This window comes from Nesoenas mayeri, assembly GCF_963082525.1.
Source record: "Nesoenas mayeri genome assembly, chromosome: 1".
NCBI lineage: Eukaryota > Metazoa > Chordata > Aves > Columbiformes > Columbidae > Nesoenas > Nesoenas mayeri.
Window position 1 is genome coordinate 159,308,471 of NC_137541.1, and position 72,089 is coordinate 159,380,559.

General features: G+C 43.7%; 2 protein-coding genes across 2 annotated transcripts; both read left to right on the forward strand.

The window, feature by feature from the left end:
- Positions 1–11,338: 11,338 nt before the first annotated feature.
- Positions 11,339–12,292, forward strand: LOC308040864 (2-oxoglutarate receptor 1-like; the record flags this gene model as incomplete). Its single annotated transcript, XM_080345244.1, has 1 exon — positions 11,339–12,292. One exon carries the CDS (start codon positions 11,339–11,341, stop codon positions 12,290–12,292), a length of 954 nt encoding a protein of 317 aa, XP_080201370.1.
- A 20,490-nt stretch (positions 12,293–32,782) lies between these two features.
- LOC308051175 (2-oxoglutarate receptor 1-like) lies at positions 32,783–33,757 on the forward strand (the record flags this gene model as incomplete). The annotated part of the gene is made up of 1 exon (XM_080361511.1): positions 32,783–33,757. One exon carries the CDS (start codon positions 32,783–32,785, stop codon positions 33,755–33,757), a length of 975 nt encoding a protein of 324 aa, XP_080217637.1.
- Between the last annotated feature and the right edge of the window lie 38,332 nt (positions 33,758–72,089).

The window sequence follows — 72,089 nt, forward strand, 5'->3', positions numbered from 1 at the left end:
TTCCAGGTCAGGTTGGATGAGGCTTCGAGCAACCTGGTCTAGTGAAAGTTGTTCCTGCTGTGGCAGGGGGGGTGGTCCCTTCCAACTCAAACCATTCCATGTTTCTATAAAACTATGGGTTTGTATATAGACGTCTTTTCATCTGGAAATGAAGTTTTCCCTCAGTAGCAATCATGTCCAGCAGTCACTCCCCCACCCCCCATACATACTTTTATAGAGGCTTTCAGTAACGAAACCAAGCTCTATCGTTAGGCAAGAGTGACATCTACTGTCTGTCACAGCCAGCTGTCGCACCGCTGTCCTGCTGGCCGCCCCACAACCTCCACGGGTTAGAAGGACACTGCGCATTTCTGCCCCCAGGTCTTCAGTCTGCATTGTCAATGAAAGTTCATGAGAGTCACTGTTTTAATAAACATTAGTAAATCGCCAAAACTTCTGGTTGATTAAAATAAATGAAATTTGGAGTTGTGAGTACCAAAGCATGAACAAAGAGGTACTACCAGCAACTCAAAAACAACGAATCAAGAAGGTGGGAGCTCTCAAGAATTAGGGGCACATAACCAGAGAGCCAGATCCTTTTTCAGTTTGAAGAGGAGTCTACAGGGGATGACAATCCAGGCTGTGAAATCACAGGATTGGCACTAATGTCAGACTGGGTTTCTCAGAGCTGTGTCCAGCTGGGACGTGAAACTCTCCAGGCATGGCACCTGCACAGCCTCTCTGGGTGACTCGTTCTACTGCCCAGCTGTCTTGATGGAGAAAAGGTTTCTCTTACCGTGCTCTCCAAATTCTTCTTCCCACAAAATCTGACTGGATGGCATTTTCAATTTTTAACCACAAAAAGGCGGCAACAGAGGGAAATAAGGGAAAACACAGTCTTTTATGAACACCAGCTGGCCCATGCAATGAGAAGAATATACAAATATCAGCAGACTGGCTCAGGCACTGCTTAGGGCAAATAAATGTTTGACAAGAGGTGACCATGACACCTAGATCTTAACTGTCGTCTGCTCTTCCACAGCACATGCTCAGTGTTTGGTAATTGGTGTCTGTGCAGGACAAGGATGCCATATGCAGAAGTTTTATTCTTGCCTTCCAGTGAAAGGACGTAAGAACAAAGGTGATCCATGGCAATGCTTGCCTTTTGCCTGAGCTAGTTTCTAGGGGCTTCCTGAGCTTCATCTTCCTCCCTTCCCAGCCAGCTTCATGTTTCACTTCCCTGACTCTCTGTTGGGCACCACTCTCTCCTTCTTGCCTTTCTGCATTCATGCTGCTCTTGTTTTGCCTAAACAAGACTTCTGCAGGTAAAGAAAAGCAGCAGGGTTTGTCCTTACCTATTAAGAACTGGGCTTGTAACTCATGCTGCAAACCCAGTAAAGGGAAGGGGAATGAGGAAATGACTTTGGAGAACTTAGCTGAGCTGCAAAAAGATCCATCGGTAACACCCACCCTTGGCAGAACATATACCCTGAAAGATAAGAGAAATCCTCAGCAGGGTGTAGCACAAACAAGGAAGGAGAAGGAGTTTCTCAATGCCATACAGCTAGAAAAAAACATCAAACTCTTGAAAGCTGAAGTGAAAGCAGAAAATAAAATTAAGAAGCATGAACTTCTAGATAAGACACAGATAGTGAGCCCCCAAGTGTGATATATGATAACCCATCCCTGAAATATGTGCTCTGTAGTAGTTACCTAATGTGCCATATCACCACAATCCCACTGAATTTAAAGAAAAAGTGCCACAAATAAAACATGCCAAAGACTAATGTAGCAGTTACATATGTTGGGTACTTTCAGGTTTTTGGTTTGGTATTGTTTTGAGTTTTGGTGGTTTTGTTTGTTCGATTATTTGTTTGGTTTTGTTTGTTGGTTGGCTTGGTTTTGGTTTTGGTTTTCACTACAACAAACAACTACAAAACGTGTGGAAAAATAAATTGGGAACAATATGCATACTTGGGATATATACTTCTGACTTGCAGAGCTGCCATGCACAGGAAGGGTGTGCATCCACCTGGCATGCGTCCATCTACCCTGCTAGGTCCTGCAGGCACACCGATACACCCCTGGGGGCAAAGATGTTGTATCAAGAGCAAAAACAGAGGTATTAGCATCATGTTTTAGCAGTCCGAGTTTCCCACTGAATGCAGGAAGGAAGCACTGAGTGCAGGAAGGGGCAAAGAATGGCCGGAAGAACCTGTGGTGTAGGCATTTCAGTGGCAAAAATCGCCAAGCAGCCACCTCTCATGGGGCAGCTGCACCCTAGGAATCTTATGCTGAATCAAAGTAAAAAGAAAATTTTTCCCAAACGAAAAATTGTGGGTGTAAATGAAAATATATGCACGTGTTGTGCAAGTTTTAAATCACCTTTATTACAATCAGTGAACACATCTCAATGTCAGGCCCTTAAAATGTCTTAATTGCAAGTATAAAAACTCTCTGTTGGGAAAAGAGTGGAGCAACATGGGAGGAGGGAAGCAAGTGGCCAATGAAGTCAGAGGAAGATATTTATTAGAGGAATCAAGGGCAATTAGTATCCAACCCCTACTGATGCCCATAATGCCTTTGAAAATCTACTGCCAGTCAGCATGAAATCTGTTAAAGATAACATCTTTGAAGTCTTCAGTTATAAAGGATCTGAAAAAATCATGGCAAATCCAGAGCAATTTTAAAGACAAATATTCTTTGCACAAGATGAAAATGGTTCAAAACTGTGTGTAGGGAGATTACACAATCGATCACATGGAATTTGTTTAAGAACACATGCTAAAGAACATCTTAATTTGAGCAAAAAATCCAAGCTAACTAAATTATTTAAGAAAAACTATTTCCAAGGAGAAAAAAACCCCAAAACTATTAGGTTTTACTGGAGAGACAGCAGTGAAAGCACATTTATTTTCTGACAGAAGGAGGCAGTCTCGGACAACCGGATCACCTGAAGGTATTACATCAGGATGCATATTTTGGAATCAAGCTGAAGACAATACAGCACAGCATAGTCAGGCCTGAAAAGCAAGAGAGAGACACTCTGACAAAACCTATGTTACTGAGGCTTATGTTGCTGATGTTGCATGACAGAGCTTGCATTGATAGAACCAGGCAGAACAATTCTTTCCTTGCTGTTGCTGGTGCAGCAGCAGAATCATTTTTTTGTGATCCTTTGACTCTGCCTTTCTCACCCTGGGTGATGGTTTCCTAGCACAGGATATCTCTTTACATTCCTGTCTTTCCACCATGGTGGTGAAGATTTTCTCTATTTCTAGATTTTTCAAGAGGGCAAGAATATAATGATCTTCACAGAATCACAGAATGTTAGGAATTGGAAGGGACCTCAAAAGATCATCTAGTGCAATCCTCCTGCCAGATCAGGAACACCTAGATGAGGCTACACAGGAATGTGTCCAGGTGGGTTTTGAATGTCTCAGAGTAGGAGACTCCACAACCCCCCTGGGCAGCCTGTTCCAGTGTTCTGATACTCTTACTGAGAAGAAGTTTCTTCTCAAATTTAAGTGGAACCTCTTGTGTTCCAGCTTGAACCCATTACCCCTTGTCCTACCCTTGGTTGTCACCAAGAAGAGCCTGGCTCCATCCTCGTGACACTCACCCTTCATATATTTGTAAACATTAATAAGGTCACCCCTCAGTCTCCTCTTCTCCAAACTAAAGAAACCCAGCTCCCTCAGCCTTTCCTCATAAGGGAGATGCTCCACTCCCTTCATCATCTTTGTTGCCCTGCACTGGACCTTCTCCAGCAGTTCCCTGTCCTTCTGGAACTGAGGGGCCCAGAACTGGACACAATATTCCAGGTGTGGTCTCACCAGGGCAGAGTAGAGGGGAAGGAGAACCTCTCTCGACCTACTAACCACCCCCCTTCTAATACAGCCCAGGATGCCATTGGCCTTCTCTGCTTTCCTCGTCCCCTGCCAGGAGAGAGTGCCCACAATCATCACGTGATACTCTAGCTAGGATAAGAGGGAATAGCTATGCCACCAGTGGATGGTGGGACAGAGAGCCCCCAGAGCAGGAAGGAATCCTCAGTTGTTTCAGGAGAATATTAGGCCTCAGGAGGGCTGAGCATGCACAACAGGCCACCTTTGACACCCCTCAGCAGTATCCTACAGGGGAGCTTTGGCAGTGCTGACTGGTGCATGCACAATGTGGATGCCTGGGATAATATTCTGATGTATGTGTTCAGGAGGAAGAGTGTATTTTCTTGAAAGACTAGTTGACATCATTGTTAAATTATCTTCTTTTTTGCATGTTATATAAGACTTTCATTTTCTGTAGGCACAAACCTTATATCTCTATTCACTGTTCTCAGTTCACTGAAATCAGTGGTGCTCAATGACAGGATAAGGGGCAAGGGGCATAGAATGAAACACAGGAGGTTCCATCTGAATATGAAGAGAAACTTCTTGACTGTGAGGGTGCCAGAGCACTGGAACAGGCTGCCCAGAGAGGTTGTGGAGTCTCCTTCGCTGAAGACATTCAAAACCCACCTGGACGCATTCCTGTGTGATCTGCTGTGGGTGAACCTGCTTTAGCAGGTGGGTTGGACTAGATGATCTCCAGAGGTCCCTTCCGACCCCAACCATTCTGTGATCTGCAAGTCTGGTAGCACAGGCAGAGACATGGCTCCAGCCATGTTGCCCAAAATGCAAAAACCCAGGATGGAGGCAGAAGGACCTTGTTTTCTACCTAAAAAAGCCAATGGGAGGAAAAAGGATAGGCTGGAGAAGCCCAGATACTATTGTAGGATGGCCTATGCTACCAACCTAATCAGGAAGAAGTATGAAAGGTGATTTGATTACAATGTTTAAACACTTCCACAAAACCAGAAAAGCCATTGCTTAAATGTGTTTCTCTCTCCTTATAGCAGAGACACATATGAAGAAGTTGAAAGGCTGGAAGCACAAACTAGAGAATTGTGTTAAAGTTAAGGACATGATTTCACCTGTGGGCATGATTCACCTTTAGAACAAGCTGTCAAAGGAATAAGAGAATTCTTCCTCTCTCTTCAAATCAAGATTGTCCTCCTATCAAAAAAAAAAAAAAAAAAGTCACTAAATACAAGTTACTGTGAATTCTGAGCTAAATCCTATGGCCTTGAGTATATATGGCCTTGGGCACACAATACTTCAGACTGGGATTTCTAGAGGTCCTTCTAGTCTTTAAAACCTATATCTCTCCTGTGAAGTTGCACGATAGTATCGTCTCATGGTGCTCTGCAACTGTACCAACATTTATGCAAAAGATACTCAATGTTGGTTTAAAAATTCCAGAGTCTAAGAATCTACCATATTACTAAGGCAATTGGTTTTAGTAGCTATCCAGCATCACCAAGAAATACTTGTGCTTTACTGCCAGCCTGGATTGGCATAGCTTCAGCTATGCTGATGCCATGAGTCTCTTCCCATGGATATGACCATGGCTATCACCTGTTCCCATTTAAATCTGTTCTTGAATAAACTAGCCAGAGAGAATTCCTAGAGCCTCAAAAGTCTCTCAAGGCAGGACACAACATCTCCCAGTACTCCATCCATTCCCAGAGCTCTTTTCCAGCTCCTCACAATTTTTCAAACTCTTTTCCTGAACTACAAACACTAAGTCTGAGATGAAGTATTCAAGTAATGATCCTGTATTTATGTACAAATAATATAATTTGAATCATAACGCCAGAACAATATCCATTCTTACTCAAAATTACCATACCAGAGCAGACAAATATAAAACAATTAATTTTAAAAAACCCAAACAAACAACCACAAAACAACAACAACAACACAAAACAAGAACAACAAAAAACACATCCAGAAAAACCACTGAGCAATGAACTTGATATCCTTTATACAGGAACTTATAAATAAAATGCAGAAAATTCTTAATCTATGTGTGTAGAGATAAACTGGGACTACTGAGAAGACACAGCATCATGCCCCTGGTCTCTCCATGGCTCCCCATATGCCCTTTGCAAAGGGTCTTTTTGCATTTTACAGAATGTACAGTTTCCATGACATAGAGTACTGAAATTACTATTAACTGGTAGCTAGTCACATGGTCAAAAGTGGTTTCAACTCTTTCTATAAACAAAGGTGGCTCATATCAGTGGTTGCTCAGGGATATGTTGACAACTGTCAGTCTATTTCTGAATATTTGTATTTAGGAGTCCAAAATTAACATTCACGTTTAAGGTTGATGTGCCCAAAGTTACACCAGGAAGAGTTAAAGAGAACAGATTACATACGACCAATAAACTGAAAGTCATTCATATGAAGATGACAAATACTGAAAGCATCGGGTAAAGAAACACGACAGTTGTGCAATCATTTTAAAAGTTATATTTACTAAATAATTCAAGCCTGATTCACCATTACATTATGCAGTACATAATTGCTCATGTTTCCAGGTTCACACCTCTTATCATGAGAAAATAAATAACAGTTTCAAACAAGATATGAAATTATGTTCAGTGTTGGAAAACATTCAAGTTCTTTTCAGCCTCATCTAAACATTTCCCTCTCAAGATGATAACTTTCCTACCTGTTCACAGAAGTTTGCAAATATTTAATTCAAAATCAAATCCGGAATGCTTATGCATTTGAAAGTATTTTCTTTTTTTGTGAGGGGAAAAAAAAGCCTGAAACTGGTGTAAGGAACACTGCTTTGAAACAAGATGACAGTCAATGGAGCACAGTTATCCCAAGAATGAAAACCTGTTGAAAAGGAAGGTGGAGATCACGCAAAATATGCAAATATTGGTTCTATAGGAAATCTCCACAATGTAGTAGTCTCAGCTGGTACCACAGACCGGAAAGCTAAGTCATCCCATAAAATCTTTAACATCCACACCTTAATTACCCTGGCACCTCCAGGTAGGCCTGTGTTCCTTGCAGTTCACATGCAAAGGAAGTAAAACCTCTGTTGTAGGGCACCCCAGAAGGTGCCTGTGCCTTTCTTCCCTCTCCAAAAGGAGAAGAGATTTCTGCTAGCCCCCTCTTGAGGGTTGTCCAACACATTCAAGGAAGTGCTAATCTTTATTCTGCTTCATTGCCTGGATACTTGAGGACTGTAAAACACTCCAGATCACACAACAAGCTGGGTATTTTTTCAAACCATGTGCAGAGGGAGTACATAGTATGACTTCCTTTCTAGGCTTCTTTATTTCTCTGACCTCTGGACAAGTCATGCCAGCAGAAAAGCTTCTTACACATGTAATATGGTCAGGATAGTTGTCTGGCAGTCATGCAATCCCTTTCTCTAGCAAAGCCCTCCTGCACCCAGGTTACCTTCACAAGTACATGGCCTTGGATATCTCTGCCAGTCACAAGACCCTGCTTGTTTCTTGGTGGTGCAATCCCAGCTCATCTTGGACCCAGGTCCTTCCCTGCAGGAGGGGTAGCTTGTCCCACCAAGCTCCCAGTTTCGACAGCATGGGTATCTTCATTCTCCTTCAGAGCATCCACCAAACCCTCTGTGAAGCAACTCCTGCCAGTTCATAGACTCATAGAATGGTTTGGGTTGGAAGGGATCTTCAAAGGTCATCTAGTCCAAGCCCCTGCAATGAGCAGGGACATCTTCAACTAGATCAGGTTGCTCAGAGCCCCGTCCAGCCTGGCCTTGAATGTCTCCAGGAATGGGGCATCTACCACAAACTCCGGGCAACCTGTGCCAGTGTTTCCACCCTTATTATAAAGTTTGAAACCCTGCTTTCCCCACAGCTCTCCCCCTGTCTCCCACCTCTCCTATTCTATGCACCGGGACCCAGGGAGCAGATATTCCTTCAGGTAGGCACTGTGGTGATGCTGCTTCTCCCTGCTTGAATGCTGCTAGCCTGCCTCCCTCTCCAAGGGCTGGAAGTGCTCATAACAAACCGCTCCAGGCCAACCAGACAGGTTACAGGCAGTCCCGACCAATTTTGTGAGCAATACAGGGCAGGTCTCCACATCTCACGCAGGCAGCAGAGGACAGACAGGAGAACACCTGACACAAGGACAGCCCCACCACCACCATCAGTGTGACAGCCAGCCTGCAGGAAGGCGAGAGAGGTCAGAGCAGCTCCTGCTCAGCACCGGGAAGCCCACAGTGCCTTTGCCCTGCAGAGAGCTGGGAACAGAGGCAGAGCATTCCTGCAGCCTGCCCGATAGCCTGAAGGGGTTGCCACAGCTTTCCCAGACAGTCTCACTGCACAGGCCCAGGGGATTTAAAAGAAAACTGTGCCAGCTGGAGTAGGGTATTCAAGGAAGGAGCTATGAAGAGGAGAGAAGACAGCACTGAAGATTTACAGGTAAAATGCATATTTTGATTTACAGGTGTGAATATAGAGGCAGGGTGAAGTGGAACAAGATGAGCAAAGGGTTAAAGGATGATAGAAGCATGGAACAAATTTAATTTATCTGGGATGCATCCAGTGCTCACATTAAACCCACACACTCTTTCTCCATGGAGATTGCTCCCTGAATTAAAAAGGGCGAGGGAAGGAGGGCTCACTTCTTTGTCCTTAAATATGTCACTTGCATCTCTCGACTCTGAGCCAGTAAAAGAGTCAAACACTGCAAGTCAAATCCTATTTAATTTATTCAGCAACATATCTGTGTGAAATATAGTCCAATTAAAGGCATTAGGTTACTTTACCATGGCTGCAGCCATTTGGCTTTTATTTCCAGTAGGCTCTAATTAAATTATCACAATGAAGGAACAGACAAGTTTCCCTTATACGTGACTGCAATTAAAGACATGCAATCACAACATTTTTTAAAGTGACTCAAATCAATTGGTTACAGTAAAGAATACGATGTAATGCAGCAGTGACTCCACTGTTAAGACTGAAAGAGGGCTTCTATTTCAATAATTTAGTTCCCTTTTATTACGACTTCTGCTCTTGGATAATTTATTTAAAGTTCATTATGTGTCTACAGCATATATCATTTGCCCTCAGCTTCGGCTGCAGAAGTCCCATTATGGCCAATTACTTAGTGTGATAAAATCTCCCATGGTACAAACTGTTCCTTAATTAGATTTAAGTTTTGTCTAAATTCTATTTGTAATTCAGACAGCAAAATAACAAGGCCAACAGCAAAGACTTGCTGTCTCCTTTCTTTGGTCCCTGTGGTAACCTGTTAGGTTGGATATAATCTGAGGGCAGTTCAGAACCAAGACCCCCCACACCCATGTGCTTTTCTTGCAATACTTGCCCCACCTCAGATTCCTGTAACCAGCACTGGGCTTGGAGATGGCCTGGCCTGTGAGGGAGACCCATGTTCCCCAACCCAAATCCAGCCCTATCAAATACCTCACCAATAGCAAAGGAGATGGCTCTGAAAGCACTTGAGAGAATGCAGCTGTCAGATTGCAGAGACTGAGTGCCGCTGGCACGCTCTTCGTCAATCATAGGTTATTTGCTCTCGGTCCCGTATATGTTTGCAGCACACTGGTTGGTGGAAAAGAAGCTGCTGACAAAACGATAGTCCTACAAAACCACAAAGAAAGTGGTGTGGGGACCAGCACCCAGCCACGTCCTTCAGCTCATTTAATAATTGTGCACTGTAAACACCACGGTGTGCACAGCCCACATGGTTCCAGCAGCAGACAGCATGCTGCAGCCTGCTGCAGGGTGTAGCCTTTACTGTTAACCTGGTTAACCATTAGCCGCAGAATGGTAGAATCTGTGAATCTAAACTCATAGAATGGTTTAGGCTGGAAGGAACCTTCAAAGGTCATCTAGTCCAAGCCCCCTGCAATGAGCAGGGACATCTTCAACTAGGTCAGGTTGCTCAGAGCCCCATCCAGCCTGGCCTGGAATGTCTCCAGGGATGGGACATCTACCACCTCTCTGGGCAGCCTGGGACAGTGTTTCACCACCCTCATTGTAAAAAAAATTCTTCCTCATGTCTAGCCTGAATCTCCCATCCTTTAGTTTAAAATCATTACTTCTTGTCCTGTTGTAAAGGCCCTGCTAAAAAATCTGTCTCCATACCAGTGCCTTCCAGTTTGTTGGAGGATGATGGTATTGCTGCACTACTTCTTAACTGAATTTGAGCCACTGATTTCTCCAAACCATCCCCTGCACCATCCTCAGCCATGAGAAGAGGTTTGAAGCTGTTTTGCTCTTTAGAAACAAATGCCAGTGTTTGGCATGTGTCTCCTCAAGTTCCAGCTTCAGTTTGGAAAGTGTTTTAAATATGTTTGAACCAAATGTTCTACACAAACTTGAATTCAAATACTACAACCTGTCTCTGTGAAATCTCATGACTGAGGGTAGAAGCTACACAAAGAAAATTCAAGAGTGGAACCAGAAATAGAAGTGGTGTTTCAGTAGGATCCATTTTAACAGATCCAGGCCACAGTAATTTGAGGACAGGCATCATCCTGTAAGATGATGAATTCTTCCAGAAAAATTGCGGTAGAGATTTATTCAATTTTTCCGTCAAAACATCTACTTCACTTTGAAAGGAAGAAGGCATTCACACAAACACACTTACTGGATGCAAGGTTAGCAGTTATGATATTTGCCATGTTCTTCAGTGGCTCTGTATTTTCTGTTGCAGAGAGCAGTGGGCTATCTTCCTTTGAATCCTGCTGAAGTCTCATATTGCTGCTTTTCAAAGTTGGATGAATTTATTCTGGTGTTTCAGAAAACTTCTATCTAAGACTAATGTCTGCAAAAACACCATTTACAGGAAGCAAATTTACATAGCAACTAATGACAAGCCTAAAAATAACATATTTCTTTGCAACATCAATCTTGTTAATGAACTAAAAGAATGAAATATTCCTTTATCAGTTGTTTCCAAGGAGCAGGGAAAAAATGTTAACCAACTCCAGTATCAAAAAGAATATGAAAACATTTCAACATCTGCCCTGTTTTCCACTTAATTTACAAGGATGCAAACAGCATTTATGGAGCAGTTACATTTTGGACATTTCTCTCTATACTTTTGATCAGTAGCACAACATGACTAGTCTGTCCTGCTCTGCTTGAGCCTTAATTGACCTCAGAAAGTGAACTTCATATACCAGGGGACACACATCACGCTGTGGTGTCAGGAATCCCTTACTTAACAGTTTCATTGTGCCTGTCCAGACCTTTCCATGAAAATACGTATTTTAAAATATAATAATATATTTCTCTATATAGATATGAGAAAAGGCCTCTAGATCAGCATGAATTCTTATCAAAACACCAAAGTCTTTCCTTATTTGATAAAGGCATCTTGATAGAGGCACTGATGTGAAGCTGAAAAGAAATATGTAATTATTAGTTGTTTTTAACAGGCTATGGGAAGGTCTTATCTGTCAGTGAACACTAAGCATTTCTCTCCTCCTTAAGCGCTAAGAAACAAACATGAATAGAAGTGACGACTTAGCCAACCCCACCACCTGGCAAGACACTGAAGGTGATTTTCCCAATTGCACTGATGTGGAAGTCGGCCTGAAGACTTTGTACCTCCCTGTTATGTACAGCATCGTCTTCCTGGTAGGCTTCCCAGGAAACGTCATTGCAATTTGTGTTTACAGCTTCAAGATGAGGCCTTGGAAGAGCAGCACCATCATCATGATGAACCTGGCACTCACAGACCTGCTCTACCTCACCAGCCTTCCCTTCCTGATACACTATTACGCCAGTGGGGAGCACTGGATCTTTGGTGAATTCATGTGCAAGTTCATCCGCTTTGGCTTCCATTTCAACTTGTACAGCAGCATCCTCTTCCTCACCTGCTTCAGTGCCTTGCGCTACGTGGTGATTGTCCACCCTATGAGGTTTTTCCACACCCAGAGGAAGTGGTGGACAGTGGTAGCTTGTGCAGCAGTTTGGGTGATCTCACTGGCAGCTGTCAGCCCCATCAACTTCTTGATCTCCTCAAAAGAGGAGGAAAACAGATCCTTATGCCTAGACCTTACCAGCTCTGAAAACCTGGGCACAATCAGGTGGTATAACTGGCTACTCACCACGTTTGCCTTCTTCTTGCCTTTGCTGATGGTGACTCTGTGCTATGCGCTCATTATTTACACCTTGGCTACTGGGCCCCAGACGCAGGCTTGCTACAAACAAAAAGCTCGCAGACTCGCCATCGTCCTCTTGGTGGTCTTCTACGTGTGCTTCCTCCCCTTCCATGTTTTTCGGGTGGCTCGGGTTGAACTACGTCTGTGTCCCGTCAGCTGTCATGTGGAGAAGCAAATCCACTCCATCTATATAATCTCTCGGCCACTGGCTGCACTCAACACATGTGGCAACCTGCTGCTTTATGTCGTGATTGGAGGTAACTTCCAGCAGGCCATCCTCTCTCTTTCAAGGTGAAAATGGAGCAAATATGTCCAGCAGCCTGGGAGCAACAATTATGTGACCAAGTCACAAATCGCATTAAAGTTATGAAGGAATACCAGCAACCCCAAGATGGCTTTGGTGCTACAAGCTCCTGCAAAGGCAGCTGTGTTGATATGTTAGCAAGAATTGCAGCTGGTTTCTCCCTCTCCCTGCAGTAGAGCACTTGTCAAAAAGCTGTCTTGGGAGCAAACAAAGAATGGGGAGACAAAAGAAAATATTGTGAGCCACCTTGAAGGTGGAAAATAAAACTGCTGGACTGGGCTGTTTCCAAAAACATTTGGGGAGCGCAGTGTTCTCTTGCTCCGGGCTTGGCTACTGATTACAGAAACATGGAGAGCTTAGTTTGAACATGAGAACAATCTCCATTGGTTTCAGGGTTGTCACTGAGGTAGTGTTTTGTTTGTTATAACCCAAGCAAACCACAACAGATATTGTCATGGTTGCTGAAATCTCTGAATGACGTACTTAGAAAGCACCTAGATAAATCAGATGTTTTTAAATGAAATGGAGCGGATGAAATTCAGCACAGGGCATTGAGGAACTGAATGGTGAAATCTTGGAGCTGGCCAAGTGAAGGATGGGAGGAGTACCAGAGGAGGCCACATGTGGTGAATACAAGGAGATATATATATCTATATATAGATATATACAAGGAGATAGAGATATATATAAGGATATACATATATGGAAAAATGAAGGAACAAGGAATTAACAGTCACGTTAATGTCTATCTCAGAAAAATACTGACACAAACGATCAGATTATAAGTCTACAGAAGACGAATCCAGGTGAGTACTAGCCAGTATGGATCTATCAGCTATGTACAGTCCTAGATCATTCTCATTTCCCACTACAACAAATTAACAGGCTCATACGTGAAGAAAAAGTTGTCATGTATCTTGACTCCAGAAGGAATTTTGACACTGTCTGAGATGACACTCTTGTGTATAAGCTAAGGAAACGATCCGAAGGAAATTTTTTGCTAGTTACGGAGTTTCACTCAGAGTGGAGAAGCTAGTGATTTACTATCAGTAGGGGAAGGCACTGAGTGGGGATTTGACCAGTCTGTCCAGGGTTTAGGGATATTTAGTGTTCTCATTAACAAATTGGGTGATTAAATGAAGTCTGGTTATTATATTTGCAGATGACATGAAGCCGAGAGGACAAAATTCTGTTGACAAATTGCAAGTATGGTTAGAAAATGCACAGGATGCTATTAGACAGTGACAGGTGCAAAGTACCATGTTTAAGCAGAAATAATGAACTGTGCAAAAACAAAAGGAGAAAAAAAATAAGTAACAGTTTGGGAGAGAACGATCTGTGGTCACTGTGAATCACAAGCCAGGCAGAAGCTAACAGCTTCAGTGGGCAGACAGTGTCTGCTGTAGGGAAAAAAAAAGGCAGGTGCCATGATGCTGGGATGTATAAATAAGAATATAACATACAAGATGTGCGAAGCAGCCCTTCTATCCTTAGCAGTGTTGTTACCCACCGGGCTGGAGCACCATGTCCCGTCTTGGAGGCTGCCCTTCAGGTAAGGCACAGGTAAGAGGAGCGTAGTGAGAGCACTCAGAGAAACTACTAGAGGGAAAGTAACCGGACAGAAAACCAAATGGTCTCAAAACTCCTCAAGGGCAGTCAGCAGGAAGGACCTTCTGTCAGGATGGGTGATGAAGGGCAGGAAAGGACAGGAGAAGTCTCCACCCATGGGTGTGCTTAGGAGTGGGCTAGCCAGGTGCTTAGCAAGAGGGACACAAGCCTGCCTGGCCTCTGGACATCCCTTTCGGCTACAAGGCTTTGCAATCAGGCATATGTTACTGGCAACAATGGCACTAGTGAAGCAAGCAATGCCCAGGAGCATCCCCAGTGCGGGAGCTCATCCCACCACACTACCATGGCTTGGGTACGACACCTACGATGGCACCATAGTGTTTTAATTTGTGGAATTTGACATAATTAATTTGGCACAGGCTCAGCCATCAGGTACACGTTTTTGAAGCAATGCCACAGGCCTTTTGATGTTTTCTATTTTAGATTGTCCTCTTCTGTCAAAGCGTGAATTTTACAGGCTGCCACTAGATGGTGATCACCCATGGACAAGCTACCTGTTTTCACATATGCCTGTTTGATTCAAATCCACAAGTTACACAAATACACAAGACAATTCACATGAAATAAACATTTTCTGATCTAGGTTCATAACATCCCAGCTCCCCAACATGAGCAAAAAGTACAAACACACTGCATAAATTCTTTTCCTCTTCCATATCAGTGAAAGCACAAGATGTGTCTACCACTTAAACATTCACAACTGAAAGAGTGGATTAAAAAATATCTTTTTTCCTCTCTCAGAGCATTTTTAATTCTTGTTCTCAGAAGCTCTTCCTTCTCAAGCCCAAGCCCAGCTTATCACACACCAACAGAAGCTCTTAAAATACAGCAACACATACAATATAAAACGGAGCGGCTAAAGGTAAAAAGTGTGAAATGGAAGTATTGAACGCTTTCCATCTCTGACAGCAGGAGTGGCAGTCCCACAGTTTCAGTGACCTGGAGAGGGGCTAGCTTTTTGCCTCCTACTCCTTTCTTTCCTTAACATAGCTGTTGTTTGGTTGCCTTCTTCCTATCTCACCTGCTCATCCACCATCTCTCTTCTGTTAGTTTGGGCTAAACTAGCTGATTGTACAGTGCCCAAGTAGGTAAGGGAATGCTCCATAGTTTGCTGGTGGGGCAAGAACCTCCAGGAGAAGGGACGTCACGTCTTCCAGTAGCACGGCTGGATCTGGAAAAGGACAAAAGCTCAACAGCAAATTTTTAAAGCTTTCAAGGACTGCTCAGGTGTTCTGCAGGACTGAGGGATCTTTACCTCATCTGACTCACTCATTTTGTTTACTGTGGAGGGCGACATCTCGACAGCTTCTATTCTTAGCAGCTGTTTAGTGCTGAAACAAGGATAAGTGTTTCAATTGCGGCAAACAGGAGGCACTTTCCAAGCTCTGTACACAATGTGGCAACACAGCTATATAAATTACCACACTACTGCAGGCTAATTCACAGCATAGGAATGTTCCAGTAACCAGGATCCTGTCAAAAGCCTCTGTTATGTTTGTCTGCAAAGACTGTCACGTCAACTCAAGTACCTACCAGCGAGCTGCTCTCTGCCTGGGACTACAGAGGGATAAAGAGAATAACTTTGTCAGGGAAATGGGGTTCACACCACTCCTGGGGGATGTCAGCTCTGATGATACTGAAGAGGAAATTTTGGAATTATCAACTGCTTCTGTAGACATGTCGAACTGTATTTCTAATCTGGCTGCATCATCTATCTGCCTTTCAAGCAATTCTGCGTCATACTGAACACCTGAGAAGACTGCGTGTAGGGTCAAAATGAATAGCATGGTGAACAGTTAGTAGAGAGAAAGGCTAAAATAGCTTGAGAACAGTCTACTTCAACCAGGTCTGTGTTGGATAATGATGTGAGATAAGGCTGCAGTTTTAAGTCAATGTAATGGTACATGCTGTTGGGATGGTGCTGCCTTTGCTGTATGATATAACTGTGGGGTAGAGATCTACCATGTAAAGTGAAGATTAGTGCCAGGCTCACCACTGAGTCACTTAGGCCTCAGATAGATGTTGTCATTTTGCTGATAGGGCTAAGCTAGTGGAGTAAACGTTGAATGACTGTTTCCATCTGTCAATATTTTGTACTCTGAAAATCTAGGTTGAGCGAACCTAAACTTTAAAGTAGCAAACAACAAGTGAACACATTGCTACTCAACTCCCACAAGCCCCAAACTGTACTTGCCTTTCCCTGCCAGCAGAAAAGGAGAAGAGATGTAAAGAAAAATACTTTGTGAGTGCTCTTAAAGCTCCCTTGTGTTTTGTGACAGTAGAGGCATCCAATGGTGCCAGCTGACGCCACTTCAATGGAAAGGCCACATAACTAAGTCTCGGAGGGGGAGAAAAGTTTGCCCTAAATAAAGTGTATTTCAAGGCCTGTTTTCTGAATAACTACTGAAAAAGAGCAGTATTTTTTACCAAGGTGTCTTGCTGGCTTGGTGCCTGAGCTTACTGAGTGCAGCAGTGCAGAGCAGAGCAAGTTGGACATCTTCAAAAGCAGAAGAAAAAAAGAAGTTCCTGCTTTTAGTCAGAGGTGGACTCTGGGGCCAGAATGACAATAAGTAAAGCTAGTAAAAAAGTAGTCTTTCTAAAATAAAATTTTAAGCTGAAATGCTGATTTTTTAAAACACACAGAGGCAACATGATTTTTCAAGGCTGCTGCAGGCAACTATAATGCAGAGTTTGTTTGATTCATGATTGCTAGAACCTTAGAAGACATGTGAATTAAAAGGTATTTTATCTTCTAAGATCTCTCCTCAGTTTCTTTGCTCCCCAAATTGTTGATATAACTGATTTCAAAACCAAAAGAGACGTGGTTGCCTGGAAGCTGTAGTACTAGTGATGCTCTCCACTCTTACAAGGAGAGCAAAGTTCTGAGCTTCCATTTTTTTTTAAATGGGGAAGTACATGTTTTTCCAAATTACTTTATGGATTTCCTTTTACTTTGTAAAACAGTTAAAGAAGATAAGACAAAGAAGAAAGACATACAACTTTGTGAACAGACAATGCCACACTGAATCCTAACCAAGTGATGTAGACTGTATACTTCCTGGAGACATCTTCCTTCACCTGTTTTCATTAAATATGGTTGTATAACCAGCACACTTCCTGCTACCAAAGCTAACAAACATGATACTAGGTTACTCAGTCCTTCCCTCTCCCTTCAACACATCCAGGCTGTTGCTCAAGACCCATCAGCTTTTTGGAAAAAATGATTAGGAAATAATTTCTGTCCTTTCTAATGGTTCTGCTAAAATCTTTATGGTTCCCGTTTGCCCCTGATTGGTATGGGCTAGTTGCCTGCATCTCAGGGTGCTTTCAAGAATTGTCATGCATCTGGCAGAATCTGTATTTTGTGGGTGGATCTGTAAAAAGGTATTTTGGTATTATCGCCAGAGCACCCTGCGAAATTCTTACCACTCACCTCCAGTTTTCAAGGACTTTCATGGTGCCAGCCACCCTGCAAAGTGACACCCTGGACCTGCAACTAGAAAATGCCTTCTCTGAGGGTGCCTGAAAGGGCATCTGAGGCAAAGCCTCCTGTCCCGTTCTTGTTACAGATCTGTTAAGCTGGGCAAAAAGGAGGTGACTTGGTACAAAGCAGGGAAGCATTACGGGGGGATTTATTTCCAGCCCCAAATGATCCCAAAGGGGCAATTTTCCACTGAGTGAGCCAGGCTGGCCCAATCACTTATGGCTTCAGCAGTGACAAAGAAGACCTATCAGAAAGTGACATACAAATGCACTGTGCAATAATTTCAAGCAATACATCTTTTTGAAAATTGCCTTTTCCCTTGATGCTTTTTATTAACAGGAAGTTATCTTAGCAGGCAAGGCAGCAGCACCTGCCCACAGGACTTTCTTCATATTTACCTTTCTGCTAGGAAGTTGCTCTGAGATATTTATATATTGCCCCTATTTTACAGGTGCTGAAACTAAGGCACAGTGGAGTTAAGTGACTTGCCTCCGGTCAGAAAGCAAATTAGCAGCCAAGCAGGGAAGAGATCAGTTCCCAGCCCAGAGCTTTTACAAAATACATTTTAGGCTTAGGGTAAGATTTTCAAGGGAGTCTTGATTGCTCGGTTGTGTTATTTCAGTAATAAAAGTTGAGTTAGAGCAGTTTCTGTGCTACTTGAGCCCTGGTTCGTCCTCACTGTCATATTCTGCATCTGTGGAAGGAGCACTTCTATTTTCCTTCAGAGAAGGTGTGGAACCAAGTTGTTTCACAGAATCACAGAATGGTTGGGGTTGGAAGGGACCTCTGGAGATCATCTAGTCCAGCCCACCTGCTAAAGCAGGTTCACCCACAGCAGATCACACAGGAATGTGTCCAGGTGGGTTTTGAATGTCTCCAGAGAAGGAGACTCCACAGCCTCTCTGGGCAGCCTGTTCCAGTGCTCTGGCACCCTCACAGTAATGAAGTTTCTCCTCGTATTCAGATAGAACCTCCTGTGCTTCAGTCTGTGCCCGTTGCCCCTCATCCTGTCATTGGGCACCACTGAAAAGAGTCTGGTCCCATCCTCTTGACACCCACCCTTGAGATATTTATAAACATTGATGTGATCGTCTCTCAGCCTTCTCTTCTACAGGCTGTTTGGTTACCACTGCATTTGATCTCAAACAAGAGCCAGTAATTTGCTGTATTCATCCCATCTACAGGTTTGTGTAAAATATTTCTTAATTTGCAGGTTAACACAAAATATTAGCAGCATATAGGGAAAAGTTCCAGGCTGAAATGTGTGCATTGCACTGCAGGTCAAGAAGTTATTCTCCCTGGGATTCAAAGGTCAGAAATATGTTCGATAAGTAGTAAGCTGCCTTCACCTAAGAGGCAGAGTACCATTTCTCATCACATGCATATGTTGATGCTGGGAGACCATACGAGTTCAGCTAACTTACCTCAGTGCTGGGGACAGCCTCTTCCCACAACACCCTAGTTCAGGTCCAGCAGCCCATGTTCTGCCTTCAAATATGAATGTTAGCACTTTTCTTCTACTGGCAGAAGGATAAATGAGGTTAAGATACAGACTGATCATACATTTTCTAGATTTCCATCCTCTTTTTGACTCAACATGATTAATACAGCTAAACTTACTTATCAGAACTAAATATCTGGCCAACAAACACCAGTGAAAATCTAAATCTGTCCCTCTACCAGTAAAAAGTCCAAGCAAACATAGCACCCATCCTTTTTTTCCCCAAATGCAAACCTGAATCTTGGGGGTTGGGAGATGTGAGAAGGACAGCAATGGAGCATCGTATTTGCTGGACACACCATGAAGATTGGTCCTGCAGTAATTCCAGGCTGTGCCCAAGGGGCTCCAGGCTGACCGAGCTCCCGCAGCGCAGCTCTGCAGGTGCTATAATTGAAATTCCCACTAGAGGGTAGACAAACCTCTTCCATTAACAGGATCACTCTGGAAAAGCGTCACTATGAGGGGGAACTGATTCGGAAAAGCAGGTCTGCGCTGGAGAAGCAGCAGAGAGTACTAAAAGGAAGAACAAAATGGTGTTCATACCACCTGCGAGAGCAAAGTGGGAGCATTAGTCCAACTTTAAAGAAACACAATCTCTGGCTTATACTTCTAAATCAAATACAGCTAGAGTGGCTATGTGGTTATAAACATGTAAACCATAAATCAAATACAGCTGATCTTGCCCCTACGGATGTTATCTTACAGTGATAGGAGCCAGTTAAGCACATAAAACAGTTTGAAAGGGTAAATATAAGGAATTAGTTTATCCAGTTTGGGGCAACAGGGAATTCACCCCCTCCTGACTGCCTAGCCAAAACCATCAAACAGTGGATTTATCTCTCTCTTTTATTACAACCACTCTGCTGTTGCAGGAAATAATGTCTTACTTTTTCTCCTTGCACATTTCTCCACTGCAGAAGTGCAGACAGATTTATCTGAACCTTGCTGCAGGAGTGGAAAGTATGGCTGTAGGCGTCAACACATCTTCCTCTTCTTGCTCTCCCTGAAAGGGCAGCTCATCTCCAGGTGAGCCTGACTGTCTCAGGGGGCTTCCTGCATTGCAGACAAGGGCACTGGGAACAGGTTTTCTCACCACACACCTTACTTCTCCAAAGCAGGCTTTCAAACTGATTCAACAAGCCCAATGTTAGTGAAGGCAAAACAATTCAGAGTTTATTTTCTAGTTTAGTCCCAGATCTACATAGATGGCCTAAGACGCAGAAGCATCACCTATATGAGCTAAATGCCATTTTTGAATGCTAAGTAAGGATTTGATTCAATTTTCTTAAATGTCACTTGTTTATGCTGACAGAAGTAAGAACCAAAGAAGGTCCATCAAAGGAGGTCTCAGAGGCATTTCTGCAGCCCAGACACCTCACACAACTAGCATAATTAAAGGCTGAATTAACTATACTTTGAAGACAGGTATGGCAATATTTGCTACCACAGGTGCTGCGTTATCTTCCCCCTAAATAGATGTGGGGTTTTGGAAAAGCACATGGCCCCTCTGTTCTAGATGACCACCTGCTGGTCCCACATAGACTTGTGGGTGGCAATGACTCTTCAGTCAAGTGGGCTGATGAAAGTGAGATGTGGCACTACAGGCACAGTGTCCCATCAAAGGCTAAATAGGAGGTGCACTTGGAAAAGGGTGACATTTGTGACCCTGACGACCAAAACAGAGGAGCCCTTCAGGCAGCAGTGTGTATTTTCACTGCCTTAGGGCACATGAATCCATTACAAAGAGATTTTTACAGCACAATATTGGAGTGAAGGAAGAAGCATTAATCCTGAAATACAGCCATGCCAAATTACCCTAACTTATATATTCCCTATCTGATTTGTACTGTAAGGTGTGAATGACAGCTCTGCTGGATGCCAGTATGGGCTAAGGAGAGGTATCTGGAATTTAACACAAGGCTACATTTGATGTCTACTAAACTGTTTCAAGAGATCACATTTCTCTACTCTCTGATTATCAATACCTCTATCACCTGTCCTTGCCATGAAAATTGGGGAACTACTTTCAGCAATATAGATGGCATGCAAAAATCTTCTATCTTCATCACTCTGAAAAAGTAATATTTTCTTGAAGAAGGAGTTGTTGTTATACATAAATCTGTGACAGCAGGTGAAATGTAGAAAACCTCTCTTGCAGGGAGTCAAAAAGCTGGATTTGGTAGGGAACAGATGGATCTTGGCAGCTGTGCTCTTTTACCAAGTAGTTGCCTCAGGGGAGCAGTTGATGTTAAATCTTGCGCAAAATTTCCTTTTCTTGCATGAAATAAAAATATTGAAATACAAAGAGATGACCTTTGTTCTGGGGCCCTCTTACATATTCACTTTTGAGGCCATTAGAGAAATTCAAGGCTGTTCCATTGGTTTAACAAAGCTTAAACCACACACTTAACTTCAGCTGTAGATTAAGTCCTCCTTGTTGCTGTCTTTCTGAGGTCCACAAAATTTGTCATCTAATCAATACAAGTTTCCACCCTCAACTTTTCTTCTCCAAGGTGGATAATAGAGGCTTTCATACCAGCACCCCTACGTTGTGAGATGGAGATACTGGAGGGTGACGTATCAGCTTCCCAATCAGATCTTCAAATAACAAACTATATCACTGCTGAACCCCTCTTTCTGTTGCTTTCGCATTCCTCTCTAGTAGACAATTTATTGTCCTCCACCCTGGCATGCCAAGGCAACATGGATACTTTACTGTCATTTAGCAAAGAGACCAGCAATTCACCCTTGCTGTCCAGGCAACTTCAGCTCAATCCAGCTGCTGTTATGTTAGTGCTGAGCATTATCTGTGTACACCTAACACTGTGGGAGGCAATTAGGAAAAATTCCCCTGCCCGAGATAAAAGAGATTTGGTCACTAGCTAAATTAGGGCTGAATTCTCTGTACTTGCTTTATTTGGGAAGAAGTTGGATATGCTGATTAAAGCTATTAAAAAAAAAATCGGACGGAATGATTTTCCTTTGCAAACTGCTGAATTGATGGAATTGAAATTCTTCATGTGAATATCTTGAATCTATTAAAAATCTTGATATAAGCCAGGTAGGGAGCATCTAGGGTAGCTACCCAGGTAGTCAAGCAGTCCCAGATGGAAAAAGGAGGAGTTGGTGATGATGAGCTGGAGAGGGCTGCTGTATCATCCATCAGAGTGGTCCAACATCATTCTGCTCTTTTCTTCAGATGGAGCAGGTTTATCTCCGAGGTGGTCTGGAAGGGGGACACAGGAGACACAAAACTTGATATTTTGCTTTTTCTCTCAGACTTTGCACAAAAGCCAGTGTTGCTGGGAGTTGTGGCTGAGCTGCTACTCCAGGTACAGATAATACTGATGGGAATATCTAGGAGAGAAATGGAAGGCCCAGCTCTAGGATGTTTACCTTGACAAAATTTCCCATCCAAGTCTAGATTACACAGTGAGCTCACCTTTATTATATTCATTAGTGATTTGGACAACCGAGTAGAAAGTATACCCTTTAAGCATGGAGATGACAAGTGAGAGGACTGTGAGAATGCTGGCAGACAGCATTAAATTCAAAGCAATTTACAGAAATTGCAAGATCCTGCATCTGAGTTGGGACAACCTCTGGTATCCCTACAGGCTGGGGGATGAAGGGATTGGGAGCAGCTCTGCAGAGAAGGAATTCAGGGTACTGGTGGATGAAAAGCTGGACATGAGCTGACAATGTGTGCTGGGCTGCATCAAAAGGAATGTAGCCAGCAGGTCAAGGGAGGTGATGCTGCCCCTCTGCTCTGCTCTGGTGAGACCCCACCTGGAGTCCTGTGTCCAGCTCTGGAGCCCTCAGTACAGGAAAGACATGGACCTGTTGGAGAGGGGCTAGAGGAGGCCACAGAAATGATCAGAGGGCTGGAACACCTCTCCTGTGGGGAAAGTCTGGGAGATTCAGGGTTGTTCAGCCTGGAGAAGGCTCTGAGGAAACCTTATTGTGGCCTCTCAACCTATAAAGGGGAAGATGGGGACAGACTTGTTAGCAGGGCCTGTTGAGATAGGACAAGAGGTAATGGTTTTAAACTAAAGGAGGGTAGTTTTATACTAGATATATGGAAGTAATTTTTTACAGTGAGGGTGGTGAAACACTGGCCCAGGTTGCCCAGAGAGGTGGTAGATGCCGCATCCCTGGAGACATTCCAGGCCAGGCTGGACGGAGCTCTGAGCAACCTGATCTAGTTGCAGATGTCCCTGCTCATTGCAGGAGGGGTGGGCTGAATGATCTTTAAAGATCCCTTCCAACCCAAACTATTCTATGATTCTGTGAAAAAAATGGATGCAATTCAATGAGGAAAAATGCAAAAATGTATGTTTGTAGGAAATAACTAAAACTGCACAATTCTGGACTATCTGTGTAGGCAGCAGTACTGCAGTAAAGAATCAAAGGCCTACACAAGTCACAATCTGAACATCAGTCAACTATGTTGTGCTGTTCTGAAAATGACAAACAGCAGGATGGGACATAGAAATAAGAGCACAGACTGCCAAGCTGGACAAGTAAACCTTTGTTTTGGTGACATGTCTCCTGAGGTGGCATGTCTAGTCTGACACCATGCTTCAAGAAGGATGGTGTACCACTGCACAGGGAGGAGAAAAGACGTTCAAAAAAATCTAATTAAAAAATCTGTTCAATCTAGTAGAAGCAGCACTGAAGGAAAGATGATGGTGACGTTCATATGTGTGACATGTAACCAGAAAGCAGAATGGCCCTGATTTGTACTAGCTTGGGAAGATGTCAGAGATGAGATTACATGTCCTGTGGGTGCAGAGAATCAGGGGAATAGTTTGGTAGGGAATTTTTAGAAGAGGTTGGAAAAGCATCTGCTAGAACAGCCAAGGATGTGACACTGTCTGGGGCAGCAGATGGACAGCATGTCCTGAGGAATTTCCTTCTACCCCACCTCTTGCAATGCTGTGGGCAAAACCCCTCTGAATCAGGACAGAGGATTTCAGGATGAGACAAACACCTCTGCTACACACACCAGGATAATCCCTCAGAGACGGGAGGTGTCTGCTCTGGCTTGTCACAGTGACTGTGCCACAAAAAAAAAATTGATTAGATACTCTGCTGGGGTGGATTGACTTGGTTCCAAGGCCAGTGGCAATGCGCTAGTTTATACCTCCTTAGAATACGATGTGGAAAATCTGATGCAGAAGCCTGGTTAGCAATTTCCTCCTCAGGTTCCAGCAGGCCATCAATCACATCAATATGCAGCAGGAGATTTGCATGTTGGCAGAACGCAGAGTAGCAGCTAAAATACCTGGCCTGACCCCACACAGCCTGAACGTGCAGGGCATTGTACTTTTTTATATCCTTTATAACATCATATCATTTACTTTTATCACCAACTGTTAAACAGTTCCCTTTTAAAAAAAAAAAAGTCAAGATCAAGCACACAGAGCTTCTTCTAATTGTCTTTTCTTGAGAAGTGTAATTTAGTCTCCTGTGGTAATGTGATTTCTTCCCTGTTTCCCTACTATTGCAAACTCTGATAGATACTCTCACAGTATTTAGAGTAGGCAGCGCCAGCTTGGAGGGCAATGACAAAAATACACTGCATTATTACTCTGTACCACTGGGTTTACAGAGCACTTGCTTGTGAAGGCAGCCAGGTCAACTGCTTTCTGCTTACTCTGCTTGGGTAGACGTAGTGAAATGCACACTCTCATCTCTTGCTTTCCTAAGTATTTAGTTTTGAAGAAATTGCTCCAGCAGAAGCCAGTTCCACTGCAGAGAGTGGAAAAATATTACTTTCTGCATTATGTGACTCTGATTTTCCAGTGCTCCACAATTTTTGCATTTGGACTATATAAACCAATGCAGTCAGTCCTTTGAAGTCTTCAAACGGACAGAACAGCACTTGTGTTTAAGAAACTGCTGGTGTTTTAGCTGAAACTTGTGCCCTGATGAACACAAATATGATATATCAGCTTATCACAGAGATGCCCAGCTGATCCAAGCATGGTGGGTAAGCCTGATGCTGTGTTAGTTCAAGTCGTGCAAAGCTCAGAAAGAGAAGATCTGACCGAAGCCCAGGAATGGCCCTGAAGTTCTCAGTGAAGGATAGCATAGAAAGGTAAAGCAAGAGAAAGCATTTGCAAAGAAGAGCACCTTCCTTTCATATATTTGATTTAGATGAGCACAAAATAGCCAGAGAAAAAAGGTTAGATTAGAAACAAACAAAAGTACTAATTTCACAGGGTCAGCTTGCATGAATTATCTCTTTGAAGGCTGTTTCAGTAGCCCACAGCTCCACCCCGTTTGAATAGCTGGAGAGCCATTTAATTATCTGAGGATAATAATACTTAGCATTTAAGTATCATTTAAAGAGTACAGGATGCTTTCAAATGCAGGCAACCTGCATGACTCCTGGGGTGAGGCCAGGCAAGTGGCAGAACAGAGGGAGCTGCCTTCAGCTCCCATCCTGGTAGAGGGGTTTCTTTGCCAGAAGGGATGGAATGGGAAAGGTTTGGGATGAGGAGCCTGAATACCTTCCCTGTTTGCACAGCTCTGTCTCAGGGACAGAAAGCAAGGGAGATTGCTCCTAAAAATACAAGACCTTTGACTCTGCAGCCAAGTGATGATTTTTGGGGCATTTCCTTGTAGGATTCTAGTTGTCTGTTTTGTCACTGTGGTCAAGCAACCTAATAATTTCACTGTGACTGAGAATTATTTCTGCTTGTTGCTTTATGATAGTAAAATTCTACCTGATAATTACCTTACCTTATCAGAAACATGCTCTAGTAATGCAAACAAGTAATTTACCAGTTTTTAACTTCAGTGGTTGTATGAAGAAAATAATTAAAAGAGATAAGCTTGGAAGGGATATGATGCTTTTAAAATACCAAGAGTATCCTACATGGCTGGTCTCCCTTCTCTGTCTTCCTTGTGCTCATCTTGGTACCAGTCCTGCTGGGAAAGGCTCATTTCCAAGGTGTGGGAGGAATTTTGGTGAGTGGGAGCTGGGCCCGGAGGGATCTGGGTGTGAGTGGGAGCAAGCGAGGGGATGGTGGTAGCAGGATTGCAGAGACCAGCACCAATAACAAAGCAACACAGGGTCCTTCTGCCAAGAGCCAAGGGCTCGTGTTAGCTGAGGGAATGGAAGGGCTCATCTTTGGCTGTGTGTATTAAATTCCTGTGCAGAGGGCTGTGACAGTACAAATCACTTTCTGAAGACAAAGCTTTGAGTGGCCTAAGGCAAAGGGCAGACTTTCCTTCACGTGGCACACCACCCTGCAAACAAATTACAAGACCAATGGCACCACAGCAGAATATATCTTCAATGACTGAAAACTTGTCTGTACACTGGAGGCCACATTAACAGAACCCTTTGCTGAATCCTGTAGTGACACATTGCAGGAAGCCAAAGACGTACATCTCAACTCAAAAGAGTTTAGAGGCTGCTTTCTCTTGGAATTTATAGATACAATAATAATAATGATTTTTAAAACAAAAAACAATAAACAAAAAAAAAACAAGGCAGCAAATTGGGCCTCTCTGTTTTCAGACCAGCTAAACTGGGTCATTTTCAGAAAATGCCTCATTACCTAAAACAATTACAACTGTTGTCACATCTCCAATGAGTTTAGTTTGGTGTTTGGTTTTTAGTGTCTGCTGGGAAAACTTTAACGGGCGCAGCTGCTGTGTTTAAGGCCACTTCATAGCTCAGTGCTCCTGCGGCGGTTTTTATTCACTGGTTTATTGTCTTGCCGGTGCTGTACCAAGGTACCTGAGCACACACTGGCTTTGAGCAGGCATATTGTCCCATTGTTTTCTTCTCCCCACTCCCCTTGGGGCAAATCACCTTTTGGAAGTTCAGCGCTCATCTGCAGGCTGCAGTAGCTTTCATCTTCTATGTCCTGTAGTTCATGAGCATTAATTCACTTCAAGGACTAATATTGGCCATAAAATAGAGCCTCAGATCCATACAGGCTATTTTTGGAACTGTATTGAACAACTACTGCTCAACTGATGTGGCAGCAGTGCTGCTTATATTCCAGATTATATATGCAGTTTTCCTAAGGTAAAATATTACTTTTCAGAAGTTTTCATTAACAGTCTCTATTACCTACATAATTGGATGGCAGCATTTAACCGTGATTAATTTAGAATTACCGTGCATTTAAGGATTAAAAAAATACTGCTCTTACCAGTCTGTCTCAGGGGAGAAATACAAAGGGAGAGCAGGAGCTAATTTCCCCACGTGAGGAAGACACACCGTATCATTCTCAACAGAACTGAGCATCTCCCAACTGTGGTCTGATAACAACTGTAATTAGGTATTTAATCACACAGAGGGTAAGATCAGCCAAACAAACGTATGTCTGCTAAGGAAAACAGCCCATGGAAAGATTGTGTGTTCGCTGAACCAAAAGTAAAATGCATAATGAAAGCTCTTAACACTCTGGAGCCTAGCCCTTGCCCAACAAACTGCCTATTTTCCTACATAGTTATTATTCAGAGCTATCCTTGCCATTTCCACTGTGCTGCACCGGGTGCTGTCATGTCCAGAAGTCTGACTCTGAAAGGAGTCTTCCTTTCCTGCCCATGGATTTTAGATCTGGTTTGATGAGATGAGAATGGCCCCTGCACTGGATGACACTCATGCCTATGAGTCCTAATTATAGCCAAGTTCAGAGGTGATGCTGAGACACCACAAAAAGCCCTGCTGTGATCTCTTCCACCCTAATGCCCAGAAAAGCTAACTGCCAGGCCCTTCAGAGGAAAGAGACACTGTTTGCAACCAGCCACAAAGCAAAATAGAAGCATTAGACTTTCTTATCCACTTCCTTATTTTAGAATGGAAGATTTTTGTGCTCCAGGTATGCAAACTCATCTGTCATCCTGTGCACTCTGTTCATCCTGCTGCCACAGAAGGAAAAATACGATATGAAAAGATGATCCTATTTGCATCATGCACTCTGTGATAACTGACTCAGCCTATAGCATAAAGCTTTAAGAGGAAATATTGAATTAATAATGTGCCACCCAGTAATTCCAGCTTCCTTTCTATACAGTGATTAAAGGCGTCATTTATATACACACACTAACTCTGTAGGATTTTATTGTGGTTGTTTCAGGAAAGGTGCAAATAGCTAGCTTTTTTGCTGTTGGATTACCAATCTTTGCAGTTCTTAACAATACTCATTAAATTAGGGAAAATGACAGCCCACCTGACAAATCAATGCAGTCTGTTGAAACAAGAGATGAGTGTTGTCTGTGAGGGGGGCATTGCTGGAGAGCAGCTTCAGGTGAGGACGGCTGGTCGCTGGTCATGGTGAGAGAAACACCACCCCACAGCAGGAACCCGCTGTGGAGCTTTGCTGCTAGTGCAAGCTGGTCTGCCTCTGCTGTCCTTGCCCCTGCTCAGTCCCCGAAAGCCCTGGAGCCCCATGTGAGGATCTGCAGCCCCTCCTCCAAGTGCCAGAAAGCTAACCTGAGAGTAATCAAACTGATTTGTTTTCCATCAGGTCGCTTATCCAACACATCCCATGACTGCACCAGCACCAGGGCTGCTGAAAACATGTGGTTTAGGGTGAGGGGAGGGAGGTGGTGCTGTCAACTCTTTTGACAGCAGTCTGCAATTAGAGTCACTTAAACTGACTGTGAAACGGCAGGGAATTTTGATTTCCCTCCAATGCTTGTAGAGGGCAGCCTGGGTGAGGACAGCTTTATAGCAAGAAAAACAAGGGGGGGGGGAGGCATATTTTTGGTAAGGATCATATAAATCTACCTATGGGCAGACTTACAAGGTCCATGGACATGAGGTGGAACAACTACTGGTAAAAAGGCCTACAGACTAAAGAGTTGAAAGTCGTGCTGCAGGATCAGCCTTTATTCATAGAGATCCTACACGATGCCAGGCAAGCCATTTCAATCAGATATTTGCAATTGGCCCTTGCTAGTTCATCCATAATTTCCCAAATGCCTGACATGAGCCTCCGGGCCAGTCACACTGCTGCAATCAAAGCCAACATTTTTGAAGGTCCCTGTGCAAAGAGGAGCTGCTGGAACCCTGGTGAAGGGTGCAGGGGGACCAGGGGGAGGCAAGAGCCACACAGTCTCTACAGCTGATGATGAGACAAGGTTTCAGGTAAGCTAAGGAGCATAGCCTAGTGTCCACGCAGAGCAGCTCTGCATGAATTACCTTCTGTTAGTCACTCTCTCTTGAAACTGTCTGAAAATGGGTGTTTTACTTTCTTTTCCTGCCCAGAGTCAGATGTGCAAAGGTGACCCCAGTGCCTGCTCGAGACACCAGTACCCCAAATACCTGGCAGTTCTGGACCACAATGCCAGGAAAGCCCCTTTTGCTTCACATTAGGTGCTGCCACTGCCAAGGATAAATATCACCCACTGCTGCACAGGTTTTCTATTGCTCAGGGGTATAATGGATTAAGTAATGGATGCATTAAATGATCCCTAACTATAATTAGCTCCCTCTGTGCTTATAAAACTACAGCCTCATACAAATGGTTTCTAATGGCACATGCAGTGTCTAGGAACAGGGTAATAGCTATTTAAACAGTTGCTGATCCCTGAGCTGTACACAACGGTGTATTTCACAATTATTGAGAATTTTTGGACGTTTTTTTAAAGTGTTCTGGCCATTGACCTAGAAAAAAGCTTGGTCAGATGAGAACAGAGATGATGCTCTTCCCCTAATGGTAACAAATAGGTAATGTGCTACCTGTCAGACATTACTGCTGCCCCAGTCTTGATTGACCCTGTTGCCACTCTTTACCTGAAGATAAGCAAAACAGATAGTCTTGTCCCACCTTATACCTACAGTACAGGCCCTCTAGGAGAGTCCAGAGTGTTTTTGTGTGTGTAGTTTTCAGTAACTACACTAATGTACATAATGTTAAGAAACGAAAGCTTGCTCATGTAGTACTGGATCATAAGACTCATAGGTGAGTAGAACTTACAAAATGCACTGAGGCCAAAAGGCTGCCGGCCACAATGGGCAGCTGGAACCTCTATGCAAGGACCAGGCTGTCAGCTCAGGGACTGAAGCTTGCAGTTTCAAAATTCAAGATACTATGCTCTTTTTTCTTTTTAAATAATAATCTGTTTTGGTCTTGTTCCTCGAGCTAAAGATGATAATGAGATTTTTATTCAAGAACAGTCTTTTGATTCAAGAAGCACAGAAAATAGCAGCTTTTGTGAATCATGAAGCCCGGAAAAAAAAGTCTCAAAAGAAAACAAGCTTGCAAATACAGCTACCCCAGCAATAACCAACCAGTGTTAATTGTAGATATTTTATTCCCCAAAAATAAACAGAGTTTGCTACAGTTCCTGAAAAGCACATGAAGCCAAAAGAAACCTTCATTTCTTACATGAGATGAAAATTGTACTTTGCTAGAAAGTTGTTTTTAATGAAGACAGTATGTCATAACATTTTTCACCTGACCTTGAAATGGCAACACGCCGTATTCACTTCAGCGATCAGTTTTCACTTCACAGGAAATGGAGAATAAATTTAATTTTCTCTTTTATAAACACAAACACGCACACATACACACTAATTTGAATGTGACCTGCTGCTATTTGAATACTACAGATCTGCCTCAGCACACAGAATTGCTGCCAGCAGGGCGTGATTTGCCCACTGAAGGCAAGACAGCATGAATGACAGAGGGCAAAAGAGACTTCACAGAGCCACCCAGATCTAAGAGCTGATACCTGAGCTGGCAACTGAGGTTTTCTACCAGCCTCCTAATTTACAGCCACATGGAGTCTCAGTCTGCCAGGGAGTGATTGCATATGGTTGCAAAGCTGTACTAAAACCTGCTTCCCTGTAAGGAAGACATAAATACACTTTGTTTGTAGTGCTCTCTACTCAAATCAATAGCAAAGGGAGAAGTAGAATTGCAAGTTTTCAGGTAAGCAAAATTTTTCCATTTTCAATTTGGAGGGTTCACGATTGCAGTGAAGAACAAATCAGCAGTGCAGGAAATTTAAACTGGGAGTGAATCTAATATTCTAGAAAATTTCATCTAACTGTACTTGAAATATATCAGTGAGAGACACAAATGTGGGTGACAGTGATAGCACTGAGCAGCAGAAAAGAGAGAAAACATGTGCATCCCTGACTTTTCTCTGAACATAAATCTGGATTTGTTTAAAACAAGCTTCGCGGCCTTTACCTAATGCATCTCTGATGGCAAAGTTGCTATACCAGAGCTAACAATTCATGTTGAAAAGCATTAACATTTTAACTAAATTATGGGAAGACTGTTCAAATTTTTCTCAGAAGCGCTCCTGAGTAATGAAGTGATACCCATATTTCTGACTGGTTATGATCAAATAATTCCTATTGTGTCCTAGCTTTAATGACTGGCTTTGTCAGAGAAAATTTGTCATGTTCTGCCAGTTTTTGTGATAATTCAGAAACATCTATCCAGGCAACATGCTAAATGCTATCAACGGAGTCACATCAAAAACTAATTCTATACACAGGATTACCACACACTTCCATCTTTTTTTTTTTTTTTTATCTTTTTAATGCGATGACTTCATCCTGGATATTCAATGTAACACTGATTTACTTTAAAGACTGTGTTTATGGGAAAAGAGAGGAATTTGGGCTTGGTAGTACCCTGTCTAGCACTTTATGAAGTCACTTTAAAATATTTTCTCAGGTGGACTAGGTTAGGATCTGGAGGAGTGGTGCTCACCTGAGATGCTGAAGACCCACATTGGCATGCCTCTTGCCTCACTTGAGACATCTAAAGGTTAGACACTAGTCTGAACTAGTTACCTTGGGCTGCCTTTGTCATTAATGGAAAGAAATAGGTATGCCAGAAGAGTAAGCCATTTATCTTAGAAACCTCTCTTCTAGGAAGACACATATGTTCTGGAGGAACCTACATCTCTCCCTTGGTGATAAAGAGGGGCTTAAGATAACTGACTCCAGTTTAAACAACTAACTTTTTTGATATCTGAAGTTCGACAAAATTATTTTCATTCTTGGTTACCATTCTTTCAGGTTAAAATGCTACCAAGAAAGGCTGTCTTGGATTCACTGTGGAGAGATACAAATTGGCCATAGCACGCAAGAAACCTTTTCAGAGACAAGTTTGTTTAGTTCAAATTCACACAAAAGGGGAAGTAAGATCAGTGCCTTCACTCAGTATCTGTGCTTTCCACCTTTCCTCTGTGCTTCGAGAAACAGTCTTTAATCATTTAATTCAGTTTTAAGCCACTATGAAGGTTGATTAAAAAAATAAGCTTTCATACAAGTTTTATACTTGGATGACTCAAAGAGAATAAGATCATACTCAGGGAACAAGCTATGATTGTCAGGTTATGGGAGCTTCAGATCCTGAGGTCTTTATCTAAGTCTAACATCTTTTGGTTTTCATGAAACCAGAACAGCATCTCTGGTTTCCTGAGCACAAACCACTTATTAGCTCAGATTAATGAAGAGAAAATATGGGTACAGTTCTACTTTATAAAGAGCTAAGACTAATTCACAGAAATCTAAGCCCAAACTCTCTCTAGCTCTCTAAGTGTGTGTGCTTCCGACTTCTGATGGGTTGCAGATAAGCAGTAATTGTCTTCTTCAGTGTGGGAGGTTAAACAAAGCAAGAGTAAAATTAATCATTATCAAAATTAAACATAAAGGAGGGAGAAGGTTGAAATGTGAGCATTTGAGTGGGGTTGTCTAGGTTAGAGCTGGGTACGTTTGCAAATCCCTGTTCCCTCCCTCTACTATGCCTTGTCAAATATATAACATTTGCTCCAGCAACAAAATATTTAAGTGAATGCATTTGTCCCAACAAATCAATTAAAACTAAACATCTGATTTTTGTAAAGCTTTAGGAAGATTTCTGCAAACATGTCATCTGAACACACCAACAATTTTACTGCTCTGCCAGGCCATGCAGACCCTTTGACAAGCTGCAAGGATGAAGATTTCTCACAAATGAAAATCTATCTCTGTGTCATTTATGGCCTAATCTTCCTGGTGTGCTTCCCAGGGAACATTGCGACAATTTCTGTTTACTTTTTCAAGATGAGGCCCTGGAAAAGCAGCACCATCTTTATGTTAAATGTGGCTATAACTGACTTATTATATATAGCCACACTTCCTTTCTTTATACACTACTCTCTTAATGGAAATAACTGGGTATTTGGAGACTTAATGTGCAAGTTTATTCACTTTTGTTTCTACTTCAACATGTACAGTGGTATTATCTTCCTCAGCTCCTTCAGCATCTTCCGCTTTTTAGTAGTTGTCTATCCAATTAAATGCTTTTGTGTTCGAAACCGGAGATGGGCAGTGGTGACTTGCATAGTAATTTGGATTATTTCCCTGGTGACCATCAGCCCCTTGTGCATCTTGATCGTCGCGAGGGATACACAGAATAGGACGATCTGCCCAGACCTGGCTACTGCTGAGGACCTTGACACTAGTCGGTTGTATAACCAGCTGCTGACCACATTTGCCTTCTTCTTGCCCATGCTGACCGTCACTTTTTGCTACGTGTTCATTATTTACACCTTGTCTACTGGGCCCCAGACACAGGCTTTCTACAAACAAAAGGCCCGCAGACTCGCCATCGTCCTCTTGGTGGTCTTCTATGTGTGCTTCCTCCCCTTGCACATCTTTCGAGAGCTTCAGCTGGATCTGCGAGTACGACCAGTCAGCTGCCAATTGAAGCACAAGATCCTTCTTATGTTTGCTATAGCTAAACCTTTAGCAGCGTTAAATACTTTTGGAAATTTACTGCTCTATGTAGTGACGGGAGACAACTTCCAGCAGGCAATCCTCTCACTCCTCAAGTTTTGGACAAAGAAGAGCCTGAAGTAGAAGAGATTGATGCTATCAAAGAGTTATGGAAGAAGGGTCCAAACCCACCTTCAATCAGCCAGGCACAACCTCCCTGCCATCAGAGTACTCAGGTTAACCCTGTCAATGCCAAAGGACAGTTAATCTGTTCTGTGTTTTGGAGCTATAAATTGATCATCAGAAGAGAAAACCTATAATTTAAAACAAAACGCTTTAAATAAAATGCTAAAAAAATAAACATGGAACTTCTCAGAAATTTCTCTGTATTTGCTTCCAGGATCCTTGATACCTCTTTTGGAGAATGGCCAATAGTTCCAGAAAAAGAAAGAGTTGCTTGTTAGTGAGAGATACAGATTCAGGGTGGGAATAATTTAATTTAATTTTAGTAACTTAGAAGTTAAGTGCCTAGTCTAAGCTAGGTGCCTGCCTTTGACTTGTTTCCGAAGCAATGGAGGGGGATAAGAGCCTCCATAGGGCAATTTATCACACCTGTCTTAGGCCTGGAGGAGGTTCATCTCACCTCCCTGGAGACACTGACAGAGCAGGTGTACGCATATCAGCTAATCACCTTGTCCTTCCTTTATAATTTCCCATCCTAGTGGAGAGAAATAAGCAGGTTTAGAGTGTGATTCACCTAATTATTCTTGATGCCTACATTTGGACGAGATGAATCATGACCTAGAAGTGCCTGTTTCTCTCCATTGGTTGTAAAGGCAAGTAGATCAAACACAGACCCAAATGTTTGTTCCTACATCTACACAGCTGAGGCCCAGCTCTAGCACAGAGTGGGATGGATCACCCTCCAGAGGTGGCCAAAAGGGGAGCTTACACAATAAAACCCTGTTCAGTGCTTTCAGTGATCACCTGAATATTAATGATGCAATAATACAAGACTGCTCCTGTAAAGGTTTTCCACAATACTAACTGGGATTTCTGGACTAATTTTAGTCCAGAGGTGAGAAGTGAATGGATGCATAAAAGTGCCAGATCAATAGATTCATAGAATGGTTTGGATCAGAAGGGACCTTTAAAGGTCATTTAGTCCAAACCCTCTGCAATGGGCAGGGACATCTGCAACTAGATCAGGTTGCTCAAAGCCTGGTCCAGCCTGGCCTCAAATGTCTCCAGGGATGGGGCATCTACAACATTTCCAGGCAACCTTATCCAGTGTTTCACCATGCTCACTGTAAAAAGTTTCTTCCATATATCTAGTCTCAATCTGCCCTCTTTTAGTTTGAAACCATTAACCCTTGTCCTGTTGCAACAGGCCCTGCTAACAAGTCTGTCCCCATCTTCCCCTTTATAGGTTGAGAGGCCACAATAAGGTCTCCTCAGAGCCTTCTCCAGGCTGAACAACCCCAACTCTCTCAGCCTGTCCTCACAGCAGAGCTGTTCCAGCCCTCTGATCATTTCTGTGGCCTCCTCTGGCCCCTCTCCAACAGGTCCATGTCTTTCCTGTGCTGAGGGCTCCAGAGCTGGACACAGGACTCCAGGTGGGGTCTCACCAGAGCGGAGCAGAGGGGCAGAATCACCTCCCTCGACCTGCTGGCCACGCTCATTTTGATGTGGCCCAGGATACAGTTGGCCTTCTGGGCTGCAAGAGCACATTGCCGGCTCATGTACAATCTTTCATCCACCCATACCCCCAAGTCCTTCTCCATAACCCAAAGACAATACAAAGTCATTTTTGTCCATTTCTTTACTCATTGAAGCAGATCACACACATACAACTAAGTGTGACCTGCACATACCTTGCCTTATTTAATCCTTAACTGCTTGGTCACACCAGGTAGGGAACAGCCTTAGGCACATCTGATAGGCAATAAGGGTTGTCTCACAGGAAAAAAAAAAGTAGACTTACAGTAAAATGTGAACCAAATACTTGCAGATACCATCTCCAGAGGTCCCAGGACCAGCTGAGGTACCCCAGCCAAGAGCAATACAAAACTATTAGCAACATACTCTTCAGAGCCCAAAAGTATGACCACAGAGTGAATCCTCCAATACGTTTTTATAACAGCCTTATTTCATATTTCATTACTTTTGCTCTCCGCTCCAAAACGTCCATTAATCAATGGTGACACATGCTGCCGCAAGGCTATCATGTGATCCTTCTCCTTACACAATCCCTCTATGTCTTCAAGTGACCACCAGACCAAGACCATCAGACCACCATTCCCATTAAGCACATGCGTGAGTCACTGGCAGGTAATCTGTGACTCCTCTGTGGCATGGGGAGCCCATTCACTGCCTCTCTTGGGGCTGACCTGGGGAGAACAAGAGGAAACAGCAAGAAACAGGCATGTCAAGGGAGTGAGAGGAGATAAGAAACCATCCCTGGCACAGGAAGAAGCGAGATGGTCAAAGCAAGAACAGTGTTTGTTTGGGATAGGGTTGAAGATGGGCTGTGAAGGAAAAATTCTGGCAGAAAGCAAAGGAAGAAGCCATTTTCCTGCAGAAAGAGCCCTTTTGCTTTTAATCCACCCCCACGTATTCATCAAGGTAACTTTTAAAACTTCTGCACAGTGCAGCATGATCTCCCTTGTGACCACTATTCATCCTCAAATTGTGGGTGACCTCTTTAGGTGGAGAGGGAAGCTCACCTAATGCAGGCCTGGAGAACTGTTACATAACATGAACATTCAAAAGATGTATAGAAGATACCTCCCACCCCACATTGATTTTGCCAGTCTCCTTCTCTACCACACTTACAGTGCTGCTCAGAACCTCTTGCTTCTGAGACACCAGAGGCAGCTGACCCACTGTGAGAAGGCAGTGTGGTACATGGCATCTTAGCTGGTTTTGTTTGTGGGGTGTTGTGGGGTTTGTTTGTTTGCTTGTTTTTGTTTCGTTCTGTTTTTTTTTTTTTTTCAGTTTAGGGTATCCTATCAACAAATCACCAAATTGGTGGGGTTTTTTGTTTTGTTTTGGGGTTTTTTTGAGCAAACCCAGGCTGATACATTATCTTTTAAGCCTCTACTGCATATAGACACAAGAGTTCTGGTAACTTCAGTTGAGTCCTACCCTAACATCTACATCGTAGAGTCCAGTTTTTCTGGTGTTTGATACAGAAAAGGAACTGCCTCTGTTTTTGCAACAATATAGGAGCGGGTTTTGCTTTCAACTATAAAAGAAGTTCTGCATTAGTTCCCTTTCAGCTCTACTAGATATTTTCTGGATAAAATACTCAGCACACTCGTCTGTTCTTACATTCAGTCTATGTATTCTTTTTAAAATATAAGATGCCTGGAACATCTTCAGTATAGCATCACTGCCTGGAATGATCTGTGAAGATGTCATCCTGAGTTGGCAAGAGGGTGAACCAGATCTTGGTCTCTCAGATTTTTGTACAAACTGTGAAGAACAAACATATAAGCTACTTTATTAGGAATGGTACATTTACAATTACAATAGAAGTCATTAAAAAGAGAGAAAAAGAGATCTATACAAGAGTCCTGCCTGCTCCCCTGTCCCCCTGATCAATTCTGGCTTCCAGGTCTCATACTGTTCCATGGAGCAATAACCTACTCTCTTTGCATGTCCTCTGTGCATATGTACTTGCATTTTTCTCCTGCCTTCAACTCTTACTGCTCTTCTGCATTTCTACCATGTTGATCGCTGTGAGGCCATAACTGTTGGCAGGTTCATCCCTAACTTGGCATCCTATGGGGTGACATTAGCCAACCAAAGGCAGTAATCAAGGTTGTTGGGGAGTTGTCAGCATTCAGTCAGCTCTCCCTTCATCCCACTACAATTCATCATCAGCTGAACTAGGGGAAAAAGGGTGAAGAATATAGAAAGGTTATCAAGAAAGTGCTACCAGCTGATATGATAGTCAGGTCCAACAGCAGAACATGATCCTTGTATTTTAAGATTTACATCACCACAGATATGGAGGACAGTTCACTCATATTCATATTTCAGTAACTTTTTATTTGGCATTTCTAAGAGATTCTTTTTAGCTTTAATTTTTAATGTTCTTGTAATTTTTTCAGAACTGCTGCAATGCAAAGGCTTGATATTCCTTCCAACAACCTCTAATACGTTTGCCTTAAGAAGAAAGAAACTAATCATGTTCAAGGTGTAAAAGGCAGGCTTTTACACTCAATTCGCTATGGGGCAGGGCATGAATCCTTAAATAAGTATCATACTATGACCATTTACTGCTTATGTCTGTAATCTTCTCACAAGACTAGAGCATTATGAGATCCACATAGAAGCCACAGAGACATAAAGTCAAAATATGGGTTCTACTGTTCTCAGAAAAGGCCCAGATCTATACTTCTAACCTCAGCACCTGCTGAGGAGCAGGAGATATGTGTCCACATGCATGGCACAGCTGTGGAGAAGGAAGGCACTGCACACAAAGACTTTGTACGGCAACCCACAAAACCAAGTCAGCTGGTTACATTTGGTTTAGAAGTGTAACCACATGAGAATGGACATACAAAATGCTTGTTGGCCTTGCAGCAGTGGTGGAGGAGAAGCAGCTTCTGCCATTTTATCAACTGTGTCCATTTCCAAGGAATAAACCCAAGACTCAGTTAAATATACTATTATTTAAGTACTGTATTTAAAAGCCATGACTGTCAATAGCCCATCTTTCTGTATATGTACAAATCCAATGCAAATAGCCACCTAGAATATCCCCACATATCCATCAGCAGACTTCCACTGTATAAAACCACCTACCAAAACATTAACCTCAGTGGCTGCTCGTGGGTTTGCATATGCAAACCTCGAGGAACGGAGACAAGGGTGACTTAACTTGCAAGAAAGCACACGCACCAGGCTGAGAGCATGAAACAGGGGTCAGGCATCAGCCACAAATTATGTGGAAATTGTGAATCTGTTACATAAAGCCTTTTCAAACTACTGTGACCTCTCGGGCCAGCATCACAGAGATGGTGGAAACATCAAAATAAATCTTGGTTTTGTACAGCAGAAGGAAGTGAGGGTGTTAGGGGTGTCTGCATTTTACCCAAATCTACCAATGGAGGGACAGTGGACAATCACACCAGTTTGCAGCTTTTATTCTCATTACTGTGTGCCACAACTATGACAGAAAGTATTGTTCCTACTGCTCTTCAAGAGTAACTTGAAGAAAACAGTCCATTTAACTCTCTGTCCTGATCACTTGGGCAATTCCTCACCAGAGATACAGAAACATGGGAGCAGCAGAAAAAGCCAAACAGCTGCATTTGTACCACCGTGTTTCTCCTCTGCTACTCACAGCGGGGCTGAACTGAGTAGATCAGCAGCAGTGGTCTGGCTCATCCCCAAACCATCAGAGCTGACTGTATATATAAATGCAGAGGTAGAAAACTTCTGCAAGAGTCACCAGTGCAAACCAAACCTCCTACTTCTGAGCAAACACAGCTGCCTGATTTTCAGGCTGGTTCTGGCATCTTGGCTCCAGAGAGAGCTGAGGGCTCGAGGTTGTTCTGGTGCCTCACTTTTCCTGTCACCTCCTTCAAAGCGACCTCCCTCCATCCCTGCCCAGCTATGTTGAAGATGAGGGCCTGGACTTTAGGCATGGAGATACTGATGTCTTGGGAGAGTGTTGTGGAGGCTGACACACAGAGGTGTGTCATGTTGGGGATGTGCCAGAGCTTAACACCCCGTGGGGGTTCACAGGTGAGAGTGATGTCCCCTTGATCACAGACATAGGGCTTCAAGATCTTCCCTTCCTTTTATGTGTGATGGAGAAACAAGCCTGTAGAAGGGAAAGATTTTATTTCACCCTCCTGCCTCAAAAAGAAGGGCAACAACAGCAAAAATTTGTCATTACCTGAGTCTCAGGTGTGATTCCTAGAAAGTGTTCATGCGGAATGCCAGGGCTAAATTATGCTATGGGAGGGCTTCTCTGGGAGGGGACAATATTGCTGTGCAGCACTCCTGAGGTCATTGAGGTCCTGGCACCCACCAGCACAAGGGGTAGGGACAACCTGGCCGTGAGTTCAGTATAAAGCTGCGTTGAAGCTGCTGATTTACCAATAAATCAGTGCTGGGAAAGTACAAATGTTTGTTCTGGTCCTGGAGCTGATTGACCCTCTCATCGAACCAGAGAGAGTCACTTTATCTCCCCCTAATTATTTCATCTGACACATTTTAGCCTCTTAGAATTACAAGCTGTTTGGGGCAGATGTCTTAGTAAGTATTTGCTTATCAGGACCTGAATCCAAAATGGGCCCTCCTGGCATTATGGAAATTCTACCAAGAGCTTCAGCGGTAAAAAATGTAAACGACATAGCTACTTGCCATTTGTGCATATAGAGACACATAAACACACATATGCAGATGCACATGCACAGGGAAGCAGCAACTAATGCAAAAATATAACTCTTTAAAAACAACAGCGCTATGTTGTGTTTAAGCCCTTTCCTTTGGATGTGAATATACATTTCACTTGTTCCTTTTCTCTCCTGTAGAATAAAAATAATGTGACAGTGGGGACAGAAGTTGGCTGAAGAGAAATCATTTTTCAGTACAAAAAAGCAACTGCCATGAAAGCAGTTGCAGCCATGAGCAAAATCTTCTGAAGCAGTTTTCAAAAGTTTGTGGTGACACAGTGACTTAAATAAACATATTTTTTCAGATATAATTTCCTGCTATATATAAATTAATAAAGTTTGACTACTGCTTCAAAGACTGGTGTCTCAGTATGCTGTTTTATTTATATTTAATATCTGTAGCACCTGGCTATTTAGGTTTTTTTTTGGTTGGTTGTTTGGTTTTTTTGTGCCATGAAAACGAGCTATATTTGCCTGCGTGATAAATAATAATGTTCTGTACTAAAATGGATTTGGATGTGTATTCAGGGGTAGGCTATTCAACTCTGGGGTATTTGCTTGTGTAAATCTGGATGTAAATTTTGCTGTTAAGATGTTGATATTTCAAGACGATTGCATGGCTCGTTTCTGAACTGCAAAATTGAGGGTCTCACCATCCGAAGGTTTCAAGCTTATTTACATTCTTAGAATAAAAGGACCATTCTCATCTGACCTGTTTTAAATATATATCCTACACTGCCTTGAGCTGTATCACCCTCTTAAGATGACTATTTTTGCCCCACTTACTATAAAGGAACTGATTTTTTCTCCTCTGAAAAAAATAAAATTGTCTCCTTGTCACCCCTTTTTGTTTATTTTTTTTCTAAGCGGTCATTCTGAGTAGAATTTCCTCAGCTAACTTCAGCTAACATATAGGCCTAGCTCTGAGATAGCTGTCTAGGGTGTTTTTATAGACGGCAAGGAGAAATGAGAGCTTGGAGAGTCCAGTTAATTCCCTCTAAGGTGGTTCAGGTGAATTGTGCATTAAAAGGGCCTGCACAGGCAGTGAGCAGTGTCCACACTTCTGGCTTCAGCACCCAGGCTGTGTGATGGACCTGGTCCACTGTGTCTCATCTGTAGGTTGATTGTTTTTTCTATATGAAAAGTCTGGCAAGAAAGAAGTGTAGGTTTTGATTTTATGACAGCTTTTTTCAAGTGTATCTCCAGGGCATTTTAGTGAATTTTTACGGCGTCCACTGAATCATCATTATCTTCAAGTAATGTAGCTTAAGAAATGTGTATTATATTCATGTGCCTTGCTAAATGAGAGGCTACCATTATGCAGAGAAGTAGAATACAAAATGTACTGTATGCCTGCTCTATATGTAGTCTCTACATATTGAGAGAAAATTGGAACTGTGAAGAAGTAAAAATAAGTGTAAAAACCTTTAAGCACAAGACCCAGCTCAAATACGTGGTACATGAGAGTTGGGGTCCCCCAGGCTCTGTCTCTGTCCCCCATCCCCAGTCCTCAGGGAGCATCCCACCCTCTCCGCATGCACCCTTGGGGGAAAACACCCCATTTGAGGGGTTGACTCACTTGTGCGAGCCAGGCACTGATGGGACCCCACTGCGTAGGGGAGTGCAGGTGAGGCCAAGGGAGGGGGCTGGCTACTGTGCAAATTTGTGCCAGCACTTGGCTTTGTGCAAAGAGTATAGAACCACAGAATCATAGAACAGTTTGGGTTGGAAGGGGCCTTCAAAGGCCATTTAGTCTGACACCCCTGCAGTGAGCAGGAACATCTGCAACTAGATCAGGTTGCTCAGAGCCCCATCCAGCCTGGACCTGAATGTCTCCAGGGATGAGGCATCTACCACCTCTCTGGGCAACCTGGGACAGTGTTTCACCACCCTCAAATTTTTTCCTCATGTCTAGCCTGAATCTCCCCTCCTTTAGTTTAAAGCCATTATCCCTTGTCCTATTACAACAAGCCCTGCTAAAAGGTCTGTCCCCGTCTTTCTTACAGGCCCCTTGTAAGTACTGAAAGGCTGCAATAATGTCTCCCTGAAGCATTCTCTTCTCCAGGCTGAACAACCCCAGCTCTCTCAGCCTGTCCTCACAGCAGAGCTGTTCCAGCCCTCTGATCATTTCTGTGACCTCCTCTGGCCCCTCTCCAACAGGTCCATGTCTTTCCTGTGCTGAGGGCTCCAGATCTGGACACAGGACTCCAGGTGGGGTCTCACCAGAGCAGAGCAGAGGGGCAGAATCACCTCCCTCGACCTGCTGGCCACGCTCATTTTGATGCAGCCCAAGATAAGACTGCCCTCCTGTGCTGCAAGTGCACATTGCTGATTCATGTCCAAAGTAGCGAGAACTGGGAAGGATGACAACAACTCTTTCTAGGACTAAAAAGAGCGAGCCTGTTGAATTACAAGAAAACAAAAATGAAATTAAAAACAACTGAGCTTACAGGATTCAAAAAAGGTATGAAAAGTTATAAGCAAAAAATAAATAAAAGAAACAGGGAGGGAGACATCACAGTGGAAGAAGATAAATACTCTGGTCTGTCAACATAGGTGTAGGTACACACAGAGTGAAGAGCTGGAGAAGCTGTTGAGAGGGGTTGCTTATGCCCGAGTCCTGTTAGTGCACATTTGAAGGGTCACTGCTCTGTATCTCTCCAAACTTTCTGAGTTTGCTGGAGAACTTTTCTGAACAGCTGTTAGAGGAGCTTGTTAAAAAAGGATTTTTCATTAGACCTCTTTAATTTGCCATAGCTCTGAGATGGAACATGCTGTGACTGATGTCCTAAATGCAGTATTAAAAAAATATTATGGAAATTCAGAAGTACAATTTACGGGACATTCCTTCCTGTAATGTAACCAAACTATTAAATTTCTTCATGAAACTTCTGAAGAACATAATTTACAGCAGGGAAATTGAGGGAATGCCAAGTGCCTGAGAAATATAGGTGACAGGGAGATTAAAATGAGTGGCAGCCCGCAGGATGACAGCTGCTGGAGAGATATCTTCACCACCTGTGGAACCTGCTCCTGAACTGACAAGCATTAATGCTCATTCCTAATATTTAGTAATCTCTAAACTACATGTGTAGTTAAAAAGTGACACAGCTTGGAACACCTCCAGGGATGGGGCATCCACAGCTTCTCTGGGCAGCCTGTTCCAGCGTATTATACATACAGGGAAGCTGAGCTGAAGGTGACTACATCACCCTCAAAACATACTGAAAAGCCCAGACCTTGGGCTCCCTCTGGTGAAACCAGGGGCACTTCAGCCTGAGTATCTCTTGCAAACAGGCATAGCTCACAGTCCATGCAGGGGGACAGGGTCTGCAGCGTCACCCTGCCATTCCCACCTGCTGTGACATCCACCAGCCAGCTACCTATCAGCCTCTTCAGCTCTCCTTCCAAAAGTCATGCACCAGGAACCTCTTCTTTTTCCCTGGAGCCCTTTGTTTTCAGGTTTACCTTCACTGTTCTCTTGCATACCCATGTGATCCCTTTAACTTCTATTTCAAGATGAAGATTTACTTATTATTCAGCTTTCATTCCTGAGGCAGTGGCCATTTGTCATGAAGTACGTATATTTATAAATATTACCACGTGGTTCTCACCCCTACTTTTCTGGTAGAGGGTTTTCTGACACAGATTGATGATGCTGGGGCTGACTGGGTCCACCACTGCCAGCTCTTGCTGTACCCCTGAGACAGCGTATTTAAGTATAACTACTGACTGGGTGGCAAGATCAATGGAAAAATGACCAAAGCAGTGACAAATACGATCCAGGACAGGACCCAGCTAGTGCCAACCTCTTCTTTCACCCTTTTAAAAAGCTTGACTGGGACTTGTTCCTTGTGCATGCTTTGCAAGCACCAGTGGCACAGGTTATCAGAACATGTGCTTCTTAGGCATGTGCAAAATACCACGCCAGAAGTACCCCTTGTAGCAGGAGAGTTTATTTACCTTATTCCAGGCAGATAAATGTTTTGTTAAATCTGGCTGCAGCTGTCACAGGATAATTAATGTACATATCTTCTATCCATGACTATTATTTAAATAAGCACCTGCATCTGCCCCCAAAATTGCACATCAGTCACATAGATTTGTCATCAAGAGATAAACGACTGCTATCTTCAAACTCATGATTCATGTGCTACCCTAGAAAACCAAATGCTAATTTTAATTAGCTCCTGGGCTAATTGCTTGATTTTATTAAAAAGGTACTAATGAGCCACGAGCAGAAGACAAAGTCAACAGCAGACCGATGGCCTGGGCATGCAGCCTCTATCCAGCACAACACCAGAGAACCACAGTCAGGTTTAGTTACACTTACTGCAACAAGGAGATCAGATGGTTCTTCCTTTGGTAAGAAATTGCATTTGGGGGCTGACCAAAAGGGTCACAATAAACACATTAGAACAAATTGCTATTGGGTTCATTGGCATAGACTCAAACAGTCAGGTAAATATGAGTGAACAGAACAATACTGACCAAACAAGAAAATCTGTAGTCTAAACAGAGGCTGAAACTACACTGATGTAAGTATAGAAGAGAGCTCATATTTAAACCTGGTTTTAGTTCCACCGTCAGTGAGATTTATTTAATTGCTTTACAGAATTGGGATTTAGGTAACTACCACCATGTATATTACATAGACAAGAATTTAAACATGGATCTTTTTCAGCCAGTAATGTTTTTCAGATTTATAATTCGGATAAACAATACTAAATAATGACTAAACAATAAAGACAGTACATTTATTGAATGCTTTTACATATCAACTCAAACAGGACCTAAGAGTTGTCAGGGCTGAGGGAGCCTGAACATTTAAGTAGTCCAAAGAAAAAAGGAGGCCAGAATCAAATCTGCATAAGATCTTAGTATACTGGAAGAACTAACATTTATCATATTTATCTGGTTTTGTTGTTGTTATTGGTGGTGGTTTGGGCTTGTTTGTTTGTTTTTTGTTTGGCTGGGGTGTTTGTGTTTTGTTTGTTTGTTTGTTTGTTTGTTTAATTAGTTGTAATTTTAGTTGGTATTTCAGTGCTCTGTAAACTCACAAAATCGGGTTGTGTTCATTGTAGCTTTTTTTGAGGTTTTGGGGCACCTCTGGTGACAGCTAAGGATTTTCTCCCATCTGACCTGAATATTTCGGCTGAAACATGAGCTGTGCCTGTCTCTGTAGTGACTAGAAGGCAACACTCTACAACCCATCAAAATTCACCTGATTCCAGGAGCTGGGACTGAGAAGCAACCAACTAACCTCCAGTTCCAGGGATCCCCTCCCAAGCCTAGAGAGAGTATCCTGCACTCGTGTCAGTGCAGAGGTGATGGATGATGTCTATGTTTGACAATATCAGAGCAAGACACCACACCAATGGGCTGCAGAAAAGCAGAAAACATCCTCCGGTAATGCTGTGAAATAACCTGGCGCTAAGATAAAATCATCACCTATGCAATGCTTGAAGTAAGCTGCCATTTATAGACCTAATTATCAACCAGCTCCTATAGGGCTTGCAGAGACCTTGCCAGCAGAGATGTGCAAAGCCTCAGAGCAAGACAGGGAGCATAATAATTCTCACTGGTTTATTTCTTGCAGTTTGAAACACATCAACAGATAAGGAGAGTCAAGGAATTCACGTATCCACTGCAGAAGCCTGGTCTCACTCCTAGCTTGTTTTACTGGGAGCACTTTGTAATAAACATCTCTCTAATTAAAGACTATGGCCCCAGTCCTGAGCTGCACCCTGTGCACCCCAACAGTAATGAGGGCTGCAAAGTTCAACTTGCACATGCAGTCTTGCACAGGTGTTTATTTGCCACATAATGCATAGTCGGACAACCTGCACATCTATATGAAAACCCTAATATTTAAAACAGAAAAGTCAGTTCAAGTTCCCTTTCAAAAGCAAGCAGGACAGCAAAGAAAAGCAGAGAAAAAAAAGCAAAGCCACTGTGTGCCACATTGTATCCAAGGAGCCCTGAACCTGCACAGTGCTGGAGCATTTTTATCCCATGGGATGTTCAGCTACAGACTGGTCTCTGGGGAAATTATTTTTCTGGCATCTAATCCAGAGTCAGGGGACTTTAGCAGAAGGTGCAGTCCTTGTCTGAAAGATGGGGAATATCCTCGAGAAATTACTGAAATAATTAAGAAGCAAACAATAAAATATCTTCTGCTCCTTCTGCCAGTCTGTTCCTCACTATCATTCCCATCCTCTCCTCGCGCTCTTCCTTCTCATGTCACAAATACTTCGAGCATTTATTTAGCCCAAAACCTGGAGAATTGGAGCGTAACAACATGAACAGGAACACCACTATTTTTCTGGTCAGTAATTCAGTTCCTTGGATTGTCAGGATAATTGTGTGGCCTTGGAGAGTATTCATCCACTTGGGAATTGTATTACAACCTCATAAAACAGCACAGTGCTCCTATTGTCACCTAAATAAAGCTGCCATCATTCTGGAACAAATAGGTGGAAGTAGTCAGTCACGCAGTATCCCCAGCTGAAGTGAAGAATAATAAACTGACATACAGTTCTTAAGAAATTCTTCACAAGGAGGCAGATTTAATGCCCTGAAAGCTAGGCTTTTACACACACAAAAACACATACTCATCTTTTTTATCACTGTCTTATCTAAAGCACTGAGGGCTCAGTAAAGATAGGATCCAGGTGCAACGCTTTCTGAATAGCTGATGATGACAATGCATCCACAGTATTATTCTCTCTCGCAAGAGGATGCCTGAGAAGTTTCTCAGCATTTATAAGCTAGAAAAGGAGATGGTTTTGTTGCAGCTGCCCAAGATTGTACCTGGCTCAATACAAAATCCTGGCTGATTAAAAAAATCTCGCTGCAGGTTTCTGTAGCTTGTGGTGAAAAACAAGCTGTTGAAAGTTAAGTTCCTTCACAATGTCAGCTTGACCCTGTTCTGACTCCACTCTTGAGTCACCATGAGCATTGAGCAAGTCAGTTTAATTTTACATATGTAAAAGGGACAGGCTTATCTTTGCAAAAATTTTGGGGCGAGTTTCTATAGACGGTGATTTTTAAGTGTGGTGTACTGTCACTATTTTTTCTCACCTGGGTATGGAGAGAGAACTGTTCACCCCACAGTTGCCACGGGGGATCAGGCATTTGCAAAATAAGGATACACAACCCATTTAAAAGGGGTTTTAGCTAAAAGATGTGATCCTTTTCTTTTCTAGAAACAGAGCTGTTTCACAAAGATCATTAGGCAAGACTTATCTTCAGGCCCGCATCACTGTAGAAAACTAGTATCATTTAAGGCCTAGCATGACTGCTCCCAAGCTCATATCTCCAGCATCTCTGGGCTTGGGAAGAGGCAGGCTTCCTTCATAAGGACCAGCTTGGTCCCTGCACAGGCACCAAGAGGGGACACATCTGCTTCTGCCTCCACTAGCCCTTTGTGCCTGTTGCTTGCCTTGTGCCAGGGAGTGACAGACCCTCTGTGAGCCACTTTCCCTCACATAATTGCAGAAAACTACCTCAGAAAGAAATGCAGTTTTCTGCTATCGGAGTAAATTGAAGTAGATCACCCACAAGTCTGAATAAGAGCCAAGTCTGCACGAGCTGGTAGGGAGTATAGGGAAAGGAGTGGAGACAAGCAGTGGAGAAGGAAAAGAGTTAAAGCCTCCATCCATCAGGATCAAAAAGCAATGAGGAGCCATGACCATCAGCTCCTCTGTCTGCAGGGAAGGATGTGAGCAAGCTTAGACAGTCCCTGGGCAAAGGACAGGGCTTTCTGCTGCACAGAAGAAGGTAGTGTCACTCCTGCAAGCACTGTTATTGGGACCAGTACCCATTAGCAGTGTCCACACTACAAATGGATGTTAAAAGCGGGTTTCAAAATGCAATTACAGGAGCAAACATACAGAGAACCCCCTGATGTTCAATCTATTTGGCTTAACAAAGAAGGGGCTACATTGGGTTAGCCCATTTTAGGTGTAGCTTCATGAAGAAAACACTGTCAACAGAAAATTATTTAATCCAGCAAATAAATGTGTAACAAGCACAGCCTGGGCAGGAAACAGACTGGATGTCTTTTTAAAGGCAATGTCACAGCTCGACAAGAAGTTACAGGCTTGAGGGAGCAATCTCTTGAGGTAGTTTTATGGGTTGTAATACACAGCCCCTTCTTGCCTTTAAAATTGCTGCAGGACCAAAATCCACAACAAAAGGTGATTCCTGTTGTCACACTGGTACATCCCCACAGTGCACTGGGCTCCTACAAGCCAGCTGTGCCTGCACCAGAGTGTGCCCAGCTCTGCTCCTCAGCAGGGTGTGGGAATTATGTACTCTAAAATGGTAAATCTAAGGAGCTGCCTGGACAGCTGTGCATGCTGGTGCTGCTGCTGTGATGGGAAACATAAGCTCAGCCAGGGCCAGACCTGGCTGCCCTGGTCTTGTCAGGCATCATATGCCCCTGTAGCAGTGTCCTGCTTCTCTCTTTTTCAACATTCTTACCTCTTGTTGGCTTTGCTGCCCTGGCTTAGGGCCTTCTTGGTTTTCAGCTATGGAAGAAATCACTGCTCAGAGTCTGAACTTCTGAGGTTTGCCCCGTGAGGCACACACTGCTGGCCTGTATGCAATGTGCAGCTGGGACTCTGTGTGTTTGTGACACATGGGGGCAGAAAAGAACTGGTAGGAGAATGGTCAGTGCTGCCAAAGCATGAGGGGTAGGAGATGGAAAGCATGCTGGCCAGCCTTCTCCAAAGGTGCACACCATGAGCATCGCCAGCAGGAACAACAAGCCTCTCTCTGTTTCCCTGCACATACAAACACTCATACGCAAACTTAGCAAGTGATAGGACAAGAGGAAATGGCCTCAAGTTGTGCCAGGGGAGGTTTAGTTTGGATATTAGGAAAAGATTTCTTTACAGAAAGTGTTGTGAAGCATTTGAACAGGCTGCCCAAGGAAATGGTTGAGTCACCATCCCTGAAGGTGTTTAAAAGACTCGTAGATGAGGTTCTTCGGGACACGGTTTAGTGCCAGAGTTAGGTTACAGAATCATAGAATCATTTTATTTAGAAGAGACCCTCAAGATCATCAAGTCCAACAGTAAGTGTTAGGTTATGCTAGAGTTATGATTTCCATACCTCAGCCAGGATGGTCACTGTTCTTCAGTGCTTTGCAGTCCTCTCAGGTCTCTCCTGTTGACACATGTGAGTTTTGAATCTACTCATCTTAATGTTAAATACTGCTTCATATTTGAGGTGTTTGAGCAAGCAGATGTGGTTGGCAGGACTGCTACATGCTATAAAGTACAAATTACTGGCCAGCAGTCCCCAGCTGCCAAAGGGGATAAGAGAGAGATGGAGCAGCCTTGAAGAGCAGGTATGAGACCCTGATAAGGAGCCCCATTCTACACACACTTCCTCCTCCCCGCAGCAAAGTGAGGGGCAACAGCAGGCATCTTCCAGCCTGCAGGCCACCCTACCCCCCTCATCCTCACTGTCCATATCAACAAAGTCCAAATTGATTGTGTTTGTTTTCCCCCAGACCTCTAGTCACACTTCTCTGTACTTATCCCCATCCTACTTTAAGACAAATCCCCGCAAAGAGCTCAGCTTACCCCTCCAGCTTTAAAACAGCCATAAGAAGCTCTGGCAGCATGATGTCCTTTTAAAATCACACTTGCTCCTGCTGCCTGACAGATGAGGCTGTGGCAGCACTGTGGGATATTATGACATCCAGTGGTCACTCAGGTAAATCACCACTTTTTCCAAAATCCCTCTGCCCAGTTTAAGGCCCCAAAATTCACAGGGGTGACCATGTCCTCCTTTGTGCTGGAGCAGGGTGAGTGCATGGCTGCCTCCCAGAAATAACACCGCACTCCAAGCCAGCAGACTTCAGCTCATTCCCAAAATGACTTGTTTGTAAACATGTCTACAGTTTCCTCAACAGGGAAGAGGAGGAACAGGCGCCGATCTCTTCTCTCTGGTGACCAATGGCAGAACCTGAGGGAATGACAGGAAGATGTGCCAGAGGAGGTTTAGGTTGGACATTAGGAAAAGGTTCTTCCCCCAGAGGGTGGTGCAGCACTGGAACAGGCTCCCCAGGGAGGTGTCACGGCCCCAAGCCTGACAGTGTTCAAAAAGAGACTGGACAAGCCCTCAGACATATGGTGTGAACTGTGGGGTTGTCCTGTGCAGGGACAGGAGTTGGACTCGATGATCCTTGTTGGGTCCCTTCCGACTCAGGACATTCTATTCTATGATTCTATGCTTAGCCAGTGAGGCAATAACTTGTTAAAGTAAACAGCTATCTGCTAATCATGCCATGAGAGACAGAGGTGCTATCTGAGAGCACCAACAGAAGTAGACTGATGAGCCCTGTGAATGCACAGACTTTGCAAGGTTTCTCTCTTTTCTCTCTCTGTCCAGCTCCAGTGGAAGCACAGAGACACAGGAAATAGGGTGCTAACGGGGCTTAGCAGCACCATTGAGTAGGACACAGTGCAGTTGGTTGCTGGAGCAGCTGGAGTGACCAGCCTCCTTGATTTCCACAGTTAATTCTGGGGAAGGCACTAGTACTTTACTGAGCATAAATGCAAGAAGTGCAGTTAAAGAGCAAACTTAGGAGCAATGATATCAGGATCTAGATATATTTAGTTTTCTCCAAGGACAGGCAGTGATATAACCAGAATTATTACTTACTGTTTCACAGATGAACTGTTCTTTCAGAGCCTGCGAGGTGGCGGTTGCTTTCTTGAGTGTTGAATTCACTCCACTCCCACTCATGTCAGCAGCTTGGCTCGCAGCTGATTTGTAGTCTTTTAGCCAAAATTGCCTTTTTCTCCCCTTGCGAGTGCTCTCACTGGGGAGCCTCCCTGAAAAGCACAGCAACAACTAGATTGCTCAGGTTTAAAACAAATTGGGAGAAAATGGAGTAGGAGCAACAAGGCAGCTGCTCCCCATCGAACATCACAGTAAGGACTTGCCTGCCAAGGAGACTTGAGTTTCTCAGCTCCTTGAGGATGATAAGCACTTCAAAAGCCTCTTCCTGGAACTGAATAATAATTCTGCAGCCATCAGCCTTAGCATACAGTCTTTGGATTTTACGTGTGTTTCATTAAAAGATAGACACTGAAGAACAACGTAATTTTACAAAAAAAAAAAAAGGAAAAAAAAAATAAAGCTTTAATTTAAACAGAAGTCCTAAACTCTAGTAGAAAGCTACTATTCCTCTATACTCCAAGGACAGTGCTATAAAGTTCTCTGTGTTCATATATCACATATATGTCTATATGACACTCACTGATCTCAAACTATTGCTTTTCTTTCATCTGACCACTGTCTGTGTGATTACTGCCTCATGTTCAGGCTGTGCCAACTCTTAGCACATGGCTTGAAATCCTCATGGAACCTGAGAGAAAAACTGGAGAGAAAAAACTTAAGTGGAGAGCTTGAGAATGCAAGCTATTATTGGGAAAGCAACCCAACGTTGGAGCTAGCACACCTTGCACACAGGCCTGAAGGGAAAGATGTGGTGCCCTAAGCATCTCCATTGCCAGCAGAGGAAGAATTGGGCTGCTGTAAACACATCCAGAGGTCGATCCAGTCCAAGTAAGAGGAAATATTAGGAACACCTGTCCTCTTATGATCTCTTTTGCCTATGCATTTTTAAGCAGAGGTACCTAATGCAGCAGGGTCACTTTCTTTAGATGACAGATATCAGGGACAGTTAGGTAACTATAACTTTTCCAAAAGGGTGGGAGGGGAAGCTGGACTCTCTTAGCTTAAAAAATGCTGGCAGCTAGGACGTGTCCTGTCTCCTTGATCCTGGGGTGTTTTGGAGAGAGGGACACCCTCCACATGTCCCACAGAAGCTGGACGCTGCTCATCCTGAGAGCAGCCTGTGCATCCAGGAGGGGTGGCTGCTGGGGTGTTTGGCACCAGGTCCCCATTCAATCAGAGATGGATCCAGCAGGAGGGATCACCAGGCCCCAGAGGAGGACCCAGCACCTGGGATGAGTGAACACTGGCCCCCTTCTGCTTCTGTTCTTTTTGGTCGATTTCCCTTCAGCCTGGCGCACCAGGTTGCAGGTGACCGTGCTGCTTCCTGAGCAGCTTGGGTGGCTCTGCCTCAGCAGCAGCCACCTTTGATAAGCCAGAGAACAAGGTGAAAGGCTGGAGGGGTGGGAAGAAGCTTCTTCTGTCCAATTTTAATCTGCAATTGCAAGGCTGTCATCTTCCAATCCCAATTTAGGCAGACTGGCTCCCACCTTTAATAAGAGGAGGTGAGGAACAGCATCATAAACTGCCTCTTATCTATGTCTGGCTGCGAGCATTTTTAGCCCATTGCACTGCAAAGTCAGATGTTAATGGTGATTTATGCTAACATCTTGGATATTGCATGGAGAAAGCCTGGGATCAACATCTGGATACCTACCACAGAAAGCCAAGGGGCTTAAGGAGCTGTCCCTGTTCAGGTGTGAAGCTCCCCCTTCCTCCTGTCAGGGTAAATGCTCGCCTTCTGTTTCAGCACAACAACAACAAAACATATTCATTTAAACTTCATGAGTGCAGCCAGGAGAGGAGCCTTTGCACAATTAGGCACAGCTCAGGAAAGGTTTAAGTGCTTTAGTGCCTCTTTGTCATTAGTGGCTGCCTCCCAGCTGAGACGAAGGGTCTGGCTGTCTGTTAATTTGGATACAGCAATTAGAGGCTGAGAGCTCTGCGGGGCCAGATCCCAGCCCCAATGTGTAATGTAGATGTAGATATAGATATAGCTGTGTTTCTGTCATCTATGGTGAAAAAAAAAAGACATTTTCCATTGAAAACACCACATTGTATTTCATCCACTTTATTTTTTCCATCAAGATTCTCTTGGTAATGGATAACATTTGCCCAGATCAGAGTCCTTGGCACTTCTCCAAATGTGAGGAGACCTGCATTTGAGCTGAAATTAAAAGCTGGTGACTTCAATGGCTGTGTCACTTTTGAAAAAATAATTAAAACCAAAACAAAACAAACAGTGTCAGAAGAACTGCTGGAACTTGGGAGAAAATGTCATGATATGAAAAGTAAGTTAGGATACTGAAAAGGTCACCCTGGTCACCTTAAAAAAGAGAATGGTTTGGGGACTGGTCCCCTCAGCATCAAGCTGGCCGCACATCAGTAAGGTGTGGGCACAAGCCTGACTTCCAGGAGGGGGAATGCAAAGGAGGAAGGCCCACTGTGCCATTTTGCTGGGCAAAAATCTGTGGGCGAAGCCCCATGTGTGGGCGGAGCCCCATATGTGGCTGGGCTCAGCAGCAGCACGCTGCTGGGGTAGGCAGGGGATGGGGAAGCAGTGACCTCCGGGTTCCCTCACCACAGGCAACTGCATCCCCTCTACAGGCAGCCCACGGGTGTCCTTAGAAGATATCTCCTAGGCTAATTTTCTGCTGGCATATTATCTTCCTCTGTGATGTTGTGTCTGTTTATCAAAAGCACGGAGTGTTTTCTAAATCCTTCCTAGCTCACTGCAAACAGCTTCACCTGATGTCTCACCCTTTCGCCCACCAGCTGCATGTGATTTTTCCCTTTCCAGCTTCTAGCTAGCCCCTGAGGATATAAGGGCTTGTTGTTGGGCTTTTTCACTTAAGCAAGCTTTTGCTAAGAAGAGGTATCTATCTGAGGCATGCATAGACTGTTCTTAAACCCTTTAACTCCCACACTTCCCTCTTTTCTTAAACCAAGCTGTTAATAAGAATGCAGATTACTGTAGTCAGAATTTATAGCAATAATTTGCAGTAGCCAAATGTAAATTTTAAAAAGTGGCAGCAGCATGATCAAACCACAGCACCGTTCATCAACATTTCTATAGTGCATGTTTACCACAGTTTACCTATCACAACTTATAGCCATAGATACAGCTTTAAATGAGTAGGCCTGTTTTTAAGGATTTCTTGTGTTATAACTGACAGCATTTCATATCTCAGTGTATTTAAATTTACACTAACTGTGAGGTCCCAACGTGATTACTACATGTAAATGGAAAAACAAAAAAAAAGGAAAAAAAACCCCAAGTGAATTACCCCACAAGTCCTACTGAAAATGGAGAATGCAAGTTCATATCTGCATAGCTGCAGTTTGGGAAGGAACTGAGCAACTGGGTGTCCCCCAGAAATGGAAAGTACCAGATGGTAAGGAAGATAAAAGAGTTTTTTAGTTCTTTGTCAAGAAGAAGTGTTTGATCTGGGTTTGAAAGACATGCTCTTGTTGCACTTGCCTGCTTTGGGGTGTCACAGCCCTCCAGCTTCTCCCCCGTGGCATGAGGTGGGACACCAGGGAGCAGCGAGCTGCCTGAGGAGCAGACGGTGGGTGCAGAAATGGGGACAGCCTTGTGTGTGCGCACAGGCGTAGGCACTGAGCACTGTACAACGTGAACCCACACCAGGTTTAGGACACAGAGTTAGTATCAGAGCAACCCAGGCTGGAGTTAGATTGTTTTGCAAACCCACAGTCACCTATTTGCCCCTTCATTTGCTCACATGTCTTTTACTCCTCTTCTGATAGAATTATGGAATAGTTTGGGTTGTAAGGGACCTTCAAAGGTCATCTAGTCCAACCCCCTGCAATGAGCAGAGACATCTGCAACTATATCAGGTTGCTCAGAGCCCCATCCAGCCTGGCCTGGAATGTCTCCAAGGATGGGGCATCTACCACCTCTCTGGGCAACCTGGGACAGTGTTTCACCACTCTCATTGTAAAAAATTTCTTCCTCATGTCTAGCCTGAATCTCCCCTCCTTTAGCTTAAAACCATTACATCTTGTCCTACTGCAACAGGCGCTGCTAAAAAGTCTGTCACTATCTTTTTTATAGGCAACTTTTAAGTACTGAAAGGCCACAATAAGGTCTCCCTGGAACCTTCTCCCGGCTGAACAACTCCATCTCCCTCAGCCTGTCCTCACAGCAGAGCTGTTCCAGCGCTCTGATCATTACTGTGGCCTCCTCTCCACCCTCTGCAGCAGGTCCATGTCTTTGTTGTACTTAGAGCTCCAGAGCTTTCCTCACCCTTTTCCTGGTCAGACTCATGGTGGCACAAGCCACCCCCCCACCACTGATGGTGGGGGACAGACCAGTGCCCAGGATGCTCCCAGGGCTCTGTGGACCCCGAATTGCGGGGAGTGATGTCTGGAGACAGCTGCAGAGGCTCAGAGCTCGGTTGAGGGAAAGCTCCACCATGGCCACGATGTCTCTGTCAGAGGATGCCATTACCCTCATGCTCCTCTTGGTGCATGAGGTGCAGCACAGTGGGAAACCTGCCACTGCAGCTGGCACTGACCCCTAGGGGAGGAGTTTCTGCACAGATCCACTGTGCATGCACAACACTCCTCTTGTACAGAAACCTCATCCAGGATTGCTTCATCTCAGCTTTCCCTCCTCAACTCCACCATGAGTGGGAGCCAAGGACACATTCACACCTTCCCCAAGAGCAACTGCACAGCTTGGCCAGGTGGGACCATCCTGTAGTTTGGTTTTATTTTAATGTAAAATAGCACAGAAAGTATATTTCAGTGGTAATTTACCAGAATTACATTTCCAAAGGTACCTCCCTGAGTCAGTAGCTTACACATGTGTGACTTAAGTCCTGACCTACCTCTTCTCCCTTTGACCAAACCCCCTGCCAGCTGCTGGCTGCTGATTTTGAGCAGCTGCTGTTGGATCCCTGCACTGCTCAGCCCCAGGGGCACATCCCTGCCTTTGCGTGTATGAAGATGTACTGAAGGTTTGTAGGCATTTTTCTTTGTAATTTTTCTGCCATTTGAACCCAGCATAAAGACTTACAATTAGACACATTTTAAAGGAGTAGATTAGCCTAAGCACATTAGCCTCAGCTGAGTGCAGTGCAACTTATTGAAAAAGCAGTAACCCATGACCAAAAAGGCTTCTCCATTAGTAGCACTTACGCTACTTGTGCATATTTAATACAAAATTGCCAGCGAGTAAAATGGCCCTTGCACCTTGCAATTAAATTGACATATGCAGGTTATGCAGATCTCATATCACCTTCATACCCTCATTCACAGCTTACTAAACCTTCACAACACAAAGCTTTTCCTGGTGGCTTTCCCTTCAAGGGACAACAGGGAAGGACACTCCAACACCCCATGACTCCTACATCATGCAGCATTAAGCACATGTGCCCCAGTTCAGACTGGGAAAGCCACAGCCGATGCAAGTGATATCAAATGAAAGTAAAAACTTATTAGCCATGTTTCTGAGAGATGGTGAGTTTGGTATTGTTGCAGTCTTCACAATTCATAGCTAAAAAAGCACAAGATGTGACACTGCATTCATTATTTAAAGATCTGTTTCAGTCAGAGGATGAAAATGCTTGTAAAGGCAAGGAAGATAAAGCACATTATATTTTTTGAGTTCACTGCTAGGAGCGCAGACCACAATGACACTAAAAATCAACAGCCCACCAATGGCTTTCTGCCGTAGCTCCCTGTCTCTCTGGATGGGTGATGAGTCTCAGCAGGGAGGTTCTGGGTCTCAGACAGGGTGCAGACAGCAGAGTGAGCTCCTGGGGAGCAGAGGAGCAAATGGAGAGTGTGCCCAATGAGAAGAGGACAGCTATGCTGAGGGACGTGCAACCACAGACACTTCTCAGCTTTGCTGCTTTGTCACCTGCTCTGCGGAAATCTGAACTCCTGAAAGACAGCAGCCCTGCTATGCTTCAGCCAAACTCATTTTGCTGCCAGTCAGACAGATGCCTGGCAGCTGTAGGACACTGGCTTTGCCCTCTCCTTATCAAACTTTTAAAATCAGGTTCTGACCCAGACTCAACCATCGCCGTTCTTTGTACCTGTCGCTAAGCTGTAACTGCAGAAACTCCAGGAAGGAGTGGAAATCTTTGCTCTCAAACACTGTCCTCTTCAGAACAAGCACCTATTTGGTGGGCTGAACATACGTAACTTTTGGGTTTCTTTTGCCCAAGTTACTTACTCTTCCACCAGCTTTTCAAGGTCTCGGGCAAACACATCTGGTGTCTCCCAGCCTGCTGTTTGCCAGACCACACTGGCTCACACTTGGGAGTATATGAGCCATTTTCTGCAGGGAAATAATAGAATACCAGGTTGGAAGGGATCACGAGTGCTCCGAAGTGGGCCAGGGCCAAACCGAGGTGCTGTTGCCTTGTTAACATGCTCCCCAGGACAGATCTGACCTGGTTTTCTCCCAGACGTTGCTTGGGGGTAGTTTAGGGTCTGGCACAGTCCAGGGCTGGCTCCTCAGGAGTTGCACAGGAAAGTCAGCCTGGTTTGGGAGGAAGGAGCAGCATCTGACTGTGTGGACATGATCTGGGCAACCCAGTCTCCCGCTGGGCAAAAGTGCAAGCCAGGGCACAGGTGTTATTTGTGCAACCCCTGCATACTTGTCCTTCTCTTGTGCCATGGTGTCATGTCCTGCTGCAATGGTGCTTCAACCCTGTGACCTGGGACCTACCCTTACAAAACTACACTTGCCATAACCTGTGTTTGGTGGTTGTGGCAATTCCTGTTCACAGGATAAATTAAGATGCCTGCCAGGACTCTGCAGGACCATTTCAAGGCACTCCCACAAAGTGGCTGCTGCAGACCCAGGAACTGAATCATCCCCAAAACGACATTTTATTGTAGCATTCTGGACAGCCTGTAATGCCATGCATGTGAGGCACATTCAAGATCTGGCTCCAGAGAAAGATCTATGAGTAACAACGAGCAGATAACTGCTGTGCAAATGAAAACAGTAATAGCCCATTTCTATACCTCGGACATGCTAAACTACCTCTTAGTCAAAGTGCTTTCATCAGATGAACTGTACATCAAGCCCTGAGCCCTGAGTTTGAAGCGTGAGTAAGCAGAGAAAGGAGAGCAAATTCCCTCTCACCTTGTCAGAAACAATCAGCAGAAAATGCCACAATGATCATTTACTATCACTTGAGCAGTGGGCTAAAAAACTGAACAGCTAGGCCAGGCATCACCACAGGGCTCTGGCAATAGGAAAGGCCTTTTTAGCTCCTGGGTGATGTCTATTCAAAAACAGTACAGCCTGTGTGTGTTTGTGTTGACCAATGTGTTGACCACCTAAGGACATCATATATTCTAACTTGCAATTCTGTTGCTGTCTCCAGCAACATAGGGCTTTTCTGTCTCCAGACTTCTGCTCCCTAAAAGCATGATGTTTATTAGTTCTTAAGACAGGCCATATCAATTACAGTAGCTAAAGAATTTAAACTTGCCATAGTTTTCCTGGAAATCTCCTTGATAGTTATTACCTGCTTGGCAGATTGTGTGAATTTGGATACTGATTTACAGAACAGAACTTAAAACCAGTGTGATATACCTAGTCAGTTGGAGAACAGGACGCAGGATCCCATTTATAGTTTTATTGAAAGGAAACATTAAATTCTCTGTTTTATTACAGCAGTTCTGATTATGGCCATGCTGTGCTAAATAACAGCTTCTGTATTAGCCCAAGCAGAGGTCTGGGAGGTCCTAAACCTAATGTTGCTTCCACTTCTAATGAAACAGAAACTAAGTAGACCAAAAAAGAGGAAAACTACATCTTTACCATCCTGTCCTCACCCCCACAATCTTTTATATTTCTGACAGTCAGACTCCAAATCCCATTATTTTCTCTCCACATAGTCCTCTACTCCAGCACTCTGTCAGCAGATTCATTAGATGCTAGGCGTCTCAAAGCTCTTTACCCTTCTCAGTTCCAATGATGGATTCATGTTCTCCTTCAAAACCATTATTAACATTATTAACTCTGCCCTCAGCTGAAGGGGTGGCCACGCCAGGCTCTTGGGAAGAGAGACCAGGAGGTTCAAACTTGCTTGGGCTAGAAGGACTTACAACCAAAATTTCTACATTTTAATGTCACTTCCTCTGCCCATCACAGTTGCAAAGAAGAGAGGAGCAGGGCATCCAGCCCCACATGCACAAGGCTGGCATCAGAGCACAGGGAATGACGTGCCCCGGTTTTGCAGAGATGCCCCACTGCACCTAGGTAGGTGCTAGATGCTGAGGTACTGGGAAGGCAGAGGCTCTGGGCACTGCCCTTTCTTTGGTATTTCAGACCAGCTGTTTTGGGGCCCAATGTGGTGGGTCCCACTGGAGCCCTCTGTGCTCCCCATCAGCCCCTCAGCACTGTAAGTAGCACTCCAGGAGCTGAGTGATAATTTTAGGTATTTCACTGTGAATATAAAAAAACCCCACCTGTTGTGTCAGTGGCTTGCAGTTACAGAAATATTCAGCATTTGACCTAGATTACTGCTTGGGCATTGGCCTTTCTACCAGAGGTCTACTCCTCTATACTTAGGGTACAGAAGACTACAGAGACAACAGTGACACATCCCAGTCACACAACCATGGCCATTAAAAATTCTACCACTGAAATACTGATTTTTATCTCCCTTACAGATGAGATTTCATTTAAAAACAACGTAAAATAAACTCTGCCACAACACCTGCCTAAAGAAAGCCTGCAAAGCTTATGCGACTGAAGGCATCTTGCAAATGCTTTAGCTTGTTTCATTTGTCTCAAATAATCCATCAGGCACAGGACTTGTATCCCCTTGGAGGAACATATCCACCTCTCAGAGGCAGGAGAAGGAATAACCAGGATTAAGGGAGTGGAGCATCTCCCTTATGAGGAAAGGCTGAAGGAGCTGGGTCTCTTTAGCTTGGAGAAGAGGAGACTGAGGGGTGACCTCATTAATGTTTACAGATATATAAAGGGTGAGTGTCACGAAGATGGAGCCAGGCTCTTCTCGGTCACAACCAATGGTAGGACAAGGGGTAATGGGTACAAACTGGAACACAAAAGGTTCCACTTAAATTTGAGAAGAAATAACTTCTCAGTGAGGGTGCCAGAGCACTGGAACAGGCTGCCCAGGGGAGTTGTGGAGTCTCCTACTCTGGAGACATTCAAAACCTGCCTGGACGCCTTCCTGTGTAACCTCATCTAGGTGTTCCTGCTCCGGCAGGGGGATTGGACTAGAAGATTTTTCAAGGTCCCTTCCAATTCCTAACATTCTGTGATTCTGTGTTTCTGTGAACCTTGTGTCAGTAAGAAGACTGGAAGGCTTAGGCAAACAAAGCAGTGAGCCTCTTCCCTCACGTCCAGCTGCTCACAGCTGGTGCTGCTGTCACCTACACAGTTGGTGCTGCTGCCACCTGCACAGCTGGCACCTGGTCAGCAGCAGCTGCAGAAGGAGTGATCTACCCAGGTTTGCAGCAGCTCTACTGGCCCGTCCTCTGCTCTTCCCCCCTGCAAATGCAAGATGTCCTTCCCCAGATGGCCTCATAATGGGTCAGCAACCACAGCCAACCTCTTCTCCTGCTTGCAACAGGAGCAAAGCACAACATGAGGAAATAAAAGAAAGCAGCCTTGTCCAAGCTGCTTTTGAGGGTAGCCCCTGGCCTGTGCCTGGGCACTGTGCAGGAGGGTGCTGAGTGGTTTGGGCATGGCATGCAGGAGGCCAGCAAGGACATGCCCACGTGCTGAACCACGGCTCTGGTCTGTAGCTCAGCAGCAGATATAGAATCATAGACTCATAGATTCATAGAATAGTTTGGGTTGGAAGGGACCTTCAAATGTCATCCAGTTACACCTCCCTGCAATGATAAGGGACATCTTCAACTAGATCCAGTTGCTCAGAGCCCTGTCCAGCCTAGCCTTGAATGTCTCCAGGAATGTGGCATCTATCACTTCTTTGGGTAAACCTGTGCCAGTGTTCTACCACTCTCATTGTAAAAAATTTCTTCCTCATGTCTAGGAGGCCCACACTGCTCAGTTATACAGGCTCTACCAGATTATCAAGAAAAAAAATCCAACAACCTCAATCCCCCAAACCTTAGGCTTTGTCTACAAGGGACCATATTTCTGGTATGAGTTTTCCCATGACCTTGTGTTGGTGTGGTCACAACGACACCCAGGCAGCTTTCTCTGTGCCAGGTTAATCTGCCTTTTGCATGAGATATTGTGGCCATGAGCCACCCAAAGTGCTGTAACTGTTCCTGAGGGGGTGACATCCCACATGCAATGTCCCACCAGCCCACTGCAGGGCTGAGAGTCTCCTCTGTCTACACAACTACAAAACATTAGCACTACCCAAAAAGGAAAGATAAGCTTTGGGAGTTTGCCAAAGACTTAAACAATTAATAAGCCAAATTTATTTTCCTCCTCGCTGAGATCCCAGTGTTGTCAGAAGTGCATCAAGAATTTCTTTTTGTTTATTGCAACTAATTTACTTCTTCCCCCAAACGACAACTGTAACTTGGCTAAAGCAGTCAGTCTCACACTAATTTATTTGTTCAGTGAGCACCATTCCGCTCCCCACAGAAGTTACTGAATTAAAAATTGTCAGTTTCTGTAATGGCTTGACCTTTTCAAGCTGAAAAAGTTCAATGTCTGGCCCACCGGGTCTGAAAGGAAAGCTGCCAAGAGCAGCTGCCCACTCTGGAGCATCAATGCAAATGTTCCAAAAGGTAAATAGTCACCTGGAGAGCTTGGGAAAATATCTTGCAGCCTGAGCAAGAATATGAGGCGCCATGTGTAGAGTGAATTAAAAACGAAATACTATTTTAGTGATATAACCTAGGGAAAAGATAGAGCTCAGGTACCCATCTAATCAAACCCAGACACTGGAAGTTAATATATTTCCATACTCTGAATTTTAAAAAGGGGAATAACCAAAAATCCAAGTTTTCCTGAACAGAAGTTATTAAACCTCTCTTGCCTGCTTTTACTTTTTAATCAGTGTCTTTATTCACCAGCTATCTTTAGCAAACTTAGGCTTTGGTTGCACTCAGAGACATCATGCTAGGGTCAATACAAATATCACTTTGGAGATCAGCAGGGTTAGTGCTTGCTGTGGTCTCACTGCAAGATGCTGCTGGAAGAGACACCCCCAGTCTTTCCCTTCCCCCTGTTCCCTGGTGCCAGGCACTTGAGCATCCACAGAGGAGGTTGGGGGGGGTTGTCATCTTGAGCCCCTTTTTCACATTTTCCAGCGTTTGCCATCTACTTGGTGTCCATACGATCACTGGTTTGGGTGTGGTGGGGGTGGCTGTGGGTCAGGGCACACAGGCAAGGGAGAGCAAACCTCACCTCTCCTCTGTTAGAGGAGATCAAGCATAATATGAAAATACACCCCGATGCTCCGATCCTATTTCACTTGACATGTGAACAATCCTACACAGTGCAAGGGCCAGGTCACGCAGCCGCTTACACAGGGGCAGGATTAGGTCTGGGCTTTAGCCAGGCACGGAGGCAGTAAATTAATGCAGGGAAGGATGGGGACCAGCTAAAGCAGCATGTTAGGATGCAGACTTTGGGCTGTTTGCTGCCGCTTGGTCTAAGGCGGATTTGCTGGAAGGGTCTGGGATTTCGTTTCACTGTTTGTTCGCAGTCCATGGAAGCGCCGTGTGGGACTTCTGCAACTCCCACAAACAGGTGACTTCTGATGTAAACTTACTGACACATTGCAGTGTATAATTTGTTAATGATCTTCCCACTAATGATGCAGATTAAAAACAACAGCTGACAAATCCTTATCCAGAGGAAAGGTTACAGCTCTCTCAAGCCAGTAGGGCACAGAAAGCAAATCTGAGGGATGAATTTGTGCAACCATTCCTGTTTTCCATAGAGCTGCAGTAACGATAATGCTATTTCATATGGCTCCTTGGGATTTATTTCACATCTTTGATGAGCAGAGAGAAAGAGATGGTGTCTCTCTTGCCTTCTTAAGTGTCTGATAAGTTTCTCAGAGACTAAAGATTTTCTTCCGGCCTCCTGGCATGACAGTTACCACAGAGTTTAAATAGTAATTGCTCCACAGGATGCTCTCTGCATCCACAGAGAACAGCTTTGGTCCCTTGGATTTTATTTTTTTAATCAGAGATTCAGCCATTTTACTACTAACTTAGCAGCAAAGTTGAAAGCTTCATGATCGTGATCTCTAATTACACTGTTTCTGATAACAGTGGGGATCTTCACAGGTTTAAGTATTTGAACAAAGATTTTGAGGGTTTTAACATTTTTTGCTAGAAAAGGGAGGGCACTGAGAAGAGAGAATCAGCAGAGAGCTTACTGACTAATTACAGCCTAGAAAATACCAATCCTGGTCCCTGAGATTGCTCTGTTTTGATTACTGCACTTCAAGACCACATCACTGGCTCTACACAACTCTCAGAAAACATTTTTCCAGTGGAATAAGGAAGTCAATAATTGATGTCACCAGCCCCCCAACAATTCCTGCTGTCTGCCTGTTTGGTTTTTTTTTCTCCACAAGGTTGAAAGTACTGAGTACAGTTAGCTTTTACTCACTGTGAATGCTTCCTTGGTGAAGAATCTGATTTTGTCTGCCTCCTGCGTGTTGGACCTGGTGTCCCACAAGCCCCTCTTGGCTTCCCTCCTCCCTGCCTTGTGTCCTGAGACTCTCTCCCCAAAAGCGGGTCCACACCCCTTCTGTTCCCTCCTCTGTGTCTGTTTGGCTGTGATGAACTGCAAAGTCATACTTGCAGGGATGGTCCATCATAATTTCATGCGTGTGAATGACACATGGACTAAAGTTTTTAGTGTGCAAGGAAGAGCATGGAAAAACATCTCTTCCCATCAGTGAAGCTGCATATAGGCAGGCATTGTCTCGGGAAGTTTTCTTTTAATTCTGAGTTTTGGGTGATATATTGGGGTTTACTTCAAAACCTCTAAGGGACTCCCTTGATGGGTGCTGTATCCCTCACTCGCTGTACCAAGACCTCCTCAGTGAGGAGTGAGAAGATACTCGGGGTTTCAGGCAGGTTGTCTTGCTCACTGCTAATTAACAGTCTTGAATTAATTCTCCACTGAGAAGCCAAGTCAGATATGTTGTTGCAGATCTTACATCTATCAGCTTGAGGTTCCTTACCTGTGATTTTGGTACAAACCGAAGCAGTGCACTGGATGCATGAAGTGACCAGAACCCAAAATTCCCACTGGGCAGAAGAATCCCCCCTTGACCTGCCAACCCCGCTACAGAGTCACCCCATGCCTGTGGGCACACAGGTTTTCCTGCCTGCTTTAAGACAGAGTGTATCAATATTCACTACATATTTACAGCCTTAGTGTGGAAATGCATCTCCTTTTAGTACTGCATTATTTATAGGCTGGGCCAAACACCGGGATATTGAAGTAAGGCTATGAGACGTTTTCAGTTTCAGAAGCAGCTCATAAATAAGAAGTTAAGTCTTATATTTTAAGAAGAAACGTTGAAGTTCTTGTCCTTGAGCCTTACAGGGAAAAGCTGAAGAAAATATACTCCACAATACTGCCAAAATCTATTAACTTGATTCTGGGGTTGTCCTACCAGCAGAGGGGAACCAGGTGGCTGCTGCCTCTGCAGCAAAAAGGCCAAAATGAGAGGGAAGGTTTCGCCCCAAAAGTCATCTAACTCCTTATTATTTACCTCAAAATGGCTTTGGTATCCTTGAGCACCAACCCTGGGTTTTCTGCACGCTCCTGGAGAAAAAACACCACAGAGAGAGACTGGACAAGTAGCCAAGTATCTCAGCTGATCCCACTTTTTATGGCTTCCAGAGTGGGTGCCTCCTCACTCATATCTCCCTACTGCAGACATCCAGAGAGGCAAATGAGACTGAATCCTTTATGGTATAGAAATATAAGCATTAAATCATTTTAATTATACCTTTCTGGCAGCTGCTAGGGTGGCAAGTTTGATTTTTGATTTTCCAAACCAAAACACAATTAATGAGATTTTTGCAGAACTAAAAGTACGCCCCCTTCTTCTTGACAATCTCTGCGTGCAGCTCAGCCTTGCTTCTTACTGTGTGTAAATAATAATGTGGCTAACAATGCATTTTTGCTATAATTTCTAAATGCAGCTGTAGCAAATTAAATCAGAAAAGGAAGTTTGTAGCACTTCATGTTCTTACATGTATGGTTTCATGCTGTGTTATACAGTGTTCATCACATTCACTGTACCTTATTTGCTGTGAGACATATGAAATTCTTTGTCTTATCTGATCTATGATTTAAGATTCTGACCTTTTCAGCTTTCTGTAATTTCACTGCCAGCTCACTCAATATGCCTTTGTTTATAGCCTTGCAGCAGAGAGACCAAGGGAAGACAGGAGCTGCTTATGGCTGGAAAGACAGAAATTTCTATTTGTCAAAATTTGTGTGTGAAAGAGGGAGGCAGTGATAAAATTTCAAAAGTTTTTAAAGAATCTGAGAATACAGATGAGAAAGGGGATTAAACACCCTTTCAGTATGACTTTCTGCTAAAAGAATGAACCAAAAAGCAATACCTCTCTGTTTATGGCCACCTGTGTGAAAAGCAATTTCAACACTAATAAAAACTGATTTTTCAGCTTCACGTGGAGAGCAGCAGAATGGCAGCATACATCTCAGCACTTTCATCAAAATGGTTGGGAAGGCAAATGAAGCCTTTATATCTGCTACTGGGATATTATGTCAGCTCGCCTCAAGTTCTGCTCACCCACTGCCTAGGCAGGTTGCAGAATGAGCTCTGGGGACACGAATCTGTGCTGGAGAATAGCTGCTAAATTATTCAGGGTACTAAAGACGAGGGCTGAGTGTGAATTGCAGAAGACCCTGATGACATGGAGTGACAGCAATAAAATGACAGTTGAAATTCAACTGAGATAAATTTGAAGTGAGGCACACGGCGGCGGGGGGGGAAGCCAATCTAAACTTTTTGTATGCTGTGCTGAGTTCTGAATTGACTGTTGCTACTTGGAAATGAGATCTTGCCATTATATTAATAATAGAGAATTTAATGGAAATGTTGGATACGTGCTCAGAACTGGTCAGAAAAATCACAAACTGAATTCTGCCAAATATTATGAAAGGAATAGTAAACAGCGTGGAAAATACCACTCGTATTCACCATACAAATCCCTGGTGTGCTTGTGTATTGAGTACTGTGGGCCACCTCAGTCCTTCCATCTCCAAAGAAAGATGTAGCAGAATGAGAAATGCTGCAGGCAAGCTCAGCCAGGATAATTGAAGCCATGGACACTTACTAAACAGTCTTCCACTCTTTCATCTCCTGTAGACACATATAAGCCTATAGAGGGCTTATGATAGAGGAGCATGAAATCAGGAGTTGCATGGAGATGAGCGGGGACCTGTTCAGTATCTCTTCCAGTGTAAGAACTAAGCATGCTTACAGCAAACTACAAGGTGTCTAGACTCGAAAAAATCAAAAGAGGTAGTTTTCTGTTGTGCTGATGAAACTTCCATCATAGTTAAGCTAAAAGACTCTCTGCTAAAGGTACTAGAAGTTTACTTAAGTTCAAGAAGCAACTGGGTAAATTAAAGGATAGAAAGGCCCATGAAAAGCCCTGTTGAATTCAGGGATGCTAAATTTGGTCAAAAAGTCCTTGACTTGAAAATGGCTGGCAGCTAGGAGACAACTGATCATATATACATATATATATGCTTTCCTGCTCCTACAAGCCACTTGAGCTGCTACCAGAGAGAGGATGCAGATCTAGCTGTCCCTAGTTCAGCTCTTCCAAAAGCTGTACTTAATGTAAATTTTTATAGTGTTGATCATAGGATGCTGTTGGCAGAGGGAGATGAACCAGATTTCTCAGTTACATTGAAGAGGTAAGCTTGAAATACATGGGGTTCATCCAGTGGGAGTGACATCAAAGCAGATAAATTAGAGTCTACAAATACTATTCATCTGCCTTAGATTTCTGCAGTTTACCTCCCTTTGTACTGCACAGAAATAAAAAGGCAGATTACTATTTCCTGGGTTAGGTAAGTGTTTCAGGAGATGACTCACCCTCTTCTAGTGCCTACATTTCCCAAGCCTGGGACCATTATGACTCAAAAAAATTGTGTATTTTGCCCAGGAGTAGCAAAAAACCATATTTCCTGCATATTCATTCCTTTGGATATTTATTCCATTTTGTGGTTTATTTAAATAGGTTTAAATGTGGCATAAACACTGTTGACTGATAAATTCTGCTTGGAGTTTATAAATAAAGATGCTTCTTTAAAGGAAAATCTGGCAAAGACAAGCCTGGCTCAGACCCAGAAGAAAAAGTTTAAATTCAGCCCCTAATCTGCTGAGCTGGCTGCCCAACTGATCCAAATAGAAGACAAAACATCCTATGATTTTTTATTTAAACCTTTCATAAACCGCAACTCTTTTAGTTGCCATTTAATTCTCACAAACATACGGCTGAGTAAATCTATATTTGTGCAAATTATACAGCCAGTGCCAAGGTCACATCCTGAAGTCCTGGTCACCACACTACTTACTACAACTAGAGTGGCTGTAGCTCCCATTTAACCCATTTGTTCTTGTTTTCTTTGCATGGAAAGCAGGATGCTTGGAGGGGGCAAGCCTCCCTGTGCCTCCACAGCACTAAGCTGAGAAGCTGAGATCTCCCAGTCTGTGGATAGCCAGTGCTTGTGCGAGCACATCAGAAGCCAAAGTGACTCACAAAGCGAGGGAGAGAGCAAGGAAGGTCCAAAGAAGCTAGCTGGAAATAGGGACTTGCTCCATGGTTCACAAAAGAATCTCGATGCAGAGGAAGGGATTTGTTTTAAGAAGCATTAGCTCCCAAGCAGGTATTGACGCAAACCCTACTACATGCTCAAGAATGATAGGGGACTGGGGAAGGGGTTTATTTAGTATTGCATATTCTACCTTCACCTCTGAGATGAGTATTGTTTTAGAAAAGTTCTGAAAACCCATTTGCTGCCACTAAGAAGCATTTCAAAGGAGTAGAAAGATCAGAAATCTCATGAGGCTACATCTCGTGGATGACATACTCAAGCTAGCAAGCGATTGCTGAGCTTTTGGTGATACTCCTGAATGTGAGAAAAACTGCTCTCAGCAGTTTGTGCTGGATGGAAGACCATTTCTCCATATTTAGTCCTGACATAAAAACATCTCCCAAAACAAAGCTAGATGTATGGCTGGGCTCTCTCTGACTGGCAATCCAAAGCATATGTGTTTATTGTATAGGAATCAATCCAAACTGTATGCAAGTGGTTGGCAGCACCATTTTGACAGACACATTATGCACGTGCACAGCTGGGCATGCAAGACATACACATCCACACACACACATTAACCTTCAGTCACTCATGAGGAGAAACACCACTGCTCCCCTGGACCATACCTGGAGCTGTGCAGCACTAAAGTCTTCCGTTGTTCATGCTTCCTTGACAGTGTTCATTTCCATAGAATCACAGAATCACTGAATGGTTGAGGTTGGGAGGGACCTCTGGAGATCATCCAGTCCAACCCATCTGCTATAGCAGGTTCACCCAGAGCAGATCGCACAGGAATGTGTCCAGGTGGGTTTTGAATGTCTCCAGAGAAGGAGACTCCACAGCCTCTCTGGGCAGCCTGTTCCAGTGCTCTGGCACCCACACAGTAAAGAAGTTTCTCCTCGTGTTTAGATGGAACCTCCTGTGCTTCAGTCTGTGCCCGTTGCCCCTCATCCTGTCATTGGGCACCACTGAAAAGAGTCTGGTCCCATCCTCTTGACACCTACCCTTGAGATATTTATAAGCATTGGTAAGATCCCCTCTCAGCCTTCTCTTCTGCAGGCTGAATAGACCCAGCTCTCTCAGTCTTTCCTCATACAAAAGATGCTCCAGCCCCCCAATCATCTTTGTAGCCCACTGCTAATGTGATATCTCTGTTGAAATCCTGACCTGACCAGAAGGCATCTATAGGCCAGTCAGGTTGCAATGTTAATTATAGCAATGATAAAGTTTTATTAAGGTTTGTTGCTAATAGATTTCACCTAAGGTTGTTTTGTTTTTCCTGTTTAACATCCAGCCATTTATTAGCATGCACATTCCTGCATTCTATTAGTCAGAAACATTTTCAGTTCTGTAGCTGTGACACTGTCATCACTGCTTATCATAAGGCATCACCAGCCCCAGATTCCCAATCTCACAGCTGAAGCAGCAAACTTAACTCTAAACTTGTCAGGGACAAAGGGACACATCGCTTGGTCTGTGTGTATCTGTGCAGCAATAGGGGGCTGCTTGTTCCTAACTTGGATGTCACACCATGGAAGTGAAATCCCAGGGAGACTGCTGGGTGACTTTACCTGCTTTTGGCAGAGCACAAGTGGTTTCATTTCATCCCTCAGACCCTGCCTCAAGACGCTGGGCCTTAGAATACATTAAATACTTCATATAAAGATTTTTGAGTAAGACAGAAATCCACCAAAATCAACTGCCAATTATTTTCCTTGAAATTTGCATAGCTAAGCAGATTTTTTTCAGGGATCTTCACACCCACACTTGCCTTTTGCAGTGGGTGTCTCTTTGTCTTTCTGATGCTTGCATGCCTCCTCACTATTTTTTTGCTACCTCACTCATTACAGTGGTTTCAATCATCATCTCTGCACAGAGGGTCCCCAGATTAGCTCTCTTGGGCATTAATTCTCCCCCTCTGGTCTTTGTTGCATCTTCAGACGTCTCTTGACCTATGCACTTGGAAGCTTCGCTTCCATTTCAGGTGCAGTCTTTCCAAAAGAGAAGTGCTGCCCCCATGTTCTCTTTCACGTCTGAGGCTTTACCTCCTCTAAAGTACATTTGGGATTTTTTCCCCGTTTACAAACAGAGCAAGCAAGGAGACATTTATGGGATGAGCTTCTTACACCATTGTAAATGTCTGAAGCAGGCCAGATGCTCATGCCCTGCAAGTGCATTTGCCTCCACTGCCTGTAAGGAGGTCCACAGGGTCTGCACGAGGAGGTTGGTTGCAGCTGATCTTTACTTATGTGAGAGGCATCTCACTCAATATATTTCACGGAGAAGTGGTGAGTGGACAAACTCCTGCAGTAGCCCTCTCGTCTGTGCATGGCAGGCCTTATTTATTCTCGCCGTTAAATGTTTTTAGCACCCTGTGCTTTTACAGGACAGTAGAATTTATAAGTCATTGATTTACCTCCATATCATCTAATCTCACTTGTTCATGTTTGGAATTTTAGGGGCATACTCATAAATTTCTTAGCAAATGCTGAAAGGTGTCACACCTTGTACAGCCTCTGTAGCTCAAATAGAAACGAATGTGAATGAAATCTTAAAAATCAAAGCCTTTCTCCAACAGTATGTAATACAGTCCAGCAATGCTGAGTCTCACTCTTGCTTTTAACTGTGTCATAACCTGCGCATTACAGTACAATTCTCTGATGTGCTTCTTAAAATGTAACCATGTATGTATGTGGAAAAAAAAAGTTATCTGTCTTCTGATGGCAAAATCCATTTCTCCTTTTGCTATATAGCAATATTTATCTGAAATACAGACATTCATTTCATTTACCATCTTGCTGCCACTGGTTCATAACTGCTTTCACCAGAGTGCTGGACCCAGAAATGTAACAACTTTTGTTTTGCTCCTCCATCACTCACACTGCCCTGCAGTACGCCTAATTTTGTGCTCACAGCCAGTGATGATGATGGACTCTCAGCTCGGAGATTATCTCAAGTGATGCCCCTAAATGGTACAAACACTGTGGGAGATATTTGGGTTCCTAAGTCTCTCCGAGAGTGTTGTTTGGAGATCTACAGGTATCTGAGACATTTGCACAGGGTTTATGGATATGACAAAGCATCTATTCTGAGACCTGCATCCTTCTGGACCAGGAGCTGGAGGTCAGGTGGGCAACTTCAGGGCACCATAAACAGCACTGGATGATTCTGTTTCACAGCCTGAATTGCCTCCCAGTAGGATGAACTTCCCATGCCATCTGGCCTTCACTGGCAGGTTCCAGCCTTCATGTCCACTCAGCCATCAGCTTCTAGGTATTTGGTTTCAAACTATAGCATGAGTTTCTAGGGACTAAGTTTGTCTCACAGCAGCAACCAAGGAAGCAATGAGATACTACCACCACAGTCTGCAGAAATCTGGAGATTACAAAGTCCTCCAACCCTTTTGCTTCCCCACAATGTTATATCCTAACATAGGTACAGGTGGTATGAAATATAAACTTGCAGTGGGCATTTAATTAATAGCACCAATGAGGGCTACAAAAGGTTATCCAACACAGTGCTCTTGCAAGGTATACATATAATTGTACCTAGTTCTTCATGATTATTAACCTGGCCATAAGGTTCCCCGATATGTTAATAATCCAGATGCATATACATTCATAAACACAAAGACTTCAAGAGCAGACCAGCAGTACAGACAAATGCAGTGTTGAAGTGAATGGAGCTAGAGAAATAAAAAAAACAGGGAGACTGATATGAAAATAAATTCTAGAGAGGAACTGATTACTTATAGGCTCAAATAGCCCCTCCTTACAATGGTGTTTTTTAAACAGTAGCTGTTTGGGGTCTAAGGCACTGTGAAGAACTATCAAGAAAACAAAAGTAAGCAGAACCTTTGAGAGCTTCCTTTCTTCTGCTGCCTTCATCAAATGTTGTCTTTGTTGTGTCCCAAGAGTAATTTATCATGCAGACTATATACATTTATATACATATACATGTATATGTATTTTTTTACAATTAATACAACTTTCCATAGCACTTAGAGGTCAGTAGCCTCTGATCAAAAAGGTGAGTCATGGTCACTCCATCCTAATTTGCCACAGCATAGCCTTCTCTTTTAACCAGAGTCACCTCCAGGGATGTGGTGTGTCAGTAAGTCTTGTTGTGGGAAAACTGAGAAATACGAAGTTTTGGTCTGATAAAACAGAACAGGGTTGTGCACTACTCTTGGAAGTAGCAGACCTAACAGAGGACCTCAAATACTCTGTACAAGAGAGGTCAGTGCTTCGTGCTTACTCAAATCTGTCCATGCTCCTCTGTGTTCCCATCCCTGTCCTAGCTCCCTGTATTCATGCACTTACACAAAATAGTATGGCTGAATAAGCAATCAGCTTCTCCCAAGGTTTACAAGCCCTCAGAAGATGTAAGGACATGCAGACAAGGCCAACAGTGTGGCAAGAGACTGCAGCTTCTCATCCTGCCCCACAGCAGCTCAGGAAATCATCCTGACAGTTTGGACTGGTCCTCCGTGCCACTGGAGTAGAAATGAAGTCCA